We start from the raw sequence: 72,089 nt of genomic DNA on the forward strand, positions 1-72,089 counted from the left end.
GTGTCTCCATGCTTATTTACCACATTGAGGTATGTGTATATGATGAGTTTATGATAACATTAATCATGATGATAAGCCCGAAGTGATCTTGCTTTGGGAAAGCATCATCAATCTCACCTCCAGACAGGTGGAAGTCTGTTCTAAGACTTCAGTGCTTCCTTCAATGTCCTTTCTAATACTTAGTGCTTCTTATTGGAAAGTTCTTCTTCAAAGCAAATTGTATTCTAATTGCGTTTTCTGTTAGCTTCTATTTATTTCCTAAGCAAAAATGAAAATGTCGACCATGCTCTCTCATAGTTGAATGATGACAACAGAGCAATAAAGCTGAATTCCATGAGCCACCTTTGAAAAGCAAGTCTTGTTACTTCATTTTCTTTTCTTGAAATAACATGAATTGCTTGAAAGCAGTAATGAGGTTATATTTAGAGAATATTTAAAATATTCTCATTGTTTCTGAAATTTGTTTTATAATGAGGTCTATTCCAGACCCTTCTGATCCCTCTTTTGTGTTGGAGGCCTGATTCCAGCGTCACAATTGGCATTGAATAAGTCCCTCTGAAAATTTAGTGGAAGGTTAGGTCCAGGTTTCCTGAAGACTTTCTTCCATATTGTTACTCTTCACTCTAAGACTGAATATGTTTTCTTAAATATAATTGCTTACCTTCTCATGTATTCACTTGGAGTCGCATTAAAAATGTCCTAGGTCCTTTTATTATTTTCTCGAATAGTGTTAATTATGTCTTATATTTTTATGGTTTTCCATCCCTCTTCCCCAGCTCTACTTGGCACATGTTCTTGCTGAGTTTCAATCTGTTAGCTACAGATGAATCCAGCCCTAGTTTGCTCTCTTCCTTTCTGCAGGAGTAGGCTAGTATTGGCAGGGAAAATGAAAAAGGAATATTCACTTTGCTGATTGTTCAATTAACACATGTTTATTGAAAGCGTAGTGTGGGCCAGAACCAGGTCAGAGGTTTGGTTGTAATGGTGAAAAAAGCAGATATGTCCCGTCATACTGTGATACATCCTTTGATATGGGAAGTCCCTTAGATCCAGATAACAGGAACATGTACTCCAACTTGTAAGGTCAATGGGAATACACCTAGATCAGTGTTACCTGAGTTGAGATTTGAAGGAACAGAATGAGTTTACCGGAACCAAGGCCAACTATGGGAAGAAAGAAGAGTGTTTCTGGCCAATGGAATGGCATATGTGACAGAGAATACAATGACAGTGGCCTTTTTTTCTAGTTTTCATGCAAACCAAGGAATGCAGAAGAATATATGTTAGTATTTTACTCTTTTATTTGGGAGGAGAAACAGGCTTACATCCTATATATAGTATTATATAAATAATTCCCTTATAGGCAATCCCTATAAACTCTGGGATCAGATTATGACTGATGTGGGGGGGACTAGTGGTCCACGGACTGTAAGAGTTATAGATTTAAGAGAACTTAAAGGAGCTCCTTAAGGTTGGAGCAGACCACAGAGGAGGGCAAACTAGTGACCGGGAAGTAGGAAAAGGTGGTAAAAGATCAGGTTCAACTGGCAAACAAGAAAGAGAGGGGGCTGTACCTTATAAACTATGTAAAGACGGTAGCACGTGACTGTAAAAGTAATGGGAAGCCATCGTTTTAAGTCAATTTCTGTTGTTTCACAAGGAAAGGTAGCAGGTTGTATTTTATCCACCACTTCCTTTCTTATGACTTCCTTTGCTCTCCATTAAACTAGAAATAACAGCAATAAAAAGTGAATTGAAATGATACTGTCTCCTATCCCAATTTTATGAGAAACAGTCCCATTGATAATTCTAAGGTAGTTTGATTACAATAGATCCATATTTAAATTATCACCAGAAACATTTTCTCACCATCTAATTTTGGGCAGCCTTTAAAGGAGTAACAGCGTACAAAAAATGCAGAGATCTGGGGTCTGCTGCTTAAAAGCTTATCATTTACTGGGGCCCCCCGGGTGGCTCAGTCAGATTAAGCATCTGACTTCAGCTCAGGTCATGATCTAGCAGTTTGTGAGTTCAAGCCCCGTGTCGGGCTCTGTGCTGTCAGTTCAGAGCCTGGAGCTTGCTTCAGATTCTGTCTTCCTTTCTCTCTGCCCCTGCCCCACTCACTCTGTCTCTATCAAAAAATGAATAAACGGTAAAAAAAAAAAAAAAAAGCTTATTTACTGTTCTGCCTGTGTTCTCCCACATACTATCATCATTTCTCCACCTTTCCTCAACCTGTTTTGTGTCACTAGGGAACTGGAAATCCAACCTAATTTTTCTTTTGTGTGATGTCAAGAGATGCCAAGGAATTTAGCAAGTATTCTATCTGGAAAGATATTTTCTTCTCTCCCCAGCAGGACATCAGAGAGTGACAAAAAGTAGCCATGATATAAAACCTGACAAAGTTTTGGTCTCTCTTGGCTGACAGCTTCATTTCAGGGCCATGCTTTGCCAACCCACCCAGCCTTATGCAGCTGGAAGGTTTATTTCCATAAATCTAGATGACTCTTTAAAAATAGAAGCAATCTGTTCCTTTTTCTCCAGACACCCATTTCTTTATAATTAAGTCAGCATTAAGGGGATTTCCCACCATCTTTTATCTAAAGCTGCAGAGAGGATGACTCAGTCCTGCCTAAGGTGGGTTTAACAGATCCTGGGTAAGCAGTGTGAAAGTCTCACAAATTAAAAAATGGCTTGGTATGAGAAGGAAAGACACCACTCACACCGTCTCTCGTTAAGGAATTAAGGTTTCGGATTTGAATTGCTGAATTCTGGTCTTTAGGACAGCTCAGCTGTTACTGCCGCTTTGCTCTTGAAGTTAATTGGTCTTACCTTCTAGATCAGTGCCCTTTCTCCAGCAAGACACACTCATGTTATGGTGCTTGTGTCTTTATTAAGAAATCATGTCACTCCTTTTATTATTGATTATGGAAAGTAATACCCTCCTGCTTCTGTATATGGGATCAGGAGAACACCTGTGCCTTTTCTCTTTAATCCCAGGAAAATTATGAGCTTGCATTTGAAGGACAAACATCACTTTTTTTTTTTCATTGATAGAATTAGACTAGTCATTGTCCTCAATAGAATTATCAAGTAGGGGGTGGGGATAACTGCAATTTGTGATCTGATCTTATTTTGTTTTGTTTTGTTTTCTAATTCTTCCAAGAATCTGTTTTGGAGATATACAGGAGCAGAATACACCAAAAACAATAATAATAACTGAGAAAGGAGAGAACTATTTACACTATGTTCTTATCACTCTGATGTTACTTATCACTCTGAATTCTGATTTTACTTATATTTGTCTTTCTCACTGTTAGACTGGCATCTGTAAGTATAAGGGCAGGGTCTGATTTATCACAGAGCACAGTGTCTGAAGGAAAAAAAATACAAAACATAGTGTCTGACACACAGAAAGTACTCAAAAAGCATTTGTTGACTATGGTAATGACTGTGTCCCCAAAAGCATAAGGCATCGCCCGAACAATAATTTCTGTTATATTATTCTTCACTCTCAGAAAAGTTTTGTTGCATTTTGCTGTAGGGCCACATCCAGATTTGGAATAAACCACGTATTCTATTCCCATGAAATGGCAAATGCACAGTGACAGTGCCTCCCCATGCGATAGGCTGCTCATTGGTCCAGATTGGGGAAAATGGCGACTTGGGAATTCAAAGGCCTATGTTTAGTCTGTGCTGTTAGCTTACTTCTAGCGACCTTCGGCAGTCCCCAAATGTGACTGGGCTTCCATTCTCTTTGCATAATAGAGAAGTTGGACACAGGAATTTCTAGCCTGGAGAGCATAGATTTATGGATGAGTATGAAAGCAATCCTGCGAACTTCTGAAAATTAGGTGTAAAATGACATGTTTACATGAGTAAATGCATGTATGCATGTTTTTTTTTTTAAAAATAAATTATCATCAAGTTATTTTTAAAGAAAAATAACTTAAAAAGTAAAGGTGAGGGGCGCCTGGGTGGCGCAGTCGGTTAAGCGTCCGACTTCAGCCAGGTCACGATCTCGCGGTCCGTGAGTTCGAGCCCCGCGTCGGGCTCTGGGCTGATGGCTCGGAGCCTGGAGCCTGTTTCCGATTCTGGGTCTCCCTCTCTCTCTGCCCCTCCCCCGTTCATGCTCTGTCTCTCTCTGTCCCCAAAATAAATAAAAAACGTTGAAAAAAAAATTAAAAAAAAAAAAAAAGTAAAGGTGAATAAAATCCCGAATAGATAACTTTGATATCCCTTTCTCCTATAAAATTTCTAGACTTCTAAATAAACATCTAAAACTCCTTCAGCCACAATACTTTTTTTCCTCTGATTGTCCATTTTGCTCCTGGTCATTCACTGCCTCGTGATATCTATCATGATTTAAATATCTATGTATGTCTTGGGTAAACTCCGTCTACATTATTTGAGTGTGGAGCTAAGCCCTTCACTTCTCCAAATGCCCACAGTAAATATTGAATGACAATTTTTGTAGATGCGTTTTATCCTAGAACACTATTTTCCCTCAAATACTCTGTGTCTTCTGGGATCAGATCTATAAATATTATTAACCCCAAAAGAGCTCAGGAGACAGTAGAAGGACTGTTTGCTGAGACTATCCACATAACATGCCAGTGGGTGAGACCGTAGCCTAGGAACTCTGGAGATAAGATTCCTGACACTCATCAGGAATGGGAGGCAGACATTTAGTGAAACGAGTGGCTTGGGTCTGTGGTAGCAATTCCATGAGCAAAGCCTGTTACCTCATAACATAAAGGAGCCAAGAGTAAGGGGTGAAGGAAGAGGAGAGTTTTGTTTAACATACCTGTATTAGCTTCCTATGGCTCCTTTAACAAATCGCCACAGATTCAGTGGCTTGAAACCACACAAATTTATTATAGTAGAGTTCTTGAGGTCAGAACTCTAAAATGGCTCTTCAGAGGTACATTCCTTCTGGAGGCTGCAGGGGAGAATTCTTTTCCTTGACCTTTCCAACTTCTAGAGGCCAGCTATATCCTTTGGCTGTTGGTCCCCTGCCTCTGTATTTAAAGCCAGCTGCTTAGCATCTTCAACTCTTTTTCTCTCTGTCCCTCTGCAGAGCCTCTGTCATCACATTGCCCCTGTCTGACTCTGAGTCCTTCTGTGTCCCTCTTATAAGGATTTATGATTACACTGGGCCTCGCTGGATAATCCAGAATGGTGTCTCCATCTCAAGATCTTTAACTTGATCACATATGCAAAGTCCCTTTTGCCACGTAGGGTGACATTCGCAGTTAATGAGGATTAGGAAGCAGTCATGCACGGGAGCCATTCTTCAGCCTATACAATACCTTATGTTTGCTTGCTTGTATTTATTTCTTATGCCACAGTTTTGTAGGAAGAGTCATGTTCACAGATAGTATGTGCAGAGAAGGAAAAAGCAGAGAAGGAATTCATATAGCTAAGTATGACCAGGTGGTAAGAAAAGGGAGAAGGAACTATGTGCTTGGAGCTGAAGGCAACCTAAAGTTCTTAACAAGTCATCAACTGCGTCCTGGAGACATAAGGAATGAATAAGTCTCCCTCCCCAGCAATTTGTCACATACTCCACTTCTACACTATTTATGTAGAAGGCTGGAATATTGGGAAGATTCTTGAGTAATAATATCATATTATATTGCAATAATATTATTATAATACATGAGCTGTGCATTATAACTAAATGAAATGAGAATGTTCTGTAACATTCTCATACATTGATATTTTCCTGGCAGTAGAGATGTGTGCAGTGGAGAAGGGGAAAATGTGGGGAGTGGGTAAAGGTGGGGTGAATATATTCCAGATGGCCACAGATACACAAAGATTTCCTGTGTAATCTTGTCCTATTAGGGTAATTCCAGATCCAGCAAGCTTCTTCAGGGCTGAGACAATCTTAAGAACTCTGATTAATTCAGACTGTTAGAAATGATTTGAGTCAGACCTTAGCAACCCAAAGAGCACCCTTTCATTTGGTACTTCAGGTTGTGAATTAATTAATTAATTAATTAGCCTGCTATCTACTGTTACAAATGATGGATATACATTGGTAAATAAAATATAGTCCCTTCCTTGCAGAGCTAAGAGTCAAGGGCATTCCAAGACACCCTGGATGTATGGCTGTCAGAGAAAGAGGTCCACACTCACAGATTGGGGAAAATCTGGATACAAAGTGGCCAAGGAAGTCCAGATCTTTTGAGACTTTTTGAGGATGTTAACACGATTTATAAATGTCATATTGCCTGATTGCGTTTGGCTTTCTTGCCACAGGATATGTTAGAAGAAAAATGAGCAAATGATTAGAAATGATTACTTAGTCCAGTTGGACCACGAGTGGAGAAAGGGCAGAGCCTGAGAAAGTTGGGACCTACGCAAACAAGAGGAGTATGACAAATTTCTTTTCCAGAAGGGTACAATGGCACTTAAAAAATAGGAAACCCTACCACACGATCCCAATAAGAGGTGAATGTAGCATTTTATCTCCCAGCTCTTTTACGGTTAGCTAAATCACCTTGGTGATGACCAGTCAAATGGAAGTCACTGCATTATTTGAATTGGGTCAAGTTTTCTCTGTCCATCTCTGTTCTCTAGAACTATGTCAGCTCCTGGTGAAGGAAAGTAAGTTCTAGCTACTCTTCGACATCCTTAAACAGAAATTTACTGGGGATGTACTCTTGGGAAACCAAAGTGAATAAGAGTAGCTTCCTCCTCTAATTGGCTTCCTGGGATTTTGAAAGGCCTTATGTGTCAGCCAACCGTGGGTCCTGCTATGGACTGAATTGTGTCCCCCAAATTCATACATTGATGCCCTAACCCCCAAAGTGACTATATTTGGAGATAAGTCTTTTAGGAGGTAATTAAGTTTAAAGGAAGTCATAATTGTTGGAGTCCTAATCCAATAGGATTGGTGGCTTTTTAAGAAGAGGAAGATTCTCTCTCTCTCTCTCTCTCTCTCTCACTCTCTCTCGATCTCTACACACACCAAGGAAAGGCCATGTGAGCACACAGTGAGCAGGTGGCCATTTATAATCCAGGAAGAGAGGTCTCACCAGGAACACAATGGGCTGGAACCTTGATCTTGGACTTCCATTTTCCAGAACTGTGACAAATAAATATACGTAGGCCACCCAGTCTGTGGTATTTTGTTATGACAACCTCAGCAGACTCGGACAGGTCCTTTCATTGTCTCCTGGAAATGCTCTCACCACCCAAGAAGCAGGGAAAACATGCATAGAAATAAAGGCAGAAGTGAAAGAGGGAACAAGAGTGTGAGGAGAGTTGGGAAGTAGCTAGGATTATGGAAAAGACTAGTATGGGTACAGACCTGGGGAGATCAGGGTGGATGTATTCACACTGTAGCTCAGCAAGCAGATGCATGGCCATGATGTTCAGTTTTCGTGCACTTGGGACACACACTATACACATGAAATTTTTGTCTATGGCAAGATAGTATGGTGAATAGAGTGGAACTGCAGGGCCAGACTGCCCTCCCTGAGTTCTAATCTTGGGTTTTCCATGTGATCCTGAAGAAAATATCTGGTTCCTTATCTGACAAAGAGGAACTTGATGGTACTTAACTTATTGAATATATTTGTGATGGGGAATGAGTAATTATATAAACCATTTAGAATATGTACAATTTCAGCAGTAACTATTACTTTGACAGGGTTGACCATACACTGACCTAGTTTTCATTTCCACTGTGGAATTCCTTTTAAAAATTTGTTTTAAAATAAAGGCCCACTGTCAGTATTTCACTATTCATGGAAGAAAGGCATTAATGATTCCCTTCAAAAGAAAATCTGAAAAAAAAAAAAAAAATCCCAAATAGTGAATTGGCTTTGCCAATCCTGAGTTTTCATTTTTGGGTTCATTGGAATTTGTTTCCTGTGTTCCCAAGGGGGTCAGAGACAAAGAGTTTTAGAATTCACTGTTAGTCAATACTTTTAAAAAGATTTTTTAAACTCCCACCAAACACATATTTTCAACATTAGGTGAATAATGGGTTCTTCATCTTCACCCAGAGTGCTATTATAAATTCCCCGAGTTAATTCTGTAATCCTTTGAAAGGTCACTTCATTTTATTATTTATGACTTTTATTTCATTTATTTCAAACTTTATTTCCTTTTCACTTTTCCAGTATGTTCAACAAATGAAGACTTTACAGAAGGAAAGTACAAATTTCCGCACATTTTATAACAAGCAGATTAAGGATCGTTCATGTTCAGTATGGGAAGGATGTTTTCCCCCAACGGACATCTAAGCAGCCACAGAAATCCGAGGTATTGTATAAACACTAGAATGATGACTGGCAACCATCATTCACATTGCTCTTATACGATCCCCATACACGGACGCCAGCTGTTAGGACACTCTTGAAAATTCCTTTTGCACCATCTTTATCGTAGCTTTAGAAATGTGGTGGAACACATGTGGCTATTGCCTTGGTGTACCTGGCTGCATGTTGGAATGTTTACCACCGACGCAGCATCTATGGCTCAGTTAATGTCCATAGCAATCACACCCAGACATCTTGCATGGTGACTGTCTCCCTCTACTAGATTGTAAACTCTCCGGGACAAAGATTTTTCTAGCAGTGATTATGTTCCAAGTCTAGGAAAGTGCCAGGCACATAGTTGGTACTCAAAAATGTGTGGTCAATGAAAGAATGACATCAGTAAAAACTGGCAGATTTAAAACAGAATACTAATGTCAAAATAATCCATCCAAAAGAGAATGTGAAGCTCTCAGAGTTTCAGGAGTCTTAAGGAAATGAGGCTTTTTTTTTTTTTTATTCCTTTTAATAAAAAATACTTCCCTGGGTTATTTCTAAATTTGCATTTGAGGCACATTTTCTAAAAGACCAGAATCTTCCAAGCAACTATTCCTAGAAAAGATTAATAGAAGTGAGAGAGACACAATTAAAGTCTTACTCAAAGTTTGAAAATCACCTTTTAGTATTTAAAGAGGCATTAATCATGATCATTAATCAATAGAAAGGAATGTTCACAGAATGCTTAGAATAAATGTTTGCTGAAGCAAGAAGTCAGAGGAGAAAAGGAAGGCATACATGCCCAGGGCTGAAGACAAAGTTTTTTTCTTTTTGGTTTAACAAATTAAAGCCGCTGGAAAAGAACAATTCACTAGAGGGAAATATTACAGTACAATCTATAAAATACTGCCAAGGTCAGCAGAACCTTAGCTGTATTTTTCTTTTTCTTTCTTCCTTTCTTTTTTTTTTTCTGTGCCAGTCGATGTTGAGAAACAAGTTTCTCACAAGCCTGATTTAGATATTAAGCCTAGAAGTTGCTCAACACCAAGGATTAGGAAAGTACTTTTATTTCCTTTACTGCTTACTGACAAGAATGAGTTACATTTTTGGTAATTCTTTTTAAATCTTTTTTCTAAGGCTATCCTATTATGTCAATGCTCTTTCATTCATTCATTCATGCCAGCCCCTCTGGTTTTCCCCTTGGTTGGTGCTTCTGAGAATTATTTCCAAGGAACTATACCCCAAAGATTGCTAAAGCCATTTTTTAAAAAGCCACAAGGATGCAGTTTTCATATGAAGTGACTCAGCTGTACAGAAAGCTGAGTTTTGAAGTCCTACATGGAATATCTTTGGATGTTTATGTAGAGAGTTTTAGCTAAAGACTTTGAACCAACTAGATTTATGGGGACCCAGGCCACTCTTGGTTCCATGCTATTCCATGCTTACATCTTTCAAGTCCCTGGAGAAGCTCATATTGTCTCCCTGTGTTATTTAGAGATGCTGCCATCAACAAGGGCTGTTTTTCTTGTCCTCTTTCCCCCCCTTCCCTGTAATTGTTGTTAATAGCTAGGTCCTGGGTCATCTACCCTACTGACCTCTGAACAAAAACATGCAATCCAAGGTGGATGGCTGGGTTAGGGACTGAGGCTGGAAGTGAGGGATGGGTTGGGGGACAAAGGGCAAGAAAGCAAACACAGCTCATAAGCAGAATTAAACGTGTGACCTGAGACTACCTCACACTGTCTCATTACTAAAGAGTTCAAGGCATTTCCATATCTTTTATCATTTAAAATTTTTTTCCATGTTTTTTAATCTTATGCAGTATCGTAGCTCTTTTTCTATGATCGAACCACTTAGTCTGGTAATACTCCATTTTCTTCTTGTGATTTGAAATTGTTATGAAAAACCTCTTACCTACGCAGATTTAGCTTTTGCCCAAGAAACTTCCACCACCAGGAAGAATCAAAAACTTCCAAAGCTTACTAGTTTAGAAAACGTGAGGCTGGATGCTCTCATCATCTCCATTAAAGAACAAAACCAAACAGCTAAACCAGGAAGTAGATAATAAAGGACAAATCATATTTAGACAAAGACATGGTTACTTTTTTATTTGAAAGAAAAACAAAAGTATGTTTTAATAAATACTGCGGAAACATTGACCAAACAAACATACAAAGTGACTTCAACATTTAAAAAAATGCAACGCAAGTTCTGCTTTATAACAGTTATAACTTATTTTCTTTTTACAATATTTAAATACAGAAAGCACTTGCCAGCTATTTTGTAATACTGCCCAAAGCATAACGCTGCATCAATCAAAGCATATTATGTTGGTAAAACGTCTGTATTTCGTGGGAAATGACTGGAATGGTATTTTCTTGCAGAGACAAAACAAAGTGCTTGTAAGACAAAGGACTGAATGTTGTAATTACCTTAATCTCCTCTTCTGCTACAATTTAATGGGAGCACAGCTTCAACACTTCAAAAATGAAGCTTTATCACTGGAAAGAAAGCTCGTTTTCAACAAGCGCCAACAATAAACAGGTCAGATCTGGTTTCTCCTCTGAAAGAAGTTCTAAAAGGAACTGGTCAAAAAATATCTGTAAACTATTTTCAATGCTGATTATTTTACGGAACAACAGCAATCAAGTATTGAACACCGGCCTTGGCTGAATCTGGTTACGTGAGGAATCTGGGTAAGCAATCGCTCTATGGAATTGCCCTAGTGTAGTGTCAGGACTGACATCACACTTTTCTTCTAAGGATTCTCTAAAGCTTAGGTAAGAAGGTCCTTCTCTTAGAGATGTTCTTTTAAAGAAAGTGAAATAAACCAAGAGATATCAGATGCTGTCAACTTTGGAGCTTCATCCCAAAATAATAGGCCTTTTGCTTTGTACTTTTGGTAACTTAATTCCAGACAGCTTTACTCACAAACTGTGCTTTCTGCTACTATTCCTTCATTATCTCTTCAGGGGAAAAGAGTACCTACATTTTAGATATTTTCCCCCCTTGGATCATTTTATGACGTCAAACCAAGACACCTCTCATTTGACTTTGCACTTTCATCAATGATGGCAAAAGAAATCACACACCCTCTTTTCTAAACAGCGCACAAAAATATTACATTGAGCAATTTACCACTTTTTAATGACAATCACAATGATGAACAGAACCATCAGACTGCATAAAAACGGACACCTTTTTTCTATTTGATCTATTTGATCTTTGTAGTGCTGGTCTGCATATCTTGCCAGACTCCAAAAGCCTTTCTTTAGAACCATCTCGCTCAGCTATCTTCAGGAAGGCAAGATTTCAAAGCCTTACAAACTTTTCCTCTGGATATCCCATGGGTCCTGATACAATTTCCATTTTAATGATGAGCTAGGAGGAAATTAGATCACATCCTCTAGAAAACTAAACGCTAAGGTCACAGTGCCAGTTCCCCAGTGAGGACGGTATATTAATATATACTTTTTGTAAAGGAGATTAAAACATTTAAAAATTAAATCAAAGTAGAGATCCATGAAGAGATTGTAACAAAGAAAACAAAAACGCAAGCACCATTCAGAACGTGATTCTTCTTCTTGGAGGTCCTCTCGTTCCTCTTTATCTACTTCTAGCCCATTTGAATCTCTCTTTTTTGGCATATTTTTCAAGTCACACTTCAACACTCTTCAACGTATTCACTGAACTGCCTGTTCTACATGCCGAACCTAAGGACAGGATTCCAAAAAGATGAGCATCTTTCCAAACACCTCCTAAGCCTCCAGAATACGTGACTTTGGCTGTGCGCTTCATTCAGACTTCACCTTTCTGTTTTGTTGTTTGTGTTTTTTACACTAGACTTCCTTGTCCTCATTAAAGAGACAGAGATTCACATCACAGTGCAACTCTTCGCTTTGTCTTTTCGTAAGTCCGTAGCAACTGCAGAGAGTTCTGGTCTGCTGGGCATGTGTGAGATCCGCTTTGTGGCCCTCTGTGATTTGTTCCGCTTAACGTTTTTATTTGTCTTGTTTACACATGCCAAGGTGGCAACGTGAAAAATGTCTCTGACACTATTTTCTGACTGTAAAGCTGAGCATTCAATGTAAGTGGCTGCTCCAATCTGTTTGGCCATATTTGCCCCCTGAGAAGCAAAAGAATGGATTGCAATCAGCAATAAGTCCTTGGGAAAGTTATAAAGTGTCTTCCTAATACCACAGAATAATAATGCATTGCAAAACATTTCAAATATGTGAGCTGTGTTTTCCAAGTGTTGCTGCAAAAAAAACCCTCCAGTTTTTAAAATGCATTCTTTTGTAATAAATTATAACATATTATTTCATAAATATTTGCAGCCAAGACTCGGTCTTAAAATGTTCAGTTATCATCACTCAGTAGACAGTGCTTGACTTCCCAGAGGTGTGAAAGCCTGATTTTTCTTGAGTCTAAATGGTGCTCAAAACTAGTCAATAGGCTGCATAAAAAACAAGGGTAAGGAGTGGAATTTAGAATCAAATTTGAAATGTATGTGATTATGTCTCAGGGCCAAAATAAACTGAGGAAATGAATAACACTGTTATGAGACCTATAACTTTGGGAAACACAAAATACAGAATTTCTAAACATGGACCGGACAGACAACCAGGGAACACAGTAATAAGCATGTGTGCATCAAAATGACTTCTTTAAGTAACTAGATTTTTATTAATTGCACGTGTAAGACAAACATGACTACGGTATTTAAAATGATGAACACTAAGGAAAATTCTAGCTATTTCAACATGAACTCTCTTTAGAATCTGGTTGTTAAGTTTTCAGAGAATGAAGTTCTGAAACAAATTCTTTCTAGATACTTGGGGGAGATGCCCACAGAAATGATGAATCTCTAAAAGACAGTTTTATGCAGTGTTCTACTTTACTGGCAATGTCCTTCTTAAGTATTTTATTGTTCTGCTGAGTGTAAAGTAAGATGACCTCTCTCACAGAGTATTACTGATTTGACCACATTTTCTCTTAGATCCATCTAACTTTAAACCCAGGAAGAGCTGCAGAGGTATACAAAGGGTAGAATATGATCCACTGTTTATATACTCAGTAACCAAATATCATGTGATTACCCTACTGAATGACAGAGCATTTCTCATTTTAAAAGATGTTTTCCAAACTCATCTTATTGATGCACACACATATCCTTATCTAATCCTCATAAAGTAAACTACTAAACAAATATTGGAACGCTTTTTGAGAGGGTCCAGCATCAAGGTACCATCAAAATCTCAGCTGAACCCTGCCCCAGATCACTTTGCGGTCTTCACAGTCTGAGCTATCAGCTGTCATGAGGGGCTTAGATGCTCGCTGTAGGAGGCATGAGGACAAAGAACGCCAGCTCTTTCCTCTGTGTTTTCAGATGGTCCACCCGGACACATGGGACTCAGAACGCACCTTACTCAAGGGTTTTTAACCTGGAGCTGACTACTGGTGGAGCCTTTAGAAAAGCAGCTACTTTTTCCTTTATTTATAATGAGTGATGTTCCACTTTCGTCATCCTTTTTGAAATCCACATTTATACACTGACAACATACATACCTGATCATATGACACTGGTGTCTGTCTGTGATTCGAGAGCTCTACTAATGTACTAACATCTGTCCGAAGGTCAGATTTGCAGCCAACCAGCAGCATTTTGGTGTTGGGGCAAAACTCCTGGATTTCACCTTTCCACTGAGGGTGTGGGAAGAGAGAAGTAAGATGAAAAATTAGCATAGTGCTGGCATCTATATATCAGCAAACAATTCCTCCACTGGCGGACGTCGGAAATGGAGACTCAAAAAGAACATTTGAAAGAAAATGTCACTTCAGATGAAGAAGCAAACTTGCCTGTATCTTTCGAGTAGATTATTAAGTTTTACTACTTTTTAAAGTGGATTCATTAAGGAACACTTATGTATGTTATTATCTCTTCTCCCTCTCTGTGACTCACTACCTATCCCTAAGCAAGAAACTTGTTGGGTGATGTCAGAAGGTAGCTCCAATAATTTCTTAATTATTGGGGTATCTCTGAAGGATAAAAGTGCCTTAGGAATAATTATATATTCTAACACATGACTGTATCCTCAGATATGTTGAGCTGGTACTTCCCAGCCTGGAAGGTTGAGAACAAGGCAGAGCCAACACAAGCACAGGTATGCATCCACAAATCCCACCAAGAAAGGCTGAACAGCCACCATGTGCCAACATTTCCAGTGAGATTTCAGGGACTGGAGACAGTGTTAATAAACAGAATGGCCTGCCTTTAAGGAACTTCCATTCAAGTGACTGAATCAACACAGATCATGAAGTTTACAAAGGCCCACCTCTAGGCTATCGGGAAGGCCTCTGGTCCTATAGCTGATATGCCCTTGAGTTAGTTTTAAATTGCATAAGTTGTTTCATATTTCAATTTAGTCCAATTTGGCTAGCTGTTTTCGTGACCTGACAAGACTTATTAGAGCCTCCAGAAATGCCTAGGAGGGAATTCCAGTTGTCCTCTTAAAGAGTGAACAGCTGACTTTGTGTGGTTTCATTTCCTCAAGCTTCAGATGACCATCATGATGGGAGACAGGGATTCAGAGTGTTCCCAGGAGAGCTCTGGCTCCTGGGGATGGGGGAATGGAAAGCCAAGATCAGGAACCAGGCTGGCTCTCCCAGCCCACACACACAAGTACACATTAAGTGATCTACTAAGTACTGTGGTCGTTACAAAGATGATTAAGACATAGCTGTGGGGGTGCCTGGGTGGCTCAGTCGGTTAAGCATCCGACTTCGGCTTAGGTCACTATCTCACGGTTCATGGGTTTGAGGCCTGAGTCGGGGTCTGTGCTGACAGCTCAGAGCCTGGAGCCTGCTTCAGATTCTGTGTCTCCCTCTCTCTCTGCTCCTCCTCCACGCACGCCCTGCCTCCCTCTCTCTCTCTCTCTCTTTCACACACAAACACAAATAAATAAACATTAAAAAGAAAGAAAGAAAGAAAGACATAGCTGTGGAATCCACCCAAGAGCAGGGTTGACAAAGTCATGTATATAATACTAGATAAGAGGGACATCCTGCCAGAGTCATTTAAAAGACCACTAAAGGGGACATCTCCAGATCTAGAGGTGTACTTTGGGCAGACAAAAAGGTACAAACATGCTTTCCACAAGAGCCTAATTTTTCTACCAAATCCCTCCTTCTCTCCTCCCTTCCTTCCAGAGTTATTTAGAAGCATCTACCATTTGCTAGATGACACTGGAGTTCGAACTGCAAGATGAATTGAAAAAGGAAAAAAGATCTATCCTGTTTTATGACACTCTAAACTCTTTGATATTCGAGGACTTAAAGACTCAATTAATCAAGACAAACCACTGCACGGGTTATCATGAGCCTTAAACTTCACACAAATGTAAAACACATTCATTAATATCTCTAAGGCCAAAGTCACTATTCATTAGATCTTAGAAGACAAAAGCAAAATAAAATAAGAGCAAGGCTTTTGATCATAAATTATGCACAACCTGATACTACATCAAGTAAAACCTCCAGTAAATAAGCAATCTCTTTGATCTACAGACAAGCAGTAGACATGTCGTTATGTTGCTCTTCAGCGGTGTAATGACTTTGGTTTCCTTCTGCATGTCTAGCAATTGTTTACAAGCACTGAAGATAGGAAAGGTGCATTTCTGCCTGAATCTGACAAACATTAGCATTATTTGTGTTAGATAACACATTACTCAAAATTGAAAGGAGTAAAAAGAGCCTTTGATCTTTCAAGAAATTCTTATTTCATTGAGCTAACTAACTGTGTTTGTCATGTTTGGTAAAGAGACCGAGGTGAGGGGGGGAATAAATCACCTTCAAATCCTCATTTCATAATGACATCCAAGATGAGCAGTCAAACATAATAGGGGAATGTAAACTAATAAAAACACACAAAATACAAACACATTACCTTGCTCTCAACCACGGCCTTTGTCGTAGCCTTAGTGCATGGAGAAGAGGCAGGTGATCTACAGAAGGCTCTGACTCTGAAACCTCCCAGCACTCAGACCAGGACTGAGAAAACAGAGAGTGGCAAATACACGCTCATCCATGGACAAGCGTACGCCTTCTGTGACCAGCCAGGGGCTTAGTCCTAGGTTGGTGGCAGCCCAGAAACACTCCTCTCCCCCATTGGCCTCCCTAGGACTTACGATCCATCCTACAACAGGCTCCCTTCCTCCTGACCTGCCCCTGGTTCCAGCCCGAGCTTGCTCAGGTCCCTTCTCCACCTATAGAACCTATGAACCTCCAGAAACCAAATGTGTTCTTTATAGCATGTTTAAAACTACTGTTTTTATCACTCTCTGATATCTATCTGATCACTCTTCACCTTATCTAATGTCTGAAAACACACCTCCACTCCTCCTTTAACAGTACTATTTCTAATAAATAACATCATAACCAAAGCACAGCTTCTTCACCAAAACAGCTATTATTACATTTATTTCAATATATGAACTGAGGTCAAATGTAAACCTGTAAACTAAGGCACAATCTATAGGAGAAATGAAGGATGGAAAAAGAAACACATGCTTGAGAGTAATCAAATATTAATATTTTTGGCTGCACCATTTTCGCCCAAAGGGTAAAGACAGAAGCTCTTTAAAGGGCACGTACTTTCTAAAAATGAAAGAAAATTTTAAGCAGGTTCATGGTCAAAACTTTGACATATGTGTGTAGAAACGCTGCTGTAGTATGAGAGTGTTGTTTACAGCATTTTAATTACAAAATATACAGCAAAGTATTAACTGGAGTGTTTGAGCTCCCCCAGCCAACCCCCGTCTCTGTTTTACAGATGGGCCAGCACCGAACTGTGCCATTGTCTCCAGCACTTGCCTTTTTTAGCACACTGTCCAGAGTCTCTGGTCTACTGATGTCAAAGCAAATCAGCACGGCATCTGAATCTGGGTAAGAGAGAGGCCGAACGTTGTCATAGTAAGGAGAACCTGAGAAGAAACAAAGAAACACACATTTTCAGATAAAAATCCTATTTATTTGTCATCTACTAACTCTACCCTTTTGAGTTAAACCCCCTGAATATCACAAACCCCCTGAATATCACATGGCTCTATTCCCACCTTCTCAAATTCTTAGAGAAGAATGCAAACAAGCAACAGCCCAGTGGTAGTATATTCATTTCTACCAGAAGATAAGGCGGCCTCATTGGCATCTGTCTTAAATTCAAGGGGAGGAGCAAGGACTTTAGGCTGAAATCTGTATGGTGCAGGGTCCCCGAAGGCACCTGGGTGAAGTGTAGAGTAGAAGCATGAGGAGTCAGGTGGCCTGGGGTGCAAATCTACCTCCATCACTGAAGGAGGGGGGCAAGGCACATTTAGGGCTCTGTGTCTCTGATTCTTCATCCTAAAATGAAGATGACAACAATACCTACACCTGGGATTAAATGAACCCGGGCAATGACTGGGATTTAGTAAGGGACTGATAAGTCTCAACTATGGTTATGGTTGTATTGTTGCTATTACAAGCTGAGTGGTAGCAAGCACCGTAAATGGAGCTACTTCTTGGGAAAGAGACAAGACCTCAAGATCTCTCCGGTAATCGGATGGGATGAGTGGGGGAGGGAGGGAAGGGCCAGCTCCGAAAAGAGAACTGCAGTAAGCACAGAGTCACCCTATCTCAGTTACACGTTTGGATGAGCCACTGATTTGTGCGCTTGCTTACTTGAACTTATCCCCAAACCCTATGTGGACTCTCTTTCTGTTACAACCGAAGAATGTAAGAAATGCCATATTGGCCATGTCACTTTTCTACACAGTTCCATCTCTGAGAGTGACACTGAGGCATGATGCAGGGGTCTCGGCCTGAGTTAAATCCAGGGCACCCAAAAGATTCAAGTTGCCAGCCAATTAATTTAACCACAGAAATGTCTCATTGTTTAGAAGAATTTCTATTTCTTTTAGAATCCCAAAGGATGAACAATTACATGAAGTCAATTATTGTACAATGGTGTGACTATAAAATTAAATACAGCTTGCCAATGTTATTTATTTTTTAAAATCATTTTCAGTATACTACCATTTTACAAGCATAGCATGAAAAATCATTTTACATATATAGGTATTTGACTCCAGAGGAGAAGAAGAAAATCTAAGCTACCAAAGTTTTTTTGAAACCCAATTTCATTTTGACATCACTCTCCGTTTCTAGCAGAAAAACATGACATATTGTCCCCTGATAAATCAAAACCTCGGTAGTCAAAGTCAGGAGGAGAGAAAGACTATAAAGAAGCTTTTAAAATAATCTTTTACAATTCTATCAAAACAACATTCTTCAGGAGGCTGCTCTTGAGACCTAGAAGTTACTGTGGTTAGGGTGCATCTGGCATTCACTATGCAACCCCAGGAACTCTGTGGCCTTTTCAACAGCTGCTTTCGGGATGGACAGTGACAACTCCAGGACAGCTGTGTCTACAAGCAACCAAGTAGGGAACGTTCTAGGAACCAAGAAGAAATCTAAACCAGAATTTTTCACAAGCTGCAGTAGCTCCCTACACACATCTGGAATCAGGACTCTGGTGTTACAGAGACTGACAACTGAAAGGCATTTTTCAAAAGCTTAAAGGGTTTAGAGTTAAAAAATATCAAGTCCTTTTAAAGGCATACTGGATATTAAGGCATACTGGAACGGCACTGTCTCTGAAAATGAGTTGTGACTGCTTTTGCAGCCACTAGAAGAAATTTAAGGTCAAGAGAATAATTCACAAACAACTCACTAATTTAAACATTTTTGAGAGGCATCAGAAATGAGATGGCTTATCACTGTTTCTAGGTATAATGGTTATTTCTGTATTTGTTTTGTGAAGTTCAATCTCAACCTCTCTCATTTCTGTGTTCAAAGTTAGACTTTGACTCAGCTTCTTCTGTAAATAAAGTTAGGAAATCTTTTTCAAAGTGCACAGTCAGAAAATTCCAGATTACAGAGTGGTATACAAATACCAGACACATACACAAAGACTTCCTCTGCTCTTCCAAGTTAGTAAGATATGACATGACCCCAAATTCATAGAGTACAGCTGTCTAACAATTCTGATGGCCAGGACCCTAACAGGGCCTCAGAGATCTTTCTTGGAAATCACTCACATTACAAAAGACAACTATCTCACTGTGGCTACTTTCCAGCCTCAATCAGGCCAACTGGAATTGGATGAAAGGCATATCCAGGTGCCTTCAGAACATGACCTATGTCTGGATGAGAGTATTCTATGTAACAGAGAGTATACTGATCTCCCTGTACTAAGAGTTCTCTGTGTTAACAATGGGAAGACCCAAAGACCATCTTTCCCAAATACAAACTTTAGGAAAGACAACCGGAGAATTACAAAGGTGCTAAAATAGAGTAACATCGGGACTACCAGTAAATTCCAGAGGAATGATTTCAGCATTTAGGTCACCAGGTGACCGCAGAGAATACTCCTTCCTCCGGTTGTGTCCTGGGTTCGCCTCCCCCACCCATTTTTATGGACACAAGGAGGATCTGGCTTTGTCTTCAGCCCTCAGTCAAGGCTGGAGATTCTTGCTCACTACTTTCTTTCTTTCTTTTTTTTTTTTTTTAATGTTTTTATTTATTTCTGAGACAGAGAGACAGAGCATGAGCAGGGTAAGGGCAGAGAGAGAGGGAGACACAGAATCCAAAGCAGGCTCCAGGCTCTGAGCTGTGAGCACAGAGCCTGCCGCGGGGCTCGAACTCACGGACTGTGAGATCATGACCTGAGCTGAGCTCGGACGCTCAACCGACTGAGCCACCCAGGAGCCCCAGTCTTGCTCACTACTTTCAAGTGAGCTGCCTTCTGTGCTCAGTGGGTATGCCCATATATCTGCAAAATATAGACAGTGGCCAGGCCTGAAAATGAAACAGTGTGCAACTGAAACCAAATTCTTATGGAGGTTTGTTTCCTCTTTTGTTTTTATTTGGTTTAGTATTTTGAATGAAAATACATTTGTGTGTAAAGGTTTTCATGGGAAGTAAAGCTCCTTGCTGGATGAAATAGAAGGGTGATTTTAAAGAGCTTTAACAAGACCCAATTAGGAACGACACTTTGATCCTGTCTTACTACTTTTGCTAATGAACGGTACTTTTAGATCAACAAGTGTCCAAAGGTGGTAATAAAACTGATCCTCACATTTAGTACTTAGAGGTGTAATTTGTCCAACCACGAACTACAAGAGTGATTTGGCATTAAAAATAGAAAGTCCATTTCTTCATTAAATTTTTGCTAGGGTAAGGTTAGAACTTTTTTTTTGGATAGAAAAACCTGTCTCCATTGTTTTGTAGTAAAGAAAAAAAAAAAAGACAAAAGACAACACAGGATTATAAGAGAATTGTTCTACCGGGAAAAATCTAGCAATTCATCAGCGAAGCAGGACCTTCAGTTAAAAAAAAAAAAAAAAATCCTGTGTGATTTGACAGTGTTCACTCTGTGTTTAAGCACTTTGAATTCTTCCCTATCTATAAAGCCCATGCTACTACACAAAGGAAGTGAGAAAAGCAAAGCTGGAGAGTCAGGGTGTAATCACTGGCATCCGGGGATAACTCTCCAGCCAAGGAGAAATGAAGAGGAATTCCAGGAATGCCCCTGTGAAGTGACAAGCAACATGGAAAGGCAGAAGTGACAGGAAAGTGAGGAGCAGAAAGCAAGCCGATGAAATGGACAGTATCTGCCTCGTACTCCTATATCCCTCCAGAAAAGTCTTAAAACATTCTGCTAGCCAAACGGCCAAAAAAAAAAAAAAAAAAAAAAAAAAAACCCAGCAAAAAACAAAACAAAACAAAACAAAAACAAACAAACAAACAAAGAAAGTCTATAGATTTAAAAGATGCACGTGAAAAGCTTCCAGGGTAAGTGTAGAACTGAACATGGCACACAGAAGAGCGCCAATCATTATGTAGTCAAGTACTGAACTAGACCCACCCTACATGGTAGGTACTGAGGTTCATATGGTAGGTGCTCCAGTATCCAGGAATGTTCCCAGGCCTAATTCAGTTAGTCTAAGCTTTGCTTGTCAAATACAACTCGTTCTCAGCATGTGAAATGGTCTCCACGCATATGGGAATTTCCACATGCTGCATGTCTCTTACACTACATGAAACTCTTAAGCACACAGCACCATTCCAAAGTCCTTTCTAATCACCTATCAGAACACCAAAAGGAAAACTCCAGGAAACTCTATATTGTAAAGAAACAACCATGCCACATGTGTAAAATGTGCCCACTTCCCCCCCCCTCCCTGGCACCCCCGCCCCATATAGTCAGAGGGCTTTGCTCTGGGTAAACTGGAATAAGTGCACGTTTGGGGTTCTCTTGAGTTCAAGTTTGGCAAACATCAGCAAAGTTCCAAAAACGTTTTTGAAACTTCAGGTCTAACCATCTTTGTCTTCAGGATCATTAATTCTAGGTGACAGCAATACTTCCAGCCCAAGAATAGTCACCAAATGCCTCACCCAGAAACTAATTCTGCAGACACATACCTGCTTGTTTAAGTCATCCTTGCACAAAGATAGAACACACCATATATGCACATACTTAAATGTATATGTCAGAAGATTCATGCCCAAAAGGGAGGCTTTATGGAAGCTTTTGCAAAACCAGTTCAAACGCTGAGGCTTTACAGGAGCTTGAGAACCGCAAACCCTTCTAAATATTTCATAATTGAAATACTCTTTTCCTTGAACCTGAAATTGAAAAGTTTCCCCTTCCCCAAAAAGAAATCCCTACCAAGAACAGTAAAATTTGGAATGTTGAATAATTTTGGCAGAGAAAACATATTAACTTTTGGTAGTTTTAGTGACTAGCAAGAGAACATCTGTACCAGAAAGCAGCTACCATGCGAGCCTCTATGATCTGCCCAATTATTACCAGATTCCATTTCCTCATGCCGTCTCTACTCAGAGTGAAAGCTTCAAGTCAGCAATAATCTCAAGAATGTGAATCAAGTCTGGGCAGAACTTTCGTGTCTGGCTCAGTACAAGACTCTGTTGAATTCATTTTCCCAAGGAGTCTGAAGGATAAGCGCCATGCCTGTAAAAATGCAGCAAACATTCCCAGAGAGGCTATTTCCTTTATTTCTTTATAGGTTCAGATTAACAGGAATTATGAACAGATTTTATGAAAATGTGAGGGCATTTCTGTGTTGCTACAAAAATACAATCTATGTTCTCAATTTCTGGGGACAATGCAGTTACATAGTTAGAGAAGAGGTCAAAGAAGTAGAAATGATTGCTATTTTTGAGCTTTACATAAAGCTTTAGCTTAAACTTTAAACTCCTAATCTTATTGAGATACTTAAAAAATAGAAGAATGAAAATACTTTATGTAAAGTAGAACCATGGGAGGTCACAGAACTTGAGGGATAAGGGTAGACAGGCATTTTAAAAATTACATTATCATTCTGTAACAGATTGAAGATTTTGTGTTTTATATTATACGTAAGTGTGTGATTCCTTGGAGGAGAGGCCCATGAGCAAGTCCACCTTGCCACATGCTATGTCATCAGGCTCATTTTTCAAAACCAATGTATACAACACCTGCTAAAACTTCTGAGGCAGCTTACCCTCCATCCATGTCAATGAAATTTCTGTTTTGTCATGGGTGTCTCTGAGTAAAGTTGCCAATATATAGTAACTGAGAAGATGTTTAAAGGGCATCAGGGGCACCTGGGGCACCTGGGTGGCTCAGTCTGTTAAGTGTCAGACTCTTGATTTAGGCTTGGGTCATGATCTCACAGTTAGTGAGATCAAGCCCCATGTTGGTTTCTGTGCTGACAGCGCAGAGCCTGCTTGGGATTCTCTCTTTTCCTCTCTATCTCTGCCCCTCCCCTGCTCATGCCTGTGCATGCATGCTCTCTCTTTCAATGAATAAACATTTTTAAAAAACAAATAAAAATATAAAGGGCATCAGAAAATGGCTAAGGTACTACCAGTTCAGCAGGCATAGCCACCAGCTCTCCAATGAGCTAATTGGAGAAACTACTGGTCCTTGGTGTCATATCTACATGCAGGAACTGGATTAATGAGGAAATATCTGGCTATTTCAGGTGGCATCAGAATAACTAAACTGGATATCTCACCGAAATGTGCAACGTAGCAAGAAACAAGATTGGGGGGGGGGGGGGGACACACCAGACTAAATGAGATTTAAAAATAGGTCTAGAGATAGATAAGGACCTAGAAAGAGAATTTATACCCTTTTTTTAAAAATACATGGTGGACAAATCTCCAAATGTAGTTTTATATATTGCTTATTGGAAATCACCGTACAAATTCAGAGCTCTCTGTTTTGCCTTAATCCACATCTCTTACAGAGTTTCAGTGTGAAAACTGCATTGAGCCTGGTTTTGAAACACTAAGCTAGTAGGGATCATTACCACCTTATGATCTAACTGGTTTTCTGCAATTTGTCCCTTGATATTCACATCACAAGTCCTCGTGCTTCTTTGGCTTCTTTGTAAATTCTCTCTCTCCCTTTCTCTCACAATGTCAAGTTAAGTGAGAATTCTTCAACTTTCAGAATCTTGTTTTCACTGATAGCCCTTAAGTGTAGGCATGTTTCCAAGTGGGAGGGATGTTAAAGACTTCTTAAGAATTGAGTCAACTTCTAGAGATAAGGATGGAATTGTGGTGGGCTTCAGTGAGAATGAGTGAGAATGAGTCAGGGGGCTTGGGCTGGCCCCATGGCCCTCAGTTACTCTTTGGATCTTTTTGCTGGGAGGTGAATCCAGCTTTCAAACCTTTAGATTCACCCTCCTATAAACAAGGACTGCAGTACCAAGGAGGAGGCCATTACTACCTTGCAGGCAGGAACTGCTTTGCAATATACCCTCCCTTGCTCCCACAGCCTCTACCAGAATTCCTGCACACAGAATACCCTAAAAAGCATTTACTGGTTTTATAATCATTTCTGTAAGTCTTGTCTTGCTATGTTAATTTACATGTCAAATCACAAGAAAAGGGACCAATGAACTATTTATTTTGAAGCTGCTTTTCTGAAGTAAATACACACTAATCCCCAACATTGCTGCAACACTTCTTTCTCTGTAAAGCAGTATCTCAGTACAGTGCTTGCCACAAAGACCATTTTTCAAATGTGATGTATAAGGTACAAATACAATATGCATTGACTTGTGTTTGTAGAGGAGTATGTCCTCAAAGTCAGGCCAGGAGTAATTAAGATTTCTCTTTCTTCCTTTGTCCTATAAGTCTAAAAATTAAAGAAAACTATATTTTCTGTTACTCTGCTAAAAACTAATACAGGAAGTGCTAACTTTAGCACTCATGGACTAAAAGCAGCTTGCATCATGACAAGATTCAAAACAGTGTTCATGAGGCAATGGCACAGTTATTGTAGAGGAATTTTAGCAGCTGAATTGAGTAGTTTATAAGTAATAGTATGCCTTAAATAAAGTGGACATTAACGTGCATTGGTTAAAAGCTGGCATGAACGATTATTACTCCCTAAATTGCGTGTGCTGAAATTACACTGCAATCAAATCACTTAGGAAAAGATATGGTGATCCTCAAATGGCTGAGTTTCCATTATTAGGAGGCATTTGGCTTCATGCTACAAACTGCCTCTGTGTTTGGCAAATGTGGCACATTCTGATATTAGAACATTCACATTCAAGATATTAGAACTACTTTGGTCTCACTTACCACTTCAAAATGTTGAAACCATTACCCAGTGTTTTGCAGAAACTCAATGAGTGAATTTGAGAATCATTCAGAGCATTTCTGCAACTATTAACACAAATACTCATCTTATCAATGAAAAGGGAATTTTTCTCATTAAAATCAATTAAGGATGGACCGGCATCCAAAGACTACCTTTAAAAATCCCCCCTTTTAGAGAATTTATGGTGGCATTATTTAAAAGGTTTTGTTTCCTGGCCGGCAGGAGGGGGGGGGGGCTGGAATAACTTCAAGCAGCTGGCAAATTGCCATTTGTGGTTGCTCTAATTGGGGTGTACACTGAGGGTGGGAGGGGGAAAGTGTTTCCTACCTGAGGAGGATCCAAAGGATGTATCAGCACTAGTGATGCCTGACAAGGGAAATACACTGCAACCAGGTGGAACAGTGGACTTGAGTTCAAGAACCTGACAAAATTAGCTCAACATAGGTTGAATATTAGCTACACTAGGCAGGGAGAGCTTCCTTTTCCCCACCCCCTGCCCTACCAGGGTTCTATGACTCTTAGGAGCAGGACTGTATAATAATACTGCATCTCTAAGGCTTAACAGAAAGCCTATTCATGGTAGGTAAGGAAAGGAAGAAAGAAGGAAGGGATGGAGGGAGGGAGAGGGACAGAAAGAGACAGAGAGAGAGGTGGTGAGGGAATGGAAAGAACTGTCAAGTTACTGTGCCTCAAAAAGTGGGAAAGAATTCTCTTCTCTTGGTGCAAAGAGGTCCCACATATTCTAATTCCATTTGATGTTCTTTCCTCTACCCAAATTGGCACTTTTGCCTATGCATAATTCCATGACTGCTGGGCGGGGGAAGGAGACCCCTTATGAGAAGCTGTCCAAGTACAGAAGTCAGCAAAGAGAACTGCTTTCTACGTAACAGAAGTTAGGTATACCTCATTTTTCCTATTAATCTTTAACTTTCACAAAGTTCCAGAAGGAGGGAAAAATCTGGCATTTAGGACTTTGGAGTCTTGGGCTTGAATGTTCTCTCCAGAGTTAAACTGATTGATAGCAGTTGGAAAAAATAAATGTATCAGAATGCATCAGGCATATGCAATTATTTTCACAACCTGAACTAAACAAATGTCTTAGTGGGCAAAGAAAATGTCAAATATTTGTCAAAAAATAATCCTGTTTGGAAATTTGTCACAAAAACCTTGAGATGAAGTAGAAAAATTTTCGGAATTTGATATGATGAGCCTCTGATGAAGTGGCTCTTGTTAGATGCCTTTCGCTCGTGAATGATAAACCATTTTAGGTGAAAATAATCTATTTCGTAGAATTTAACCAGTACTTGGTGGCTATGCTTAGTTAACATTTCACTTCACATCGACATAATAGGATTCTAAATAATACCCTTGTCCCTTTTTTTTCCATTTGTATAAATCTAAATTTCAACTAAGATTTCATTACTGGCTAATTCTGCAGTGTGATGTTTTCTTAATCACGTTTTTTTCAAACCTTTATGTTTGAGTTAAACATGCATAGTTTTTGTTACGTTAAATAAAAATAAAAGTGATTATTTTATTACAGACTTCATTTCAGGTGATTATCTTTAATCTGATGAAAGGCAGTGTTTATAAAGTTGCCATTCTTTGCGCACAGGTAATTCAGTGGTAATGAACGTCAGGGAATCTTATCTCCTTGGAAACTATGCATACAATTATTCATTTGTTCATTTAACAGATTTTCCTGGGTGACTACTGTGTGCAAGGCGTGCTACATGTGTAGCATCATCATAGGGTGTACAAACTATTGAGTTTGGATTAAATATTTGAGGATATCTGAAGTGTTATTTATCTGCACATGTGAAGCATAGCCTCAACTATAAACTGACCACATTTTATTTGTTTTCTAGCATTTGAAAAAACAATGTGCCTTTTCTTCCCTAAAAAAAAAAAAAAAAAGTCACTTTAGCTCTTTGGTCGCCTAATCTAAAATCTCCATTGGTGGTCCTGTGACTCATGGAGCGTGACACAGGGGAGGCATAACCCGCATTCCTGTAGGCCCAGCCATGCCTCCTCCCTACCCAAACGAGTCTCCTTCCTAACTCCACTAGGAAGCAGTGGCTCTGTTCAGAACCTGGCTTGCTTTGTAGGTGGTGAAAACCCCAGCAACGGGTGCCAGATCCATTGAGACTAAGAGCTGAAGGCAACCAACGTCCTGGGAAACAAAAAGACTTGCCTGTCTGGCATACTAAGGCCAAGAAGTATACAGCTGGGAGAGACCCTGCACATTGTCTAGCTCTGTATCTTTTCAGATGATGAAATGAGGCTCAGGGAGGTAGAGATTTGCACACAGAAAGCCCTGGTAACCAGTAGCTAAGATCTAAACACAGGTTTTTATCAAAGACGAGATCAGATTTACAGACCCCAAGACTAAAGAATTCTTATCATGCATTAGGTCCAAAGAGGCTGGGGGAGGGTAAGTACCGATGCTAATTACCGGTACCATACCAGCGGTACTGCACTCTAAGTATAACAAATATCATGATGTCTGGGAATCAGAGCCCATTAAATACTAGGCTATGTAACAATTCTGATAATAGGAGCTATTGAAATAAGAAAACACTGCAATTCTATCAACACCTTCCCCATAGTTGTGAGACCGTGTGCACACCCCGATACAGTACAGGGTGAGGTTCTGGTTCTGCTCTCCTTGGCCAAGCTTGAGGAAGAGCCTGCCTCTCCAGGGGGTAACAGAATCAGTGCTTCTCACTGCAACACTAGGAGCATCTGGCACCGGCCGTGAGAGGCGCTCGTGCGAGACTTCTCCTTTGCCTTTGTGCACGGACTGCCTCTGGCGACCCTGTCAGTCTGGTATCTTCCTCGTGTTCTTTAATCCCCTGAGTCCCTCGGGGCCTCCAGAGGTTAAAACCGAGGGCTGCGTGAAGCTCGCACAGTCCAGAAGCACCTCCACGAGGCCACTCCCAGCTGGGCTCAGGCCCACCTCTGGGGCCTCCCTGCCTGACGGCAACGCTTGCGTGTTGGCACTTGTGCGCTCCTCCAAGCTAGTTTCACCCGGGATTTGGCTCGGTTTGCCCGCAGCAGCCCAACTCCCCAAGCTCCCAGAACTAAGCGCGGGGACCGTCAACGGCCTTCCCGGTGGCTCCTCCTCCTCCAGAGGTGTCACCCTTCTGGGAAACGGTACTCCTCCCTCTCACCCCCGCCCAGCACTGCTGGGGGTGGGCGGGAACCGGTGCCAGCCGGTGATTCCAGGTCGAGCCTCCCGCCCTCACCAAGCTTGACCCAGCCCAAACCCCTAATAGCCACGCGCTGGGAGCCTCCCCACCGCGGGGTACCGGGCCCTCTCTACCACCGCGCGCCAGGTAGGTGGGTGGGCGCGTAGGAGGCGATAACCCGCCCTTGAACCCCAGACCCTTGAAAATAATTTACCACGACGCCAATAATTCAACTAGACAGGAAGGTCAAAGGCGAATTGTGCTGCCCGCGGCCTTATAGGCTGGCAGAGGGTGATGCAACGGGGGTCAGGAGGGAAGGGCGAGGGCCGGGGGTGGGGGGTGCGTGCGGCGGCGTGATCACTGGGGGCTAGCGGGGGTGTCGGACCTACAGATTCGCGCCGAGGCTACGCGGGTGGCCGGCAGCGGGAGACAAGGGCAGGCGACCGCTGGGCCCGGTGCTGCCCGCGCCACCAGCGCATTCCTGGCAGTAGGCGTCACGAGCGCCGCGGTTGCTTGCGCTCACGTTACAATCCCTCCAAGCGCTGAATACACACGTAACTGCGTCGCTTCAGGGATTTTCTCCCACCTCCCACTACTACCGCTGCGCTCCCAGCCTCTCCGACAACCATCAGGTTAGATCCCGGAGGGGCGCCCGTCGCGAGCCAGGTAGTTCTGAGGCGCCGCACGCATCTCCCCAGTACCGGGCCACCTTGGCCGCCCACAGGCGACTCCGGCATAACACCCCCACCCCCACCCTGGGCCCAGCCGCTCCCCGGCCACCTGGCTACAAGCAGTTCCCACGGCGGGGTCACCCAGCGGGCACACAGCGCCCTTCTCTCCCCCCCGCCATTCCTCCCTACCCATTGTCGCCCCCCACCCCCACCCAGAAGGGACAAAATTTTCACCGAGCAGGGACTGCGGGAATCCCACGGAAGAGGCAAAGTTAACCCAGGGGCGCCGAGGGCGCTGGTGGTGCGCGGTTGTGTGCTTGGGAGTGAGCCACGCGCGGGGTCGCGAGACCCGCCGCGCGCCCTGGAGCTGCTGGAAACCCGCCCCGAGGGCCACGCGGTCCGATGACTCTCTTACCCGAAGTGTCCCACAGGCTCAATTCTATTCTTTGTGTGTCGATTTCAAAACTGGCCGTGTAATTCTCAAACACTGTAGGGACGTAATTCTGGACAAACAAAATGGACAGAGGAAGGGAAGAGGGCAAAGAGATTATCTAAAATGTACGACACCCACAGAACACCCTCCGAAAATCGCTTCCTCACTCCCCAATTAAAAAAAAAAAAAACATATATAATGTCGCACACACCAGATCACACACTAACCACGCAGACCCCTTCCAAAACCCCTGACTCACCACCCGCACCACCCTGCTCTCCAAGACCTGAGGATCCAAACCTCCCAACCCAGGGTTCCGCACACATGACTGAACAAGTTTCAGAAGCTAATAGAATGTGAAGATGCGTCCCCTACACGCTTCCAGCTCACTTTCCCTTTCCGGGCAGTCTAACCAGGGGGAAAGTTGTAAGAAAGACTGCTTAAAAAAAGAAAATCGGGTGACGGAGGAAAAGCAAGGAGAAGCCCAACTCAAGACTGGGGGATTCCCGAGGGCCGACCCCCTCCTCCAAGCCTCCGCCGGCCACACTCACCTCAGGGAAGCAGTCTTTGGCGAAGACATGCAGCAGCGCAGTTTTCCCACACTGACTGTCTCCCACCACTACTATCTTGCATTTCACGTTCTGATTAGGATCCATGATAGATTTACTAGATAATTTCTGGCTGGCTCTTCTCTCCTTCATTGATCTTGCCTTATTTTCTCTTGGAACAGGAATTGTCTCTTAAGAGGAAAAAATATATATATTTCTCTCTATATAAAAAACATATAAAAATAAAACGCAAAGCTGGTGGGAACTCCTGAAGCGCAGCGCAGATGAGGGGCTAGAGGAGCAGGCTCGTTACTCCCCTCCAACAAGTTTTATGCCTGACTCCACACCGCGCTTCCCAAATCCAATTCCGATCCGACTGCTTTGTTTCACGCTCTCTGCGCGGCTTTATACGCCCGGCCTTCCAATCCTCTTTCTCAATGAGAGAAGGAAACTGATCCGCCTCCTCCCCTTTTATGGAGCCTGGGAGCAAGCGCCGTCTGGTTACAGGCGGAAAATGTAAACAGTGCGCCCTCTAGGGTGACCGTGCGGGATCTATTTCCCTATTAAGTCTATGGCAACTTCGAGATCCCAGCGTTGCTTAGCCGATGGATAGGAGGGTACAAGTCCAGAAGGAGATGGGAAATGGGGATCTGTGCATATTGATTTTTAGTAGGATTTCTTTAAAACGTTTTAGTAGCTTATGGCTGCTTTCCATAAGCCTCATGAACATTGATGAAAGCAAAAACATTTCTCACCAAAGTTAAAACATAGTTTAAAAACATAAGAGGCAAATCTTGGGTTGGGAAGGGTTAAGTGTTTTTTTTTTTTTTTTTTTTTTTTTTTTTAAGAAAGAAATGGTTTGTATCACGTATATAGGCCATGGAACAATAGCTAAGCCAGGCTATTTCAGAAGCGGGAACTGGCTTGTCTGGGTCACAGCAACACACTGGTTTCTGAAAGCTGTCAGTTTCAGTCACTCAGGAGAAGGCACAAAGGTCTGGGGGTGTGGGTAGAAGAGGTGGAAACAGAGAAAAGAAGATTCTTATAACTCAGTGCAAAAACCATTAGAGACTCAGCCCTAATGCACTAGGGACCCAAGCACACAAGGCAGCCCTTGCCCCTCTTGCAGTGAGGAGATTCGGTAGGAGGGGTTCTGATCCTGCCTTTATTTCCTCTATCTGTAGCCTCCCCCTCCCTAGAATCAAAGCAACTTCAGCTGTACCTAGAAAACACAAATATTCTTACTTGGAAAATGCAGGTACAACTTTCAGCTCCCTCCCCACCTCTTCTTCACATCCATCCTTCTCCCCACCCACCCCAAAAGTCTGAAAGAGGAGTAAAAATGGCCTTGCATTTGTTCTTTTTTCCCTATAAGAGGTCCTTCTTTTCTCATCTTCATCTTCTGTGCTTCAAATGGAAAGATTTCAAATATTAAATTTTAGTAAGGACAGGGACACCTGGGTGGCTCAGTCGGTTAAGCGCTCTGACTCTTAATTTCCACTCAGGTCATGATCTCATGAGGTTGAGCCCCACATTGGGCTCAGGGCTGGGGGTGGAGCCTGCTTAAGGTGCGCTCTCTCCCGCTCTCTCTTCCCCTTCCCCACGTTCTCTCTCCCCTCGCCACCCACACAAAAAATTGTAGTAAAGACACTGGCCAAAAATCTCATAGGTACCCCTATGGAGACTTCTAGGCTTATAAAGGAGAAGGTGAGGTGAAAACCCACAGTGTTCAGTATGGGGAATGAAAAGGCACACAGAAAGGGGGTTAGAAGCACGGATATAAGTATTGGATGCTAAGACCATGAAGCCTCATGGGTCCAAGGATGGTCTTGTCTTCCTTTCAGAGCTGAGAAAATGGTGCCCTAACCCAAAGGAAGACTGTGACTCAGACCCAGCGTGTGGGTCTGTGTTTACATACATGCTGGGCTAAACCACAGAGAAAGGGATAGCTGACCCTAATCAGGTTCCCAAAGCAGCATTGGCCAAAGTTTCCTCTGCAGAACTTTAATGCTCCTCACAAAAAGTGTCCTGTGTCCCAATGAGTAGTGGAGACACTGTGCCCATATCAATCCTTGAAGATGCGCCAAGCACTTTGACATGTTACAGACTCTAAAACGTTCTAGGGAAAAGTAGCCTACTTAACATAGTTTAACCCAGCTTTTCCCAAATCTACTTCAGTACAGGAAACTTTTATCAAATTATTTGCTAGTTCATTTGAGAAGCAATGGGCACTGTGGTTGGGGGCAGGAGGACACAAAGAAGTGTATCTGGGTGACCTTATTCAACCTCTCTAAGCCTCAATTTCATTGTCTGTAAAATAGGAATCTTAATAGTAATGATGAGGAAATGCAAGCGAATTTTGCAGAATAGTTTCTGGCACAGTAAAGAATCTCCAATCTATTTTATATTTTGCATGTAACTCTTATTTACACGTCTTAGAATTATTGAACATATCTTGGGAAATACTGTCCTCATTAGTGGACTCACTAATTGGAACTGGGAGAATAGATCCACCCCCACCTTTTTTTTTCCCTCAGATTTTTAACTTAAGAAGTTGCCCTTTTCTAGAGCTATGATTTGATCTTCCACATTACTGAATTGATGTAGTCTATGTGGTTAAACCACTCTAACTAGCAATAATTATGAAGTATTAGTTTTTGGCTGACAATGAATAGGATAGCTATGTAATTTGTCATATAAGCTGGGCACTTTTGAGAGCAAAAGAGAGTACTACTAATGATTATGTCAGAACAGAGACTGTAAACAGGGTCTATCCCAGGCAAAATGAGAGGCATAATCACTTTACCAGTGAATAATCTAAAATCATAGTGGATAACTATTTTTGGAAATCAGGTGACCTGAATCTCCAGGAATCTGCCAGTTGCGGAGTGAAATTTAATGGCTGTGTAATAGAGTAGAAAACCAACTGCCTGAAGTTACCAGTCTCTGAATCTCATTAGAGCAAGAACTCTTTGCTTTACTTCTTGGGATATCTAGTGCTGAGTGTGTAATAGATATTCAATATTTAAAAAAATTCATTTAGTATTTAGTTCAACAAATATTTATTAAGCACCTGCTATATTCCAGGCACATTTCTAGGAGGTGTAAATAACAGTAAACAAGTCAGGCCTGTTTGCTGCTCTTACAGAGTACACATTCCAAACCAGAGACAGACAATAAATAAGGAAGCAAGTACATAAATAAGAATGCATGTGCTAAGCTCTTTGAAGAAAAAACAGGACGGCATGTTAAACTATAGTAGATAGGGATTAGACCCAGTGGCCTGGCAATGCCTCTCTAAGGAGGTTGAGTCTTCGATGATGAGAGCAAATCAGCAATGAAACGGTCTACTGGAAGGCAAGGGAACAGAGAGTGAACAGGTCACACACAGGCAGAGTTGGGCGGGTATGAGGAACAGAAGGAGGGCCAGAAGGATTGGGGTCCCTGAAGGAGGGAGAAAATAGGTAGCAGAGCAGAGGAGAGCAGGCAAGAACTAAACAAACAATTGGGCCTTGGAGTCTGGGTGGCTCAGTCAGTTGAGCGTCCAACTTCGGTTCAGGTCGTGATCTCACAGCTCAGTTCATGAGCTGTGGTGACAGCTCAGAGCCTGGAGCCTGCTTTGGATACTGTGTCTCCATCTCTTTCTGCTCTTCCCTACCTTGCACACACTCTAAAAAAATAAACATTAAAAAATTAAAAAAAAAAGAATGGAGATGTAATGATAGAAGTCGGATTTTATTCTAAAGGTATTATGTAGTCAGATATAGGAGGGCTTGAAGCATGGTAATGACATGATTATTTGAAAGAATGAATGAATGAATGAATGACTCCAGGTTTAGGTCTGCACCTGGCACTTCACTGTGAAACTCCGATGTAACTTCTCATCTTCAATGAGTTTTTCAGCTCTAAACGATACCTAGAAAAGACTAAAATTTTAGACTGCAATGAAAGTTTTTTCTTTTTTTAAAAAAATTTTTTTAAATGTTTATTTTTGACAGAGAGAGAGAGAGAGAGAGAGAGAGCATGAGTGGGGGAGGGGCAGAGAGAGAGGGAGACATAGAATTCGAAGCAGACTCCAGGCTCCAAGCTGTCAGCACAGAGCCTGATGTGGGGCTGGAACCCACGAACTGCGAGATCATGCCCTGAGCCGAAGTCGGATGGTCAACCGACTGAGCCACGCAGGCACCCCTGAAAATCTTTTTCTTAAGAAAACAATCATTTGGAAGATGTGAAACCCCATCTAGGGATCATACATTACTTAATGTCCTGCTTTTTCTTATTCTTCCTGTTTGTCTTCCTATTACTTTCTACTTTCTCTACTTAACCCCCTAAGCTCAAGAGAAGAGAAAAAATAGCAAACACCTCAATATACATTGGTTAATAAACCATGTGTATTCAACATTCAATTGCCCTAAGAGGTCTGAGCTAAAGAATTCTTTGCTTTGTGGTTAACCCTTTATTTACTAGGGGGAAGCCACTCCTCCCACAGAAACTACATTTTATCTGACACAAACAGGGTTGGTTCCAGGCCTGGAGAGGAGGTTAACTGACAGAGAACAGCCATCTAGGGTTGGCATCAAATGATAAGCAATAACTCCGTGTTCTTGATGTGAGCACTGGACAACAAGTGAGGAAATTTGGGTTTTGGTCCAGGTTATGCTAATGCACTGTCTGACCTTGAGCAAATATTGACTGAATTATTTCCCTCAGTTTCATCCTTGCAAGAGGATGATGACATCTGCCTCCTTCAAGATGTAAAATAAGGCTGCTTAGAAAATCACATGCCCTGTACTTTCAAACATTCTTCTTTAGAAACACACTACAGACACCCCCCTTTTCAGGTTCAGGGCATTTATAGAGTATCAGCTCATGGTGGAATAATGGAAGGCCTGCTCCTAATTGTTTATTCATGGTTGCTGCCTCTCTGCAGATTCCAGCAGAAGTGTTTGAAGGAGCAAGTCCACCTTGAGGAAAAAGCACAGGTCTCTCAAAGGCATCATCAATGGAGCAGAGGGATGATACAAAAAACAAGAAAACATGCAGGATGCCTTCCTAGACGTCATGTCAGAAAATAGGGACATGAGCCATGGGCATTCTCTTTGAGAATTTAATAAAATGCTGGGGATGCAATAGCTTCAAAAACATGAAGTTCAATATAAAAATAAGGGCAGGATGTACTACACTGTTCTGAAGGGTGCCACTTCCACAGTTGTCTCTTTGGGACAGTCACTCAGCTGCCCTTATGTAACATCAACAAAATATAAGGCTTTTTTTTTTTTTTTTTTTTTGGAAAGAGGAATTGAGGAAAGAAGGTTCACAAAATTCAGTGAATTGAACTTGTTATCTGGGAAGAATTTGTTCTCTTGGAAGGCAATCTTTTTCTTTATTTCCTTTTAAAATTATGGCTGATTGCCCGGTCAAGGGCATTGCAGGAAGCTGTGTAGTCTGTTTGGTGAGAGTACTCCAGTCAAGTTGCAGAATTTGGTCTTGTTTTTCCTCATTAATGCTGACTGCTAATATGATTTACTGCTGCTGTGTAGACTGAGCTCTCACCCTTTAGCCAACAGGAAATGACACAGCTGTATGAATGTTGAATAATAAGTGATTGCCCAACTGATCATCCTTCCCTCTGTTTATAGCATATTTGACAAAGAATTTGTTGCATTCTTCGGAGACCAGGACCACATAATTTTGGTGGTGGATATTACAGGGCACCCATAACTCTTCCCAAGTGCCCCTTCCAAACTTCAGTGTCTTTGATTCCCAATGGCATTTCTTTATTGTTCAGTATTTCCTAGGGGAAACAAAAAGATCAACACATACAGGATTATAAGGCTCATTGATTACTTAATATACTAAACATCAGTATATACTTTATATCAGTTTGTCAGTGCAATATGAAAAAATATTTAAGGAAACTTTTAGGAAAAAAATTTTAAATGAGTGCTTCATAACTTGTTTTCTTTTAAGAGCATATAGTACATTCAAAACATATACCTTTTTCAGTATTCTGGGAGTAGTCAAAGAAAAGCAAAGATTACTACTGAGCACAGATCAGTCCATCTTTCAGAGACTGCCAGAGCCACATTGCTAATCTGATGAGATTTACAAACCTGAGTTACTTATGGCTCAATGCATGGTCAAGTAGCATTCAATATTTGAATCCAGGACTTAAAAGATGGAGTTATAGATGTCCTGTCAAGTTTCTGGAAAAATCCTTTGTGGAAATTCTTTCCCTTATGATGAAATGCTCAAAAACAAGTTGAGGTTACTATTTATTTAAAGAAAAAGCAGGGATTGTTAGATCAAACTTAAAAACACCCAGGAGCCACTGTTTTATTATTCCTGAGCTCAGTGTGAAGAAACAGAAAATGATTGGCTAGGTTGAATTGAAAGGGTTCATTAACTTAGGCAAAGACAAAGACAGTAGACTTTAATGCTTTTAACCTTAAATTGCATATATTATGTTTTAGACTAGTAGCTTTCCATGTATGATTGGGCAGAGGGCTACTACTTTCATAAGTAAAACCAACCAACCAAGAAAAAAAGCCCACAGATGTTCTCTGGGAAACTATCTCCAGAATTAGAAGTCAAACTGCAATAATTTTGATGGTAAGCCTACAAAGGGGTGTCTAGGTCTTGTACTCTGTCTATAATATTTATTTAAAAATTGAGTGCCTTAGATGAGTTATTTTTAAACTTGAAGCATGCATGATGCATGCGCAAGACTTATCACTAGTGGATCACTAGTGATTCCAGACCTAAAATTTAAGAATCGTTGCTCTAAACCAGATTTTAGAGGGGGAACATTTCTTTTTTGACATTACTGATTTGCCTGTAGCAGACCAGATTCAGTACTTTAGATCATATTCTCTGCTGGAAGGGTAGCACTTACCAAAGAGCTTATGGCTTCCCTGTTAAAGACCATAGACAATATGACAATATCAGTTCCTTCTTCTTTTTTGTTGCCGAATTGGGAGCAAAATTATTATTTTTTCTTTTTAGTTAGTTAGTCAAAATAGTTTATGTGTTATCCTAAAAGATGCTTTCAGTTAAGTTTTCTTTATATCTGGCTGTAAATTAAAATCTCATCTTTCCTTTGGAGGATGCCTATTTAAGGTAAAAGAGCATTCTGGAATACAGCCCAAAGGCTCAAAATGGTACTCAAGAATATCCAAGATAATGCAGGTCCAGATAAGGTCTTGCAACCACTAATTTTTGAAAACGTATATGAGGGAGAAGAAAATTACTCTTTTATCCCCAGCCAGCAAGAACCTTGTCTTCTATAAACATCTTCTAGACTTGAGGGTCCTCTGTACCCTCCTTCTCCACTCCAACCTCCAAGGAACCCTCTCTGAAAGGCACTGCTTTTCATAATGCTAGCTCTTATTGAGTGTTGTTGGACGTGATTATGAACTAACTGTTAGCGCCTTAAAACTGGCCACCTAAGTAGAGGTCAGATGACTCACCACATTCTGATCCTGGCCCTTATCCAAGATGTTTCTGTAGGTCACATTACTGTCACCAAACCACTACAGACTGGCCTTAGGTTAAATGAATGTGTAAGTGTTATGATGCAATGTCTGGTAACCAGCAAGATGTGTAAGTTATATGGGAAAAAAACCTGTCTTGTGCTTTAAAAGCAAAGAGGAGGTCATAATACATCAATTATACAATTCCTCTTAATTTTAGCTCAGAGCAAAAAGCTACCATCAGCACATTGTATATAGCCATTGATCTTAATAAATATTTACTGAGGATTTATGCCAGTACGCATGGTTCTGGCTTATAACCTCCATGCAGCCTCTGAATATGCCTCCTGGTGCTTCCACATTGTCCCAGCAGTGCTATGGAATCAGTCAAATGACTGCTCTTAGGTGTCCCCCATGTCATCCAGTCCCACTTAGAGAATCTAGCTTCATGTTAGACAAGGTCACTAAGGCAGTTAACATGTTGGCACCAGGGCATTTATGGCAGCTCATATACAATTAAAACAGACCTTGGAAACCAAATTTTATAGTACATCAGAGATTTTGGCATGATGTGAAAGAAAAAAATAAGGGTATTTATTTTTATTAAAAAGCATGAATTAGAAAGAAAGGCTAAGATTAGCATACTAAAGAGAGGCTTATTTATTATAATGTACAATGGAAGTCATTCAACTTTGATTCATTTTCCAAAAAAGCTAACAGCTATTGCCCAATTAATACATCTTAGAAAATTTTTCCCAAATGGTGCTCTCCATATATATAAATTCATAGTTTTATTTCTCCCCAGAGTTCTCAGTTTGTATTTTCAATAGCCTTGTTGAGTGCGACCTGGCCTCTGCTTCTCAGTCAGAGGTACTGGAAAGTCAGGTCAAAAGAATTGGAGAAAAGACTATCAGAAGACTTTGCAGTTTTCTGGAACTCACTGGGGCACTTTGTGATCTGTAAGACCTCTTAAAGGATGCTGAGCGAACTTACCATGGGGCCCTTAAACAGTCTCAGGTGAATGAATAGAAGACTCTAGGACCAGCAACTCTAATCATGAAAATTCATTCTGTACTACCCCCAACTGTCTGGGTGCAAGTGTAACAGAAGTGTTTTACAAAGGAGGGGCAAATTGTTAGGATAATTCCAGGCCCCTGATATCCACTATTCCCACACACATAGGCCCCCATGGGTTTTCATTACTATGAGGAAAATCAGTTTGTATTAAAACGTAAACAGACCATTAGACTACAAACCCTACCTCCAAAGGAAATCTGGGCTACAAGCATGATCTTTACGTTTCCTAAAATTACACAGGAGTAAAAACAATGAAGTTACAGTTTGGAGAGCAAAATTTTGCTTACATCTTGCAAATATAAATGGTCCTTAAATTGTTTTAAAAAGCCCAATAAAATTACTGTTTCAATTAAGTGCAAATGAATGGTTCTGTTCACCTCCTGGAACAGAGGCAGTTTCAATTCAGTGATGCGTTGCACTTCCTTGTCTGATCTTAAAACCTCTGCGGAAAAGCTGCCGTAAGAAACTGAAATGCACTTCCTTGCAATGAAACCCTTTCTCAGTCATGAGCCAGTCCTAGAGGCCTATGGGCTCAGGCAACACCATTAGTTACTCTTACCTTTCTGATTTAAATCTAGTTCAAATATCTCTCAAAGGAAGCCTTAAGGGGATGGGGGAAACTCAAAAGGCAGTATTTACATGGAAGAGTGTAGGCACTGGTGGTCCATTCACTTTTACTTTGAAAATTATGGGTAATTACAGGCGTGAGAGGCATCCAGATAGAATGACTTCACACTAGCTGTGTGATCTTGGGCAAATGTTTAACCTCTCTGGGTGTCAAGTTCTCCACCTGACCTAGATGACCTCTGAGATTTTGTACAGCTTTAATAAGCCATGGCTTATGACTTGGATTGTGTTTTAGATCAATAGGAAGAACTAAGTCCTCCACTGCCTGCTTTCTATCAGCCTCGAGCACCTGGCTCCCAAACATAGGGCTCTGAACACGGATACCACGTTTCCAGGACCTGGATCCTCCACAGGCACTTTTATATTTCAACTCAAGGATCCGACTACGTGATATGTTGAGGCCATTTAATTTCTGTCTTGTCTAAACAGTATCTTTTAGAAGGCATTAAGAAAAAGTCCATTCAAATCTAATGCAGAATAGCAGATTGCCACACGGTCAAATGAGCTGGTTTCTTTATATGCACACCTGCAAACATAACTGTCCTTTCATACATGCCCATGATGATATATATGTATCATACAGATTTGGGAGTTTGGGAAGTTTTTTTCTTTATTTTATCTAAGTATAATTACATACTGTAGTAAGTATACACTTTTGAGTGTACACATGAGTGAATCTTGACAAATGTATATGCTCATGTTATCAGTGTTCCAAAAAAGATATAAAACATTGCCTTTGAAATTTTCCTTAGGTCTTTTTCCACTCAATTTCTTTTCTGAAAGGAACAACTCTGATTTTGATTTTATCTGCATGGATAAGTTTTGCCTATTCCTGAACTTTGTATATTGCTTAATATAATGTTGTTTAGATTTAGGTATTTGATTTCATGTATTTGTAATTTGTTCCTTTTTATTGCTAAGTACTATTCCATTGTGTGAATATGCCACAACTCATCTATGCTTCTGTTAATAGACAAATTGGCTCAATTCCAACTTTTCTCTATAATGAATAAAGTTACAGTGAACATTCCTGTACATGGCTTTTGGGGGACTTATGTTTTCATTGGCAGGGGAGGGGTGTGCATATGCAAATACCTAGGGGGGAATTGCTGGGTCAAAGGTTAAGTACATATTTAACTTAGTGAGAAATTGCCAAACGGCTTTCCAGTACTGATGTACTATCCCATCAGCAATGTGAGTGATTCCATTGCCCTGCATTTTTCCTGACATATGGTATTTTTACTTTTAGCCATTCTAATGGATGTATAATGATATCTCTTTGTGGTTTTAACTTGCATTCCCTTATGTATTTCCCATTTTCATGTATCTATTGGGAATTTATATATTCTCTTTTATGAAGTATCTATGCAAAACTTTTGCCCATTTTTATTGAGTGTTATTTTTTTACTGTGTATTTGTAGTTTTAAAAAATATTCTCCCATGCTAGTTATTTGTTACTTGTATACATTGTGAATATTTTATCCCAGCCTGTGGTTTACTTTTTCATTTCTGTAATGGTATCTTTTGAATGTTGGTAAGTTTTGTTTATCAATTTTTTCCACGTATAGAGAGTACTCTTTGCATTGTTTATATTTTCCTACCTCAGCTTCACAAGTATACTCTCCCGCTGTTTTCTTTATAGGCTTAGCTTTTAGCTTCTATCTTAGGTCTGTAATCCTGTTCCAGTCAATTTATGTGTATAGTGCAAAAAAACAAAAAACAAAAACAAAAACAATAACAACAACAACAACAACAACAACAAATCCCTGTATGGATATCCAGTTTATCTAGCATCTTTTCTTGGGGAAAATTATTTTACTATTAAATTTCATTGACATCTTTGTAAAAAAGCATTTTGACCATAAATGTATGGTCTATTTCTGCACTCACTTTATCGAATCTGTTATCTATTGTCACACGAATACCGCACTTTCTCAATTATAACTTTATATGAACTCTTCACATGTAGTGAAAATTCTCCAATTTTATTCTTCTTTTGCAATGATGTTTTAGTTATTCTAAGCCCTTTACGTTCTCAGTAGCAATTTTAGTTTCAACTTGTCAAAAGAAAAAAACCAAAAAACTGTTGCTGGGTTTGTGACTGGAATTGCATTGGATCTATAGATGAATATGCAGAGAATTGGGATCTTAGCAACAAATATGGGGAGAATTGGGATCTTAGCAATATTCAGTCTTCTAACAGGAATCTGGCTCACCTCTCCATTTTTTAGGTGTTTGATTTTCTCAGCAATATTTTATCATTTTCCAAGTACAGGTCTTGCACCTGGTATGTTAAATATATTCCTAAGTATGTCATGTTTTGGTGTCATCATTTTGAAATATTTATTTCCACCTATTTGTTGCTGATATATAGAAATAGAATTGATTTTTTTGTATACTGATCTTAAATCTTGTGATCTTGTTGAAATCACATAATCATTTATTACATTTAATAGGTTTTTGGTTTTGGTTTTGGATTTGTTTTGTTTTGTGTTGCTTTTGCTAAATTCCTAAGGATTCTCTTCATACACTAACCTGTTGGCTGAAATAAAGACAGTTTAAATTTTTCTTAGAATCAATACAGTGTTGGCTAGGGTTGGTGAATGTAAACACCCCTAGCTTGATATCTGCCTTGGTGAAAAGTGTTCAATATTTGTCCATTAAGTGTGCTGTTAGCCTCAGGTTTTTCACAAATTTCCTTTATCATATTAAGGAAGTTTCCTTCTGTTCCTGGCTTGCTGAGAATTTGTTGGATTTTTTCAAATGTTTTTTTCTATACCTATTGAAATTATTGGGTGATATTTGCATTTACTTTAATACAATGATTTAAATTGATAGATGTTGGAATATTAGACCAATATTGTATTCTTCAGATGAGAGCTACTTGCTTATAATGTATTATCTTTTAAGTGTATTATTGAATTTTGTTAAGGTTTTTGTGGGTATGTGTATTCATGAGGAACATTGATCTGCAATTTTCTTTTTCTGTAATGTCATTTTCAAATTTCAGTTATAAGGTTATTCTGGCCTCATAAAACACATTGAGATGCATGCCATTCCTCTTATTTTCCAAAAATGTTTTGTGTAAGATTTTTTTTCCCTTTAAATGTTTAATAGAAGCTACCCTGAGCCAGTGTATGGGCCAGGAATTTTCTTTATAGGAAAATTTTAATTACAAATTCAATTTCTTTGACAGAGATGCTTTTATTTGGATTATATATCATCTTATATCCATTTTGGAAATAATGTTTCTAAAAAATTTTTCCATTTCATTTATGTTGTTAAAATTGTTGGCATAGAGCTATTCATAGAAACTTTTTAAATTTATTTATTTATTTTTGAGAGAGAAAGAGAGAGAGAGACAGAGAGACAGAGACAGAGACAGAGACAGAGGAAGCGGGGGAAGGGCAGAGAGAGAGGGAGACACAGAATCCAAAGCAGGCTCCAGGCACTGAGCTGTCAGCACAAAGCCTGATGAGGGGCTCAGACTCACAAACTATGAGATCATGACCTGAGCCCAAGTTGGATGCTTAACTGAACCATCCAGGCACCCCCAGAATTTTCTTAGTTTCTTTCTAAGGATCTGTGGTGAGAGTCCCTTTCATTCTTGATTTTGGTATTTTGTATTTTTCTTTAATTTTTGATTAATTTTGATGGAAGTTTATCAATCATATTAATTCTTTAGAAAAACCAACTTCTGATACTTCCAAATGTGTTAATCTTATTATTATTTAAGATTATTTCATTGACTTCTGTTCTTACAGTTATTATTTCCTTTCTTCCACTTACAGGGCTTAATTTGCTTTTCTTTTTCTATAATTTTAAAGTGGAAGGGTAGATAATTAATTTTAGGCTTTTATTGTTTTTCTAATATAAGCACTTAAGTTATAAATTTCCTTTTAAACACTCTCTTAGCTGCATCTTACAATTTATATGTTGTGCTTTTTATTGTTCCATTTAAAATATTTTCTAACTTGTGACTTCTTTCACTAATGGGTCATTTAGAAATATGTTGCTTAATATCCAAATATTTGGAGAAATTTATTTATTTATTTATTTATTTATTTATTTATTTATTTTAGTTATTGATTCTAATACAATCCTGTTGCGATCAGATAAAATACTTTGTGATCTTAATCCTTTAAAATTTATTGAGAGTTTTTAATAGACTAGTATATTGGGTTGTTTTGTTTAATATTCCTTGTGTGATTGAAGAGAATATGTATTCTGCAGCTGTCAGATACAGTGTTCTATAAAATTCTATTGGGTCACTTGTTGATAGTGCTGCTCAAATATTATATTTTACTATTGATTTTTTAAAAATTTACATCCAAGTTAGTTAGCATATAGTGCAATAATGATTTCAGGAGTATAATCTAGTGATTCATCCCCTACTTAAAACACCCAGTACTCATATGAACAAGTGTCTTCCTTTTTTTTTTTTTTTTTTAATTTTTTTTTCAACGTTTTTTATTTATTTTTGGGACAGAGAGAGACAGAGCATGAACGGGGGAGGGGCAGAGAGAGAGGGAGACACAGAATCGGAAACAGGCTCCAGGCTCCGAGCCATCAGCCCAGAGCCCGACGCGGGGCTTGAACTCACGGAGCGCGAGATCATGACCTGGCTGAAGTCGGACGCTTAACCGACTGCGCCACCCAGGCGCCCCCAAGTGTCTTCCTTAATGCCCCTTGCCCATTTAGCCCATCCCCTGACCCATAACTCTTCCAGCAACCCTCAGTTTGTTCTCTATATTTGAGTCTTTTATATTTTGTCCCCCTCCCTGTTTTTATATTATTTTTGTCACCCTTCCCCTATGTTCATTTGTTTTGTATCTTAAATTCCACATATGGGTGAAGTCATATGTTTGTCTTTCTCTAAGTTTGCTTAGCATAAGTAGTTGCAAATGGCAAGATTTCATTCTTTTTGATTGCTGAGTAATATTCCTATATATATATATATATATATATATATATATATATATATACCACATCTTCTTTATCCATTCATCTGTTGACGGACATTTGGCTTTTTCCATACTGTGGCTACTGTTGATAGCAAAATCTATTTGTTCTATCAATTGTTGAGAGTTGCCTGCTAAAGTTTCTAGTGATGATTATGAATTTATCTCCTTCCCCGTTTAATTCTGTCAGTTTTTGTTTCATGTACTTTAAAGCTCTGTTATTAAGTGCATTATGTTCAAAATTATCATGTTGGTTGATATATTCAATATTTTATCATTATAAAATATCCCTCTTCATCTCAGACAATACTTCTTATTTGAAGTCTACTTTGATGTAAATTCAGTTACACTAGCTTTCTTCTGATTTGTGTTTGGATGGTGTATATTTTTTCTATCTTTTTACTTTTCAAGTATTTGTAACTCTATATTTAAAGCTGTGTATTCATATTGGTAACATATATTTCAGTTTTATATTATTATCCATTTTGATAATCTGTTTTTCATTGGAAATTTCAATCTAATCACATTTAATATAGTAATTAATATAGTTTAGTTGGTAATAATACTTATGTTGTTTTCTCTTTTTCCTTCCATGATAAATTTCCTTTTGTTATATGTTATCTAAATAGGTTCCTAGACGTCATCCTGTCAGCTTGGGCTGCTTTTCTAACTCTCAAGAAAAGTAGACCAATATAGCATACATGTACTAAATATAATCAAATAAATAAGGAAATGGAAAATAAGTCTATTGGGAACGTAGTTCTAGGGTGGATCACACAACTCATGGTCATTTTGCAGAGAGGACTTAGCAGAGGGTCAGTGTCAACACTGGTGTTGCTATTCTGGGACCAACACCATCCCTGATACTGCTAAGTATTTTCCTTGGTGATTTGTGAGAATAATAATTAATGAAGCAAATGATGTACTACTAGGTGGAAAGGTTGGTTATTCCATGGTTGCCCAGATTATAAAAATAACATAGTATGTTGGAGAAACAATCAGTGGCAACGAAATGAATGTTAATTAGGTATGTCTTCAGCTGATACACTTAAAAACAAAGCTGAGAAAAAAACTGAAAGCTAGTAAGGATGAGAAAGATTAGCGAGGAAAAAAGTATTGAGATTAACATGGATAACAAAATGATTCTTTCACCACTTAAGTTCAATAATTTAAAGATATTGTGAGACAAGGATTCAGAAATTGTAATAAAGCATGTCTTATATACTAACTTCTATACTTAGCACCAACCTTCTGTGTCCAGTCATAGCTTTCCTAATTAATGTGGGAGAACTAGATAGATTTCAGGGAAGCATCAGAAATCTGGTTTTAGAGATAGATGAATAGAGCTAATTTTGTCCAAACTCCACATTTCACTGATGACGAGACTCAGAAGGTTGAAGTATTTTATGGCAGAACTGTGACTAGAGCCTTAATGCTTACTTCCTTATCCAGTGTTCCTTCCAGTTCTCAGAGTAATTAGGGATTTTGAAATGAGAGGAGACAGAGGAAACATGCAGGGAAGCAAGTTCATTCACTGTAGAGAAAAGAATGTTTAGATTATATATAATATTTATCAAGCCAATGAAAACTTCTTATTTAAAGGTTGGTGACTAGAAACTCTTCATCTCCTCTAACAAGGAACTTTATTTTTCCTGCGGACTAAATGGGAGGAAATGCATAATAAAGTGCAACAAGAGGAATTTAGGATATACATAAGGGAACTATTTCATGCAGCAAGAATCATTGCTCATTAGCATGGTAACTTATAATATCTGTTACCGTCCAATACCATTCCCAGAGTGAGCTGACTTTTTTTTTTTTTTTTTTTTTTTTTTGTGAGCTGACTTTTTTATTTCATGATTTCAGCTTTCATCTTCTACTGTAAACCACAAGGTTGCGGTGTTAGGAGAGACCGTTTACCTAAGCACTCCCTTGGCTGGCCAAGATCTATTGGAGAATATGACACTACTTGTCAGCAGCAAATGGAATTCTTGATAAATGCTATAGCAAAATTTTAAGTTGTCAAGTTGTGAATTGTTCAACATAATAATGTGTTACCAGTTTATTAAGGAAATTTTTTTAAAAAGCCCTAAATACTACAAACTACATGAAAAACTACAATTAGAAATAATTACCTGTGGTGGATTTTGCTTATAAGACAAAGGTTTTTTAAATGGAAAGCAAGTTCAGTTAACATTAAAATCTGTATTACATCATTTCAGACATATAAATTTGGAGCAATCTTAATGATCGTCTTAGAAATTCAGAGATTACTTTTTATTGTTATTTATCTTCTCAAAAGCTCTTGTGCTACAAATAAAAGAGTTTTTTCCTTTCTTTCCTTTTTATTGTATTCATATGAGAAGATGGATGTTAGCTTAACCTATTGTGGTAATCATTTCACAATATGTGTAAATCAAACCATCACACTGTATGTCTTAAACTTATACAGTAATGTATGTCAATTATTTCTCAACAAAACCGGAAAAAAGTCCAGTATAGCATCGTTGATAGTTGAAAGCGAATTGAAATTCTTTTTTAGGTAAGTACTTTCAGTCAAGAAAAGTAACTGTGTTTTAGTTTATTTCCAGGTTGATTCTTTTCCATTATGGAAGAGCGTTTACAAATTATTTTGACAAAGGTCGCACAACCAAATCATTATTTTTCTTTCCAGAATGCACCTCTGTAAAAGACAACAAAATAAGAACCAGCCAAGGAAAGCAAATAAGTTTCTTGACTTCTTTTGAACATGTGAGGACCATTTGACTTGTCCACATCCCAGGTAATTTATAAAGGAAGGAAAACAATTACACTACAACATGCAGTTGTTTGAAATAGCTGTAGTGTTAAAAAAAAAAAGTATCTTGTATTTCAGGTTGTTTTCCATTGACTAACATGCACCTATTACAGGATATTATATTTTGTTATGCCATGGAATCTGTAGCACATATTTTTTAAGCCCAGTCATATTCTTCATGTACAGAGAGAAGAGTTATGTGTGGTAGACTGGAATTCGAGAGACCTGGATTCAGATTTTGACTATTTCTTTCCCATGAATGAGCACTGTGGGCAAGTCACTTAGTCTTTAGCTTCTCTGTACTTGTGGATGATGACTCAGTTGCATTCTTTTGATTCTAGTAATCATCTCTGACTTCTGTAATATTTTCTGTTTGTCTCCATGTTTATTCGAATGAAAGAAGGCGGAACTACCTCTGCAAGTCCAAGAAAGCTGGTACTGACAATGTTGTAGCTGAACCGGATATACCCCAATAGTCTCCAGCCTTGAGGAAGCAGCTCTACCTCTCTCTATCTTGGACAAAATGAATTTTAAGAGATCACCTTGAGTGTTTGTAAATAGACAGACTTTGCCACTGTGTATTTTTTTAATGTTTATTTACTTTTAAGAGAGACAGAGAGAGAGAGAGGGAGAGAGAGAGAGAGAGAGACAGAGACATGAACAGAGGAGGGGCAGAGAGAGAGGGAGACACAGAATCTGAAGCAGAATCTGAAGCAGACACAGAATGCTTCAGATTCTGTGTCTCCCTCCGAGCTGTCAGCACAGAGCCCGACGAGGGGCTTGCACTCACGGACTGCGAAATCATGACCTGAGCCAAAGTCGGATGCTTAACCAACTGAGCCACCCAATCGCCCTGCCATTGGTTGGTTTAAAATTACTCATTTGGTTTACATTATGTGAATATTAATTCCACATAGTTTTATGGTAATTAGAGCTATACCAGGGCCAGAACTTCCTTCTTGCAACCCAATAAAGTGATTTTTTTTAGAGTTACATGCCGCGATTTCCAAACAGTCAAGCACTCTAGACAGACCAGCACTACAGCTATTCTGAAGACTCCCTTGGAAATCTGTGGCATATTTTATTCATTTCTGTGCACTTTTAATAGATATGGAAAGTGTTTTAGTCAGCTTGGGCTGCCATAACAAAATACCACAGACTACATGACTTACACAACAGAAATTTATTTTCTTGTAGTTCTGGAGACTGGAAAGTCTAAGGTTAAGATCCAATGGAGTTCTGTTTCTGGTGAAGCCTTTCTTCCTAGTCTGTAGATAGCTGTCTTCCTTCTGTATCCTCACACGGCCTTTCATCTGGGTGCACAAGGAGACAGAGACAGAGAGACAGAGAAAGACATCTCTTCCTCTTCTTATAAGGCTATCAGTCTCAGCTGATTAAGGCTCCACCTTAATGATGTCATTTAATGTCATTACTTCCTTAAGATCCTATCTCCAAATACAGTCACATGGAGTTAGGGCTTCAACATATTCATTTCGGGGGCATAATTTAGTCCATAGCCAACCATAAATATGGAGATTTACTGGCATTGTCTTGATTTCTTAATGCATTTTTTCTAAAAAAAAAAAAAGCAATTATTTAAATGTATAATTAAGTGTGATTTGATTTTTTTTTATTTCACTGGAGTCTTAAGGGTAAAATACTTCTGTATCGTTGCTCGACTTTACTAGAGTTTTATATTTACAAAGTATATTTAGATATGTTATAAATCTGAAAATGACCTTAGTTATGTCAACCGCTGTTGGGTTCAGAAGATTACCATAGCTTTATAAAGTGCTTTTAGAAAAACTACATGGGGAGCAAGAACCGTGAACATCATCTTGTAAAGCCAGAGAAATGGAGCTAGGTGCCTCCTGAAGACTGTAAAGCTTGTGAGCCTGAGGTCCATGGAAAAACACAGGCACATAAGTGGCTGAGGCACTTCAGCAAACTTGATCAGCTCTCAGAGTCGTACTGAACTTTGCTTTCCTCATTAATTCATCCACACTCCTTCTTTCTCCTACCCAGGTTCTTCCACAGTCCAGAATTAAATGTAAAACTCTACTGGGGAATGCATACAAGGTGTAACCCGAGCCTACAGCTGAAAAACTTCTTGTGCTGTGAAGCACTGGCACAACTTTGACCTTACAAATTGATCCAATAAATCTGAATTTCTAAGTGAATAGACATTCTTAAGAATTCAATAGGTCACAAGATACCCTTTTTTAGACGAATAAATAAATAAATAAATAAAACACAGCCATGAAGAGAAAGACATCAACTCTAGACTAAAGTAAGTTATTAAATACTTGAAATTGTTGGCATGTTTAACAATCATCAGATGGATCAGAACATTGATAAAGAATTATATGGGTTATTTTATAAAATACATCTTTAGGAGTTATCTAATCAACAATTGTCGTTTATTGAATACCTGCTCAGAACACAGTATCAAATAGTAAAATGGCATAATTGCTTTGCTTTCTAAATTGAAACAACCTTTCAATGTCACCTACAGGTACTTTAAACTAATATGAAATATACATGCATTGTCTCATAAACAAAGGATGTCATAATAAGGGCAAAATAGTTAAAATTTTAAAATCAAAATCGTATGTAGTAAATATTTTATTACATTCAAAACTATTAAGTCCCATTGTAGTGAAAGCTGTCAATTCACTGCTCAGAACAGGTCAGACATGAGGGTGAAGAGACACCAAAAGGAAAGGGAAGAGCTCTGAATAAACGCTTGTCCTTGCTAAAGAGCCACTCAGGTCTCTCTTTGGGGTGCTGAAATCCACCTGACCTCAGCATACGGTTTCACTTAACTTCCACTTGTCTTTTGCCCCAGCCTGAGTGCCTCAGTGAGACAGTGGAGAGAAGTAACTCTTGGAATTAGCTGTAGGTTGTAAAATACTTTTGCTAATAACAGTGTAGGTGAGCACCTGGTTCAGAGGGGGTTAAATCAAGGGCATGGAGCATTCTTGCTTTGGGTGGCAGAAATCTCAAAGGTGTTACTGAGCTCGGATGTAATGTAAACTGCTGAAAAGCAATAATTAAACTTACACCTTTAGCTTTGTTAGATGAATTATCTAAAAGCTCCACCCCTCTCTCTGAAAAAAACAGATTAAGTAGCATAAGTCTGCTGTTGGCAACTGCAGTGATTATACAGGACATGCTGTCTGGGATTATTTGGATTAAGGACAAATTGTATGCATGGGGTGTTCAACCACTGAGGAAATATTATGATTCTTCTAGGACATGTTCATTATTACATGATATAAACATATATCAGATAAAGCCAAAATTCCACCAGAAAGGAATCGATTCGCAATTCTTGGGTCTGTGCGTCCAAAAAAAAGTGGCAAAAAAATTAAATGTGTTATCTTTTAGATCTTAAAATAACACAATTCTCTATTATAAAATTTCCCCTAATGCCATTTATAAGGAAAATATTGTCATATAGGCCAAGTGGAGGAAAAGTCAAGATTTATATAGATACTACATTGAACTATATTGCAAAAAAGTCAAGATTTTCATAATAGAAAGGCAACAAAACTCAGTATAGCAACAGTTTCAGAAACCAAAGAGAGACCTCATTTAATCGAAAGAGAGAGAAGACTGATGGCTAAAAACAGGCAGGTGTTAAATTCTGCACCTTCTGTTGAGGTTATGGAGATTGCAAAGAACAATCTGCGACCTGTGCTTTTCCATTAAATTGTGGCTACTAAGTGTGTATGTATGTTTGCGAACATTTGAAGTCTTTTCATTAGGTCTCTGATTCAGCTCCTGCCTCCTTTCTCTCTACAGATTTGTTTTTTAATGTAGACTATCAAATTCTCTCTGGCAGACACCATACAAATATTCTGCTGTGGTACGCACGTATACTGAGTGTGCACTCCATACACTAAACCTAGCTCTCGACGAGTGCCTTCTCTCTGGAAGTAAGGGTGCCCTCTACTAATTGATCTTTACTAGACATCTAAAGAGTAATCTTCCTGGGAGAATTGATTCTTCTCACCTAGGAGAGATGATTTTTCTGGGGAAGAGTTTGCTCTTTCTGTGCTGCTCTACTGACTTGCACTAACAGAATTATTTGAAGAAGCCCAAGGCATCACCAGTCTTCAGTCACCTCAAATTCTGCAGATAATACCACACAATCACCTAGAGGCATCTCAACTAAGTAAGCATGACTGTCCCAATTAGGCAAGAGTCCTCACTATTAAATATTATTAGACTTAATTTGGTGCCCCGGGAAAATTCTTGATGAAGCCCGTCCCGCTAAGGACAGGGCATTGTGAATCCACAACAACATGCTCAGAAAACACTTCTAAGGTAATGTTCCTTAAGTCCCAAACAATATCATGTGGTGACGTGTTCAGTAGGTTTATAGAAATATCAACCATTACAGCTGGAAATGCCATCCCATATGACCCTGTCACTTTACAGATGAGGAAATAAAAGTCCATGGTGGTGTGGTGGATACAGTTAGGAGAAATAAGACTAGATTTTAGGCCTCCTGACTCTTCCAGCCCAGGGCTTTTTACACGATACCATCATACATCCTAAAATATGCCAGTGACTGAAAGCACATCTCTAAAGCTGTGATCTCTCAATGTAGGTGTGTTGGTGGTGATGAAATTAGAATACTTAACTTGGCATTTCTAACCAGTGTTTCACCTTGAGGAAATCAATGTGACTGCATCTCATTTTTAATTGTAAATTAGGGATAATTTTGCCTGTCGCATGAAGTTGTGGTGAAAATTTAATAAATATTGCATGACAAGGCAAATATAATGTGAACATGGAATGAAAATGTGCCTCTGGAAGCTTATCTGTAACTTCTGGTTCCAGATGGTGGGTCGAGTCCATGTTTTGTTTTATGCAACGGACAAGCATAACAGCTCACCATTGTTTTAATTTTACTTTCTCTGATTGTTAGTGGAAGGCATCTTCTCTTCATACGCTTATGAACCCTTTGTATTTTTTTATTTGTATCTTTCAATTATTACTATTTTCCTATTTGGCTGTTTGTGGTTTTCTTGTTATTTTGTCGTTCTTTATCTCTTAGAAGTACTCTTTTTATTATACATGATGCAAGTATTTTCTCCCAGGCTGTTGTTTGTCTTCTATATTTTTAAATTAGAAGTGTCACAGCTGTCTGTGGGTTATCAGAGAAGTCATAGAGGGGAAAGAGCTGGTTTGTTATTTCTGTGAGTTCTTAATTTTTTATACACATCAGCTTGCCTTGATTGTTGAGTTCTTACTATATACAGTACTATATGAATCAAATCTAATATGCAACTTCTTAGTGTATGTCATGTTGAAATTTAAAAAAAAAATTAATAAAACTCTTTTCAGGGCGCCTGGGTGGCTCACTCAGTTAAGCATATGACTCTTGATTTTGGCTCAGGTCATGATCTCACAGTTTGTGAGTTCAGACCCCATTTTGGGTTCTGCACTGACGGTACAGAGCCTGCTTGGGAGTCTCTGTCCCTCTCTCTCTCTGCCCCTCCCCTGCTCATGTTCTCTCTCTCAAAATAAATAAATAAACTTAAAAAAAAGATCTCTTTTCAGAGATCCTGTTTCCCAAGCAAACATTTTCAGGAGTCTTTGAGGACAATCTTCAGCAAAATGAGAGAACAGACCAAGAAAAAGAAAAGCATGAACTCAAGTGTATCCAAACCAGGAGCACAGCTGAAGGAAGTCCCAGAAGGGCAGCTACCCAGCAGGCTCACAGAGCGACTGGCACAGATGGGAGCAAGAAGGGCCCTCTTTTTCCGTATCATGTGATTTTTAAAAGCATATGCTTGTATTATCTGAAATACTTCAGATAAGAAAAAAAAAACCAGCATACTTCATGTTACAAACTTTCTTCTAAGCATACACAATCCTCCCTCTGCATTTCTATTTTTAAAACATGGTGCGTTTAAGAATTACTCAGTGGTAACATCAGTCAATACAAAAGCATATGAAAGTCTCCGGCTGCCTCCTACACGCCCAGGAGTCAATCATTACTAGAGTTATGCATCTTCTCCAACTCTGGTATGCATAGTCTTTATTAAAATGTTTTACCAAAAACAAAAAAAAATCATACTATATGTGTTCTTTCACAATTTGCTTTTTCACATGGCGCTGTGTCACAGGTGTACCCCCTTGTCAATGAGCACATACTCAGCTTATTCTTTTTTATGACTGTACAGGTTTCTGCAGACGGACAGACCACAATTTATTTAACCTGCACCTTATTAATAGATATTTAGATTGCCTCCAATTTTTGACTAATGCAACAAATGCTTCCAGAAACAGTCAGACACATGCTTCTTTGTACAAGTATTTTTTTAAGATAAATTTCAAGATGTGAAATTGCTGGTTCAAAGGACACATGTGTTTTACATTTTAATAGATTAGAAAGTGAAAACCCCTTCCCCCAAAATGGGCTGTACTATTTTACACTCACACTAAAAATATATGAGTAGTCATTTCCCTACATTTTTACCAATCACTGACATTATTAACCTTTTAAGGTTTTGTTTCACGAAACCAGCAAACATGACAGCTCACTATTGTTTTAATTTGACTTTTTATTATTATTAGTGGGGTGTATCTTCCTTTCATATGCTTATTAGCCATTTGATATTTTTATTCATATCTTTCAATTATTATTTTCCCATTTGGCTGTTTGTGATTTTCTTGTTATTTTGTAGTTCTTTTTTTCTTAGGAGTACTCCTTTTATTATATATTACGCAAATATTTTCTTCCAGGCTGTTGTTTTTCTTTTAAGTTTTTAATTTATAAGTGTCCCAAAATTACCATTGAGGTCTTAAAGAACTTGATTAAAACATGACCTTTCTGGGGCACCTTGGTGGCTCAGTCAGTTAAGTGTTCGACTTTGGCTCAGATCATGATCTCGTGGTCCATAAGTTCGAGCCCCGCGTCAGGCTCTAGTGCTGACAGCTCAGAGCCTGGAGCCGGCTTCGGATTCTGTGTCTCTCTCTGTGTCTTCCCTTTCCCTGTTTGCTCTCTCTCTCTCTCTCTAAAAAATAAACATTAAAAAAATTAAAAAAGAAAAAAGCATGACCTTTCTCTTTGTCTGCACTAAAAATAAAGCAGTACCAAGATATTGAGCAAATTCTTATTGAATGCCCACTATGGAGAGTAGTTGCAGAGGGCACTAAGGTAGAAGGATGATCCCTGGGACGTTGGGTGGCTTCGTAGGTTAAGTGTTTGACTCTTGGTTTCGGCACAGGTCATGATCTCATGGTTTGTGTTGTTGAGCTCTGCACTGTCATCATGGGGCCTGCTTGGAATTTCCCTCTCCCTCTCTCCTTGCCCCTCCCTCCCTCTCTCTTTCTCTCTCAAAATAAATAAATAAACTTAAAAAAAAAAAAGAAGGATGATCCTTGATTATAAAGATCACTTGGTACAAGGAGCAGATAGACCTGTAAATACACGAGTCCGCTACAATAAATTTATAACACAATATATACTGGGAGCAGAGGAGAAAGAATGCCAAAAACTACCCATGGATTATCAGAGAAGATCTCATAGAGGGGAAAGAGCTACTGCGTTATTCCTCTGAGTTCTTAACTTTTTGTACATGTCAATTTCCCTTGACTGTGGAATTCCTAGTATATGCTAATAGTATACAATCAAATACGGATTTGCAAGCTCTTAGTACCTTTCACCTTAAAAATTTTTTTTTATTCTCAACATTTTAATAAGTGAATTCTTCAAATTGATCTTATTGCCATTAAATCATGTAGGTATTTTTAAAGAACACCTGAAGAGTGAGTCATATGAATGTGAAACACAAAAACAATTTCATTTTTAAGTATTCATTCTAATATTTCAATTCCTATTTTTAATAATCCAAAATTATTCATATTTATAGGACTATAGCAATATTAGCTATAATATTATATATTATATGTAATATACATAAACGCATGTTATATGAAAAATAACAATCCCAACACCCTACACAACCCCTCCATCCAAACACACCCACTGTACAGGAGGAAAATATGATAAAGTGTTTCTTTAAATCTTTGAAAACTTTCTTTTTTTGGTCCTCCCTCTTTGACTCTGGCATTTCCCTTGTCTTCCATGAGTCATTCCACAACGAACTCAAAATACGGTGATGAATGCAACTGCTCATAATATCTCAAAACCTCTCATTATTTAAGGTGTTACATACAATTGGAAGGCTAGCCTACCATCAACAAGAAACCATAAGGCATTGAAACACTTATCACATGCCAATCCACAGCCCTCTTCTGCTCCTATGACCTTTACAACATTTTTCATTCTTCTCTACCCCATCCGCTGCTTGGTTCAGTACTTTTTCAATATTCATCTGAAAAAGATTTTCCAGGAAACCTCTGCTTCATGTAGAAGGTAAAGTGCTGACCTAGGCAAAATTTCTTCTCTAAATGTCTATTACTCCACCCCAAGAAAGACAGAGCATAGCCCTCGAATACCTTGAATTTTTTAATAATAAAAAAAGGCAAAGTAAATTGGCTCTACCTATAGTTCTAAGCAATCAGAGATTTGTTTCTAAATAGCTCTGGGAGATTTCACCATATGACTCCTATTAATGGAAATTGCTGAGCTAATCTCTCCATGTGACATTACAAATATTAGCTTCCCATCCAACTTTGTTTGAAGCTTTTCTGTATTTCTTTTGCTGTTAGAACAAGAACTGTAAATCTGGAAAGAATTTTTGAGATCAATCAATTCAGTCTTCTAATATTACAGATGAAGGAATAGATTGCTAGAGGTTGTTACTGATTATTAAACGGCTGTGTGAGTTTGGGCAATTTGATCTGCTGACTTTAAAGACTGAATTGGAATTTAGGAAGGTGTTTTTAGGTACCATCTACATAAAAGATAAGAAGTGAGAAAACTTGAAGAATAACCTAGATTATCTGCATTGAGTGTTGCAAGGGTTTTCTTTTATCCTACTACCATTATTACTAATGGCTGTGTCAATATTTGGAAGTTGTCCACGTAAAAGACTATATTAGGGAGAACATGGTAAGGGTCACCAGATCAGCCAATAAAGGGTTGTTGTTACGAATATGGGCTAACATGGTAGGATGATCTCCAGAGTGTATTTTGCTGTGGCTACCTGAATAAAAAGTTGCACATTGCAGCAACATCATAAAAATCAGATTTTAATAAGCTTTGGTTGAGTGGGTTCCTATTGTCTAGGTCACTATAAATCCTTCTTACATTTTTAATGAACTTAGAACAGTTCTGAATAGCTTTTGAATGGGAGATGAAAAAGTCACATGATAGTGTAAGCAGCCGCACCCATAACTGTCAGTAACATTGCAATCCTCCTTGCAGACGTGGAAATTCTTCCACATTATAGGTTCAGTCCATTTATTTAGAGTAAAAGATGTGCCTGTTTTTCTTTCATGATATTCTGGGTTTTTTTGTTTTGTTTTTTTTTGTTTTGTTTTGTTTACTTTGGTTTTTGATATGGAAGAAATAGGGTCTTCTCTTTTGGTGACTTTTTACAATTGAATATTTTAACACATTACTAGGATTACACAGGACATATGGAGTACTTTAAAAGCTCTTGTTGCCCTTTCAAACATCTCCTTAGGTGGAGAAAAAACATTTGGCATTCATTCATGTATGATTCATGATCTTCTGACTTTGTTTTTGTGGGGGCCATAGTGACCCAGGTCTTAAAAAAAGACATGCTATTTCAAATACAAAATCTGACTTTTATCCTTGTCTCTTTAGCTTCTATTCCAATGAAGGTGGAAAATTGTGAAAACCAATAGTTCATGCAGTTTGTTTTGCCTCAGGGAGGCTCAAATGTGTGACTAATTAAAAGAAAGCCCATCAATATTGGTGTCATAGGTTCAAACCTAACATTTTCTTTCTTTTTTTTTTTTAATGTTTATTTATTTTTGAGAGACAGAATACGAGCAGGGGAGGGGCAGAGAGAGAGGGAGACACAGAATCTGAAGCAGGCTTCAGGCTCTGAGCTGTCAGCACAGAGCCCAACACAGGGCTCGAATCCACAAACCTTGAGATCATGACCTGAGCCAAAGTTGGACGCTTAACCAACTAAGCCATGCAGGCGCCCCTAACATTTTCTAGAAAATTTTTTTTTTCTCGTGTAGATATTTCTATCTGGAAAATTGTTTTTTCATCAAAATATTTCTTTTGAGAAATGAATGATCCCGTAACTAGAGCCACAAATATCACAGTTTTACATGTGGAAGGTTTTTGTTTTTGTTTTTTTAAATACCTTAATTTCTCGTACTGCATAGGCAACTGATGACTTTTATTTCACCATATATTGGGCTTTATCATGGTGGAAAGGTGAATTAATAATTGAAGCATAACTATTCATGTTATTTCTACTTTATACTTCCTTAGGAATGGTTCATAACAAGACATCAAAGCCAAATTCTGCAATTAGAAAAGGGTTTTTATCAACTGGATTTTGAAAAGAGAAAGCAACAACAAAATCACCCAAAATTCTTGAAGCAGTAAAAGAGAAAATACAGGGAAAAAAAAAAGTCTTGGCATTTGCTCACTCTTTTAACATTTGCTCCTGATCATAAATAAAAACATGTTGGAAAAATTGTTGTGAACCAAAGGTCTTAATTGGAAAAACTTCTTTAGTAATATTTGACAGGAAATGACAGAGGAACACCTGGGTGGCTCAGTCAGTTGGGCATCCGACTCTTGATTTTGGCTCAGGTTGTGATCTCACGTTTGGTTGGTGAGTTTGGCTCTGTGTCGGGCTCTGCCCTGACAGTGTGGAGTCTGCCTGGGATTCTCTTTCTCCCTTTCTCTGCCCTTCCCTCTCTCTCTACACCTCCCCCACTCTCTCTTTCTCTCTCTCAAAATAAATAAAGAAACTTAAAAAAAAAAAAAAGAAAATAACAGAGTATGTTTATTAAGCCTGGACCAAAACCACTTGTCTCATATTCTTCAGCTATGATATACCTAAATATTCATTAAGAATTGACAACATTGTGGGATTCTCTCACGTACGTTACATACAGAATAGTGGTGAACATGACACCAAGCTACCAACGAAGCAAAAGCATACTGAGAAACACAAGCTGTGAGACACAACCCATGCAAAGACATTTCATCCCAGGTAAGTTGAAACTTAAGAGCACCCTAAAGCTAGAGCCCCTGCACTGTTAGGAATGACCTTGGCTTCTGGCAACGCCTTTCTAAAAAGTGCCGAGATTTTTGGAGAGAAATGCACTGATGACAAGCTGACTCTTCCTCTCTCAGGAGGATGGAGAGGCAAAGTTGGGCACAAAAGCTTGCAGTATTCAAGTACTGTGATTTTTTTTCTTATGAAGATGGAAGCTATTATTTTTTAAAACATGTGGTTTCAATGGTGCATATTTGATTTATGACTAAGGATTCTTTTTCTCCACGCCATATTAGCACCCTCGTATAATTAATTTCCCTTCTGAAACTTAGATTAGGCTGGATTCTGTCTTACCAGGGTAGTGAATATGGTGTGGACAACCTAGGTTTAAAACACATCAGAAATGTGGCAACCCCGGACCTTTTTCTTCCTGAATTTCATATGGTAAAAATCTTGGCCATTCTACTACATTTTGCGGGCATAGCTCTAATGCTGGCCTGAACAACTTAGAAAAGCCTTAGTTTCCTCTGCTTGTCAGAATGACATGGGGCGTGTGAACTCGGTTGGATTTAACAGGATATGAACCTGAGCACATATTACAAATGCAAATGAAGTCTCCATTTTTTTAACCATAAAAGGCGTGAACATAAATTCCAAAGATGATTCCACGTTAAGTGACGTGGGATAACAGTATTGCTTCCTTTTGTGGACCTGCTTCTCCTCCCACAAGCCTTAAAACTCCTTTACCTCTCTTGAGCTTGTCAGTGCAAGCCCATAAACATTTACCTGGGTAAACTTATAATTAAAAAAATATATCCTAATCCTTCAGCAAGTAATTATATTGAGTATTATTCACCCTTCACGAGAAATCCCTTAAAGATCTAAAGGGTGACAGCCTCATCAAGTTTTCGCTGCCTACCTTGATGCATTTCCATTTTTGGAAGTATCCTCTCACTTTCTGCTTAGCATACAGGAACACAAAAAGAAATTCAAAGGAAGGTACCTTGAAAGAAGAACTTCATTAAATAATTATCAAATTAGAAAATTGCATACCTAAATATTCCACACGTTATAATAAGATGAGATATACATGTGTTTGCATGCTTGTATGGGATATACAGTCTCGGCATATATAAATATGCATAATTTTCTCCTACAACATAATTAGAGAAAATTGCATATCTCGCCAATTAGTCTTCAGAGCCATTTTCTTCACATTTTCTTTCTCTTCAGCTAAAATGGACTTAGAGCCCACCGCCACTTCCATTTTCAGCTGTCTGACTCTCAGCTGCCCCTCACTGCTTGCTCTCCTCCACCATGCTTAATATTTTATGCCTTCCTTGCAGGGCCACTGCCTTCCTCCCTCTCTGTTCTGTTCATTTTCCCACCCTCTTCCCAAGTCTCAGATACTGGGCAAGACTCCAGTAGTTTGTAGGTGGACAAAACAATTACACAGAAGCTCCAATAGAAAAAAAGAAGACTCCCTCTCTGGTGTCACGGATGGCCTCCGACCTCTCTGGTTCCCTCCATCTGTTTGTCCCTCAGTTACAAAGAAGAGATTATGTCATCACCCCATGCAGAATTTGGTTACCAAAGTGGTCTTCCATTCCAGTCCACTGGCTTACGGGAAGCCTAAGGTAGCCAAACACTTCCTTTTGGAATATCTCCATATCCCATGAGTAGGGAGACTTGCAGGCTTTGGAAAGACAGCACTCATGGCTAAGCTCAACATGGCATGTTTGTCCCCAGGCACAGAGCAAATCAGGGAACCCCAGCTCTGTATAAGCCTGAACTCTAATGTGGGCTCTGGGAAATTCCCACCCTCAAGTTGAGCTCACACTCTGAAGCTGGCAGAGCCTGCTTTTTCCCCAGCTGCCACTCAGTGAGCTCGTTCTGTAGCCTGGCAAGACCCAGGAATTTCATATTCTGCCATCAGCTCTCTGAATACCTACCGAATCCTTCTCCAGAGTGGATGCTACATATTCAGACGGCTCTGCCTTGGCTCTGGGAATGGAGTCAAGGTGGGCTCACAGATTTCCCTCTCTCTCCCTCTGTCCATTTCCACTGAACCCACAGTGGGGCAAGGTTGAGGCTCCTATGTCCCTATGACAATGTTTCACAATGTTTTTTTTCATCATTGCTCTCCTAAGGAGACTTTTAAGACATGGGTTTTTTCTTAATTAGTAAGTTAATAAAATTTCCCTCATGACAATTCAATACTGTTCATACACTGTATGTGTGTCTGTCTTTTACACATCACACAAGCTTGATGCTTTTACTCCCCGAGAACCAATCTTCTCCCTTTGGAGGCGATATCATCCCCATTAAATGTGTGCTCTGTGGATTTGTATCTCTGAGGTAGGACTGACATTGAGTGTGACATAACCAGGGTCTCGAGGCTTTAGATTTTCTACTTGTGCTGTTTGCCTGTGCATGTCACCTCACTGCATTCTCATGCCATTTTGTACCCTCTCAACATAAGGAAGCACTAGGAATCCCCATAGGGCTGTTTGGGTCAGAGGTAGGCCTGTGGGGGAGATGGGGGTGGTTCAAAAATAAATTGTGGACATTTCTCTGCCGTTAACCACTGTACTAGCCCGAAAGCATTCTCCCGATATCAGGCTGATTGTTGCCTCATTCTTTATCTAAGTACCTAGGGATACAGATGTGTTGCCTAGCACATACTATTTATGAAACATTCCCAAGGGGATAGGATTGATGTTGGAGGGGGCTTGTCTGGCCACCCTGCACATGAAAGCCTGCTGGGGGCAAGTGGGGGTGAAGAAAGAAATGCAGGGCAACATGACGAGTAAGGAGATAATATAGTCCCAGCACAGGTCCTTCTGGAGAGAAGGACTTGCTGTATACGATGTCTTGTAGTCAAGGTAACATATGGTTAGAACTGCATGTAAAGAAGCCCAGTCAGTACTCTTTAAAAACACATTTAATGAGTTTCAATTACCTATGGATCGCAATGCATTCTTATTAAACCAGCGTTTTAGATTCTCCAGAGAATGGCCCTACTTATTTATCTGCTAGTCTTCTCTGACCTGCAGTCCACCTCCTCTATGACACCGGCTCTAAACTCATTAGACCCAAATGCCAGCTTACATGCCTTTGCACTTTCAAAGTCAGCCTCTAGGAAGTAATTTCTGATTTTTCCAAATAGATATTCTTTTTCCTTCACACTTTCACTTCATTCCCTTGTGCAATCACCAAGGAAGAAATCAAATTACCATAAAAAGCAGAATAAGGTATTTAGCTCCTCGGCTAACCTGTGCATCCACGGACAACAGGGATTCAATTACATCCATCTTTGGATCTTCTACAGTGTCTAGTGCTCACACTGAGGACACAATAACAGTATTGAATTTCTTGTGCTGATCAGGTTGTGTTGTTGCTTCGGGGCCAGAGTAGGACAGAACTTTACTGGAAACACCCATCTCATAACATTCCCATAATGGATAATGAGGCTTGAGCCAACTCTAAAACTAGAAATGTAGATTCATTTAGATAAACAGAGACAAGGTGTGTGTTTTATTGTTCTTCTCAGTCTTTTTGTTTTGATTTGTTTCCCTCACTTCCTTACATTTTCTTTGAGGAAAAAAGAATTTTGAGAAGGCCAATGAGCCATATAACCTAGATAGTTTTTCCTCTTGTGTATTAATATTTCCTGCTACCTACAAAGCTAAAAATAGTCCCTTTAACCGGAGCTGGCAGGGATCATTCACATGGTTTATTGACCTCAGCAACGCAATTCAAGTCATAATTCATTTTATTTGCTTTTATCATTATTTAAAAATTTTTATCAAATCACTTTTTTTCTGGTTGATCTTCCTACTGCCCAATTCCCTCAGATTATTAAACAATATAGCTAGTTACACAAATCTAGCTTTTATTATTATGCGTGTAGAAGATATGTTCATTGTTATTTGTTTGGAGTATATTTTTTTTCATTGTTTTTAAAGATAAGTCAGATCCGGAGTCAAATGAAAAGACCTGAAACCATCCGGAAGACATTGTTCAGGTGAAGGTCACTTCGTTGCTTGGGATTCAACAGCACAGCAGTTGAAATTTGAAGTCTGTTTTTTTTTTTTTTTTCTTTTTTCCCCTTTTGGTAACCATAGGGATAGCAGAGTATCTTAAATATGAAGCTTCTGGGAAGGAATAACCTTGGAAATTCTTCTACTGAAGAATGATTTAAGCCTTGTTCTGACACATGAATCATGGGGTGGTGCTTTCTGTCAACATTCTTTGCTCTCTCTTCAGAACCAGAAAAGCCAGTATCTGTCGTCTGGTTACTGGTACCGCCACGGCTGCTGGGAAAATGGCACTATGACAGGGGAGTTTTTCTGAAATCATTTTTAAATAGTCGCATATGCCCAGGAACACTCAAATGGTATTTTCATCATAGATATCTTTTGGACGTATCACTGATATTCTGCACTCTATAAAATGACATTTGGAACAACTCAATTTATTCTTAACTTGGAGGAGAAAATACTCCAAGAAATTCTTTTAGCATCTGAAAATGTCTAGGTGTTGTGTATGATGAAAAGGATATGCTTCCTTTGTTCATTTCAATTCAGTATTATCTTCAGTAGTAATACCTTAAAGTGAGTATATGTGGATATAAGCATAGATATATATATATTGTATATATATTAATTCAAATGATTCGTACTTTTTCTTTTGTAGAAATTGTCTTAGATCACCCTTTTTCTTCAAAAACAAGAATACATGTGAGGATATACTAAAAACATTCTAGAAATTATTAAATCAGGTCTTTTTATTAGTTTTTATCCGTTAAAAAGAGGAATATTGGAGAAAACCACATGGGTAGGTCACTAATTTTTTATTTACTTATCTGAACATTTTATCAAAAATAATTCTGTGTTGGGGCACCTGGGTGGCTCAGTTGATTAAACATCTGACTTCGGCCTAGGTCATAATCTCTCTATTCCCGAGTTCGAGCCCTGCATCGGGCTCTGTGCTGACAGCTTGGAGCCTGGAGCCTGGAGCCTGTTTCAGATTCTGTGTCTCCCTCTCTCTCTCTCTGCCCCTCATCCACTCACACTATGTCTCTATCTCTCAAAAATAAATAAACATTAAAAAAATTTTTTTTAAAATAACTCTGTGTTTTCTTTGCTGGCTATAGCTCCTTGAATAATTGTTTCTATTTTTCACTTTACAGCCGTCCCCTCTTTTCTGCAATTTTGTTTCCCATGGTTTCAGTTACCTGCAGTAGGGTAGCAGATAATCCTTCCTCTTAGGTATTGTCAGAAGATTAGTAGTGGCCTAATGCTATGCCACAACATCTACATCATTCACCGCATTTCATCTCATGATGTAGACATTTTATCATCTCACATTATCACAAAAAGAAGGGTGAATATAGTATGATAAGCTATTTTGAGAGAAAGACCACATTCACATAACTTTTATTATAGTACATTGCTGTAATTGCTCTATTTTATTATTAATTATGGTTGTTAATCTCTTATGGTACTAGCTTATAAATTAAACCTTCTCATAGCTGTGTATGTATAGGAAAAAGCATAGTATACATAGAGTTTGGTATTATCGGATGTTTCAGGCATTCTATTGGGGATCTTGGAATGTATCCCTCACAGATAAGGGGGGGATTACTGTACATTTATTAACACAACTTCATTATAAATTGTTTCCTCCCCACCCCCATGAAAACACCAACAAAATTAACTTTAAAAAGTCTTCTTTCCAAACTCTCTTCATTTCAAACTTCCAGTTATAAATAAGTCATGGAGATGAAAAGTATAGCATAGGAAATATAGTCAATAATATTGTGATAACGATATATGATGACAGCTGGTGACTGTATTTATCACAGTGAGCACCGAGTAATGCAAAGAATTGTTCAAAGACTATGTTGTACACCTGAAACTAATATAACATCGCATATCAGCTATGCTTCAAAAATAAGTAAATACATAAATAAATAAATACTTTTTAAAAGTCTTCTTTCTTTCTTTCTTTCTTTCTTTCTTTCTTTCTTTCTTTCTCTCTTTCTTCCTTCTGAGAGAATGTGAGCTGGGAAGAGGGGCAGAGGGAGAGGGAGCAAGAGAAAGAGAAAGAGAAAGAGAGAGAGAGAGAGAATCTTAATCAGGTTCCATGCTCAGCACAGAGCCTGACATGGGGCTTGGTCCCACAATCCTGGGATCATGACCTAAGCTGAAATCAAGAGCTGGACGCTCAACTGACTGAGCCACCCAAGCACCCCATAAAGTCTCCCTTTCATGTATCAAAAGGTTATTCTAGTTTTTTCCATCACTGACTCTTTACTTTCCACTATACCTTGGCCAATTTTCTTTGCTGCAACTCAAATACATATTCATTAGGACACTGTGTTCAATGTCTAAACTCATAGGACACTTTTAACTCCACTTTCCCACCCCCAGCCAAAGGTTCCACATATGGTGGTCTTGTGTTACCCCTTAGAGTCACAAGAAACCTACTAGTTTTCATATATATGTATATATTTTAAAAATCATATAGTTTATGTATTTATATATATATATATTTAAAGTATATAATAAAAACTTTATACATATGTATATTTTAAAATATGTAAATTAAAAAACCTACCACTTTTTATACATATATTAAAATTATATATTTTATATATTTTTAAAAATTATATACAATTTCATACATATGTATACTGAAAATAAGATTATATATATATTTATAAAATATATATATAATATTGACTTGGATTCTCTTTTGCCCACTTAGCCCATGAATGGTGAACAAATTTTTATTTATAGGTTGAAGCTGCTTGAATTTGGTACCCAGATTCTAGGACCCCACATGTAACCAGGAGGGGAAGGCAGACACTTCTTGGTATTGATTCATCTGTATTATCTTCCTGTCATTAGCCACTCATTACCATACCACTAGACTCTATGAATCCACTCGGCCTATGAACACTGAATATCAGAAATAGGTCCCACCACCCAAATACATCTTACATTGGCCCTGTTTCTTTGTTTTGCTCACACCAGACTGTAACAATGTTCACAATATATTTAAACACTCAATTTTTTTTTAATTTTTTTTTAATGTTTATTTATTTTTGAGACAGAGAGAGACAGAGCATGAATGGGGGAGGGTCAGAGAGAGGGAGACACAGAATCTGAAACAGGCTCCAGGTTCTGAGCTGTCGGCACAGAGCCTGACGCGGGACTTGAACTCACGGACCACGAGATCATGACCTGAGCCGAAGTCAGCCGCATAACCGACTGAGCCACCCAGGCGCCCCTTTTTTTTTTTTTTTAATTTTTTTTTTAACACTCAATTGTTTTAATGTCTTTCCAGTTTCGTCTTCCCAACAAGACTGATTTCCTTGAGGACAGAGACAACTGGTCCATAATTATGTGCTGCCTAGTACTTTGCTCAGTTTATAGCATATTACATATGTCCAATAATAGACAAATGCAGAGGGTTTCCTCTCCTCTGCCTAGCTCAATAAAAAAGCCTGTTTTTGTTATCACTTTGAAACAGTGTGTGCTTAGTATAGGAAGTCTTTAACTTATAAACTGGTTCTATTCCAGGAACTTCTTAGGTTGTATAAACCAGAAACCCATTGATGTTCTCTGTAGTTAATAGTCACCAAGATGCTGTGGTGGATTGGGTGCCATGAATGTGGTAAAGGGACTGTGTCGAATTGACTCTGGCCACAGAACAGTGAAGGAAGAAGAAGAAGACAGGAAAAGAAGACAGTTTTTTGGTACCTGGTGTGGCTTTGTCAAAATTCTAAAATGGATGAAGGTCATTTGAGATATTCTTCCCCATTTAATTTTTTATTATTTGCAACTGCGTCCTCAACCATGTGGTGCTGTTCTTACCTCTACTTCCCACCTGCAGTGACTTTTTGCTGGTCTACCCCATCACTGCGAACTCTCTGCAGGAGTGGGTAAAGAGAAAGACTAAAAGAAGAAGCCAATTTTAATGGGAATGATGCCATCTGTGACTAAACTAATATCCATTCAGGTCTGAACGACTAATAGCATTCTTAATCTTTCTGTTATTTGGGTTTTGATGTCTTGCCCCATAGCAAAGCATATCAGTTCCTGCTTTTCCTAGGTTCCTTTCTCCACATGTATACTACACAACTTTTTCAAAGCTCTGTCTGTTTGTTTATTGCTGTGAAGTGTGTGTGTATGTGTGTATGTGTGTAGGAAATGGGGGGGGGGGGGAGGAGGGGTCTGTGCGTTTGCTTTGCCAGAACCACCAGGGCCTTTAGCATGAGAGAAAAAACAACACTGAAGAAGAAAGATCATAATGGTTGTAAGTATGGGTCATTAGTAAAACAAGTGTTTAAAACAGAAAAATTGCTTACACATTTAAATACCCTTTACAGTGTCTATGTTATAAATCAACACTTTTGTATAAAGGTGGATGTGGATTTTTTGGAGACAGTAAGCTTAGAATTCCGTGAGCCTGAAACTCTAATCTATGACTTTGTGTTTAGAAGTCAGGAATGTGTAGTATGTGGGAAAGTGTTATTGGGGCTCAGATCCCCTTTTGGTTTCCATTTCATAGTCTTTGCAGCTTAAAAAAAATAATCCATGGAAAATCTTTGGTGGGGAGTATAGCCTTCAAACAAGTTTTCTTCATTCTTCTGCAATTCTAGAAATTTGATTATATCAATTAGGGAGAGTTCACATTTCCTAAATGTCCTTAGGGAGTTTCATGTTATATTCTTTAGTAATTTACATAAAGTTTTGAGGGCAGAAAAGCCTCAGACATCAGAGAACATCACCCGCTTCCTTGAAGAGTCTATACGAAAAGAATGTTCTTTGGATCAATAATCTGTGATACAAAAGAATTTATGAACGCTAATGATATTGGCCTCCTACATAAATAATGGAAATCTTTATGTATGGAGAAATTCTATAACATATATTTATAACATATGTTATACATACACAAACTTACATAGAGAATGTAAAAATAGATAGCTGAACAAATATATTGTAACCAATATGTATTTGTTGTATGTATTTATATAGGATATATATAATTCTATTCAGACAAACTGAAATACGGGTATTTCTGAAGCACAGTGATTATGCTAACACTATACGTTTCAATATAAAGTAATATAAGTTAAGGTATAGCCTGTAATCAAGCCCAGCCCACTTCTCTTCTCAACAAGGACATGTGCTGGGAAGGGCATGGCCAGAGCAGCTGTGTCATTGAACACATTCCCAGCTCTTTCTTGCCTTCAACCAACCATGTACCTTTAATCCATTTTGAAGTTGCATTAAAGTAGGGGTTGGTGTATTCTTATATCCTGTTCACGTATTCCTCCTTGTTCAGCTGGCACCCTTCTGTAATCTAAAACCAGACTCTGCTGTAACTATGTTTCTTACGTTCTTTTTAATCATGTTTTCTTTGGTGCTTTGGATTCTGTGTCTCCCTCTCTCTCTGCCCCTTCCCTGTTCGTGCTGTATCTCTCTTTCAATAATAAGTAAACATTAAAAAATTAAAAAAACAGAGGGGCACCTGGGTGGCTCAATCGGTTAAGCATCTGACTTCGCCTCAGGTCATGATCTCCCTGTTCCTGAGTTGGAGCCCCATGTCGGGCTCTGTGCTGACAGCTCAGAGCCTGGAGCCTGCTTGGGATTCTGTGTCTCCCTCTCTATCTGCCCCTCCCATACTCGCACTCTGTTTCTCTCTCTCTCAATAACAAATGAACATTAAAAAAATTTTTTTTAAATCATGGTTTCTTTGGGGCGCCTGGGTGGCTCAGTCGGTTCGGCGTCTGACTTGGGCTCAGGTCATGATCTCGCGGTCCATGAGTTCGAGCCCCGCATCAGGCTCTGGGCTGACAGCTCAGAGCCTGGAGCCTGTTTCGGATTCTGTGTCTCCCTCTTTCTCTGACCCTCCCCTGCTCATGCTCTGTCTCTCTCTGTCTCAAAAATAAATAAATGTTAAAAAAATTTGTTTAAATAAATCATGGTTTCTCTGGTCAACAAATATTTATCAAAGACCCACTATGAGGAAGACACTCTTCTTGCCTTTAGGGAACTCATCATCTGGAAAGAGTTATTGCCTTGAATTGTATTATGTGTATAGAACTTTGTATTATAACTATGTGTTCAGGTTTACAGATTTAGGGGTTTTCTGTAAAGGGTCTTTACATGCAGATGTATTCAAATATAAGATAGTTACATTACATAGTTGTTTGCAATGAATTCTAACTGCAGAAATAGGACCAATTTTTTTTGACAAAGTCACTGTAATGAGAAGATAAAGTGTATCCTATAAACAAAAAATAGAGTTTTTAGGCTGTGAAGAGAAAAAAAAAACCAATAGTGTGCATTTTTCTGACAGTGACTGGTGAGTTTCCAAATATCTCTAGCCTAACTTATTAAAGTTAAATAGTAAAACAATATATCTTCATAAGTCTTTGTGTAACTTTGACTCTATAACTAACTGTGTTATTGATCAAATGTGGTTTCCCTTTACAAAGAAAAAAAGGTTTTTAAAAATCTCATATAACTTATTGGTGATCAAGTACTTTGCAGAGAATAACATTTTGATAAAAAAAAAAAGTGAGAGTAACTCAGGAACATATGGATTACATTTGCCTCCAAATGCATAAACTTTAAAGAAGTTATAAGGGAAATTCCTGGCAAAAAATGTCCCTTGATTTGGAGTATGAAATATATCTGAAAAAGACAAAAAGGTGGGTAACAGGAAAATTTAATATACAAAGTCTGCAAGAGGTTGAATTGCTTTCTTATTCAAAAATGTCTAAGATGATTCTAAAAATACACAGCCAAGTCCTGGAGTGACTGCTGTGTGTTAAAAATTCAATTGTGAGTGAAAATCATGGAGTGGCCCAAGAGGCAGCCAGTTTGCACAACTGTACAAATATCACCCTGTATAATACAAAATTTCCAGTATGCAGCTTAGAAAAGCTTTTTCTAGTGGGTAGGGGAGTCTATACAGTGTTTGTGAGCATGTGTTTAAAACATCTTCTAGCTACATGCTTTGGGAAATGGAGCATTTATATACAAATAATGCATTGTTTTACTTTTCATGATGCATCTACATGAATTTCATTTATATGTGCAAGATTATTCACTTTTTTAAAACCTAGTTAACATGTATAATAACCTTTCTGAGAGGTTAGGGTACATACCTGCACCTTTGAGTGAAGATGGGGGAGAAACATAGGGTACCCTCTTTCTCCCATGTAGGGACAGTGGCACTGTCTGTGGGTTTCCTCTCATCTCAGCTCTACTCCCATCCATCTAACGCCAGAAAAGAGTGATTCCAGGGTTTCTGAAAGAGCACCGAGTCAGCTTTTCACCAGCCTACTGCTGGAAAGCTCCTCACAGCAGGATGATTATAGATGCTCTGTGAATCTTCATGCAACCAGTGGGCATTCCCCTTCTCTCTTCCACTTCCTCCTAAGCAGGAGAAGGACACTGAGAAGTTCCAGGGAGGACTGGAGGAGACAACTATTCACATAGCAAAGCAAAAGTAAGGTGGCAGCACAGTGGTGGTTGGTCCTCAAGCCTGACTGGTCTGTAATTACAGTCTGGGGGAACCAGGTAATCGGGGGTGGCTCAACACATGGGGCCTCCTTGCTTAAGTTCCCCATAACTTCCAAATGTCTCACACTTCAGCGTTGTACCCAGAGCTAACTCCAAAACTTCAAAGAATTGCTCTTGTGGTCTTAAAATTGAACCTGAGGCTGAAACAGAATGGTACTTGGAATCTCTCAAGGCATCGTGTCTGTGATCGCCGTGAACCAGCTGCCTCCCTCCCTGCACTGGCTCCTCTGAGAGCCACAGTTTCCCAAGAGCCAAAGATGTGCATCAGAGGGGCTTACTGACCATGAGGAATAGGATGAACTGTTTCCCACACTCCAATGGAAGACTCTACGTGCAGTTTCTTCATTTGTGTGAATGTTTCTTTTGTTAGTAAGTACTATTCGACCTTCTTGGTTGGTAACAATAATAACTATTACATTTTTCGACAATGCCAGACATTCATCACCTCTGTTGCTCATGTCCTGATTAAACATTCTTTCCCCAGAACACTGTAGGATTTCTGATCTTATAACACGGTTTTGGAATTTACAAAACATCTGTCTCATTCTTTTCTCAGCCAGAAACTACAAAGAAGGCTGATTCTTGCTTTGGCTCTATGAAGGAGCTAATACCACAGCCTTTGACACACAGATGAGAGGAAAACATAATTTTGCTCCCCACCCACAGATCTAGATCTTTCTTCATCACAGCTTCCACCCCAGTGTCACTGACAGCATGTGCAAATTCTGGCATAGGAGCCTGGTAGGCAAATCCTAAAGCTTCATGGCAACCATATCAGCAGCAGGATCACCAAGAGCACCTGGCAGTGGGCCTGCCCTTCCCAAACATTCTAGGGCATGTGGACACGTGTATGGCCTGGTTATTGCTCAGCCCTGAGCTTGGACACCACCTAGGCTATTGCATCCTAGGGTGATTTTCTCCCTGTCCTCCCTTGGGGTCAGCCACAGAAACACCTGCAGAAGGATAGACTCTCAGCTTTGGAAAGCCTTGTCTTCCAGCCTCATACAAAGGGCAAAGTTGCAAAAAGCACACGATTCCCTGCTATGAGGTTCTAGATACATCCTCTAGTCTGCCATTTCTCCACCCGATTCTCTGTCAATGGTTCTCGAAGTTTTTTGACCATGATCCACAGAAGACTAAGCCCAGCATAAATACACATGTACAATGACATACAGACTATGAATAACAGATATAATAGTTTCACAAAACATCATTTAGTTCTGCATGCTAATATATTCTGAGATTTTTTTCTTCTGTCATACTTACGTACTTTTCTTTTAATTCTTGTCATGACCCACCAATTTGATTTCACGAGCTGCCAATGGTCACAACCCACAGTTTTAAATGAAGTACTCTACACTACAGGGCTTACTTGCACATTGGAAAAAATTTTAATAATGTAATAATGATGGCTGTGGTTTATTTACCATTACCATTAGTCAGGCAATGGGCTAAGTGCCTCCCATCCATCACTCTAATCCTTACAATAATTTTGTAAGTTAGATGTTATGCACATTTCACAAAAAGATTTCAACTTCAAATAACTTAAAATATTTTACTTAGAATGTTTAGACTTCATAGCATAGTTCAGCTTTTTGAAATATTTTTATTCACAAAGACTGGGTGAGAGGTATATTTATGTGTGTGTGTACATAGATAGACAGATAGATAGATATAGATATATACATATAGATATATATGTAAATATAGCCTATAAGACAGAGGGAATCAGAAGAAGGTAGATTGCCTGGGCAGGAGAGGGTCTCTGGAGAAAAATGACCCAGTGAACTTCATGTAATAATTCATGAAACAATTTTAAGGCCTGAGGTAGTGCAGCTATAAAAGGAAAGCCTGTCATGTATCAACCGGTAACATTTTTGTAGACTAAAATTTTTCTCTTCCTGAAGAGAACATTTGACATATTTGCTTTTGTCTCTTTTAAACTTTTATAAACTATTTCCTATACCTTATGTAGAGAAGTGAGTGTGCTACCTAAACTTGTCTCAACATGCTGCTAAAAAACTAATTAAAAGCAGAAAAATGCACCCCAGAGTTCATGTTGTTGGGTCAACTGGTCTCTAAGCATGTGGTTAGGCTGACCCTCTTCGACAGGAAATGATTCAAAGACAGCAATAGTACTGCTTTTGCTTTTGTCCTGTTTTGTTTTTAATCTCCTCAAAACCGCTGATGCTGAAGAGTGAATCACAGTGATGTTTACAAATATTTTGTCTCTCTGGCTATGTTGTGGGATCACAGAGGAAAGCTACTCCCTTCACTAATGTCCCTGGTTGTGTTGCTGGCTCCTGGCATTTGTATTCTGTGCTAGAGTAGATGTTATCAAATGTGCGGCTTTCCCCAGCCTTGATGCTTGCCATCTATCCATATTTAGGATGGTTATATTTTGTGGGTGACATAAAAAAGCAAGCGATCTCTCTGGATTGTTCCCTGTGCCCTGGAATGAGCCTTCTTGACCAATAGCCAGCAAAGCACAATATGGTGTGGATCTCCAGCCAAATGCCAGCTACCTTATCCCCCTCCTCCTGGTTCATGAAGCTTCCCTTCCTCCTGGTTA

The 72,089-nt window shown here is 39.1% G+C and overlaps 1 protein-coding gene and 1 long non-coding RNA gene across 3 annotated transcripts; one reads left to right on the forward strand and one right to left on the reverse strand.

Annotated features, from left to right (window-relative positions):
• Positions 1-10,363: 10,363 nt before the first annotated feature.
• On the reverse strand, positions 10,364-30,221 carry RND3 (Rho family GTPase 3). The gene is made up of 5 exons (XM_042948754.1): positions 29,834-30,221; positions 29,265-29,352; positions 17,142-17,251; positions 13,839-13,973; positions 10,364-12,396 (listed from the first exon to the last, which is right to left on the reverse strand). Exons 1-5 carry the CDS (start codon positions 29,981-29,983, stop codon positions 12,145-12,147), a joined length of 735 nt encoding a protein of 244 aa, XP_042804688.1. The 5' UTR covers positions 29,984-30,221; the 3' UTR covers positions 10,364-12,144.
• LOC122226117 lies at positions 28,590-47,332 on the forward strand. Of its 2 annotated transcripts, none has more exons than XR_006205481.1 (3): positions 28,590-28,844; positions 46,642-46,749; positions 47,165-47,332. It is a non-coding gene; the product is annotated as an uncharacterized LOC122226117 (long non-coding RNA). The 2 variants fall into 2 exon arrangements; XR_006205480.1 differs by having other exon boundaries at positions 28,590-28,810.
• The last annotated feature ends 24,757 nt before the right edge of the window (positions 47,333-72,089 follow it).

Source organism: Panthera leo, chromosome C1, assembly GCF_018350215.1.
Source record: "Panthera leo isolate Ple1 chromosome C1, P.leo_Ple1_pat1.1, whole genome shotgun sequence".
NCBI lineage: Eukaryota > Metazoa > Chordata > Mammalia > Carnivora > Felidae > Panthera > Panthera leo.

Bases quoted from the DNA above. Each gene is read 5' to 3' on its own strand.
- RND3 (XM_042948754.1), bottom strand. From the start codon at position 29,983: ATGAAGGAGAGAAGAGCCAGCCAGAAATTATCTAGTAAATCTATCATG. The intron at 29,353-29,833 runs GTGAGTGTGGCC...TTGTTTGTCCAG, and splicing joins CCAAAGACTGCTTCCCTGAG to AATTACGTCCCTACAGTGTT. The intron at 13,974-17,141 runs GCAAGTGCTGGA...CCACACCCTCAG, and splicing joins TGGACAGTGTGCTAAAAAAG to TGGAAAGGTGAAATCCAGGA.